This window comes from Clinocottus analis, unplaced genomic scaffold, assembly GCF_023055335.1.
Source record: "Clinocottus analis isolate CAN_PGR_092001 unplaced genomic scaffold, fCliAna1.0.p SCAF_4, whole genome shotgun sequence".
NCBI lineage: Eukaryota > Metazoa > Chordata > Actinopteri > Perciformes > Cottidae > Clinocottus > Clinocottus analis.
In genome coordinates, this window is record NW_027176153.1 from 22482165 (window position 1) to 22553812 (window position 71648).

General features: G+C 40.2%; 4 protein-coding genes and 2 long non-coding RNA genes across 7 annotated transcripts in view; 2 read left to right on the forward strand and 4 right to left on the reverse strand.

Moving 5' to 3' along the window:
• Positions 1–7832: 7832 nt before the first annotated feature.
• Positions 7833–14033, reverse strand: cbln4 (cerebellin 4 precursor). The gene is made up of 3 exons (XM_068598546.1): positions 13325–14033; positions 11923–12039; positions 7833–10857 (listed from the first exon to the last, which is right to left on the reverse strand). The coding sequence occupies exons 1-3, from the start codon at positions 13589–13591 to the stop codon at positions 10660–10662; spliced, it is 582 nt and encodes a 193-aa protein (XP_068454647.1). The 5' UTR covers positions 13592–14033; the 3' UTR covers positions 7833–10659.
• Positions 14034–22959: 8926 nt separating this feature from the next.
• Positions 22960–27758, reverse strand: LOC137800006 (uncharacterized). Its single transcript, XR_011079481.1, has 3 exons — positions 27713–27758; positions 27258–27341; positions 22960–23105 (listed from the first exon to the last, which is right to left on the reverse strand). It is a non-coding gene; the product is annotated as an uncharacterized lncRNA (long non-coding RNA).
• A 21180-nt stretch (positions 27759–48938) lies between these two features.
• cd40 (CD40 molecule, TNF receptor superfamily member 5) lies at positions 48939–54247 on the forward strand. Of its 2 annotated transcripts, none has more exons than XM_068597775.1 (9): positions 48939–49085; positions 49562–49643; positions 50686–50808; positions 50905–51051; positions 51145–51238; positions 52114–52172; positions 52724–52819; positions 52925–52947; positions 53584–54247. In XM_068597775.1, the coding sequence occupies exons 1-9, from the start codon at positions 49035–49037 to the stop codon at positions 53902–53904; spliced, it is 996 nt and encodes a 331-aa protein (XP_068453876.1). In that variant the 5' UTR covers positions 48939–49034; the 3' UTR covers positions 53905–54247. The 2 variants fall into 2 exon arrangements, with proteins under 2 accessions (XP_068453876.1, XP_068453877.1); XM_068597776.1 differs by having other exon boundaries at positions 48941–49085; positions 49565–49643.
• Positions 54248–54383: 136 nt separating this feature from the next.
• LOC137801118 (uncharacterized) overlaps positions 54384–71648 on the forward strand; it is an 18030-nt gene continuing 765 nt past the window's right edge. The window contains exons 1-2 of the long non-coding RNA XR_011079687.1: positions 54384–54655; positions 55061–55141. This is a non-coding gene — a long non-coding RNA (uncharacterized lncRNA). The remainder of the gene's footprint in view (positions 54656–55060; positions 55142–71648) is intronic.
• Positions 55825–57274, reverse strand: irx7 (iroquois homeobox 7). Its single transcript, XM_068598316.1, has 2 exons — positions 57044–57274; positions 55825–56705 (listed from the first exon to the last, which is right to left on the reverse strand). The coding sequence occupies exons 1-2, from the start codon at positions 57272–57274 to the stop codon at positions 55944–55946; spliced, it is 993 nt and encodes a 330-aa protein (XP_068454417.1). The 3' UTR covers positions 55825–55943.
• LOC137801117 (ankyrin repeat domain-containing protein SOWAHC) overlaps positions 64026–71648 on the reverse strand; it is a 17777-nt gene continuing 10154 nt past the window's right edge. Inside the window, exons 7-12 of the mRNA XM_068598536.1 lie at positions 70265–70276; positions 69089–69091; positions 67177–67269; positions 65761–65833; positions 65469–65564; positions 64026–64570 (exon numbers count right to left, since the gene is read on the reverse strand). Coding sequence (XP_068454637.1) covers positions 64386–64570; positions 65469–65564; positions 65761–65833; positions 67177–67269; positions 69089–69091; positions 70265–70276 — 462 coding nt within the window. The 3' untranslated portion in view covers positions 64026–64385. The remainder of the gene's footprint in view (positions 64571–65468; positions 65565–65760; positions 65834–67176; positions 67270–69088; positions 69092–70264; positions 70277–71648) is intronic.

The window sequence follows — 71648 nt, forward strand, 5'->3', positions numbered from 1 at the left end:
GTGGTTGATGAGACATGCCTGCTAAACATGTGCTCATCAGCTGAGAAAAAAACAGATGTTGGTCCAGATACTTACTCACATTCTCAATGTATTTTTGTCAAAGAAACGACTCCTATGAAGGTAGATTTGTGTCTTTATGACGCAAATTCCTTGTTTGTAAGTAAATTATCTGAATGCGAATCCCAAATCTTTGCGCTCCAAAAAAAAAAAATCAATGCACACTTTTTTTTGAGAGCGAGAGAAAGAGAGCGTTTTTTTTTTTTAGAGTTTTTTTTTTTTAAGAGCGTTTTTTTTTTAGAGAGTTTTTTTTTTTGAGAGTTTTTTTTTTAGAGCGTATTTTCTTTTAAGAGCATTTTTATTTGAGAGTGTTTTTTTTTAGAGAATTTTATCTTTTGGGAATTTTTTTAATTTCAAGATTTTTGATTTGAGAGCAAAGATTTGAGATTTGCAGTCAGATAATTTACTTACTAACAAGAAATTTGCTCGCGTAATAAAGACACAAATCTACCTTCATAGACTTCTATTAACTGGTCAGACCTGGTGCGGGTCTGCCTGAGATCAGACCTTTAAATCCGGCCCCCTCCATCGAGTGCGAGTCGACTCCTACGACTCCCACACCAAGATGGCTACTCGGGTTAGTTTCAATTTTACTTTGAATTACATTGTGGGTCTCTCTGTGTGGGATGCAAGAGGATTGTATGTCAAACTCACCTTTGATTTACAGTTCAGGGGTGAGCATGTGTCATGGTCAAATCTGTGTTTTTGTCATAAAAAAATACCTCTTTTAGAAATTCACGATTTCAGTAATCCACCCGGACGCTTGAGGCTTTCGCACTTTTTTTTTTTTCCCACAAATATGTTCAAAGTTGATCCTCTTTTGAAATATATGTGCAGTATCTACATATTTTCTGCTACAATAAAAGAGAGGAATCCCAATTTCAGGTGAACTTTATTCAGCAAGAGACACTGACAAGCAAAAAGAATATCGCTGGGTGAGCATGAAGCATTTTGAACAGAACTGGTTCGATGTTTAGACTCCGTCTCTGTGTCTTCCACAACGAATGTGATTCTCCTTGATGATGAATTGAGATTGAGAGATAAATAAGTCCAAATCAACAACTAAACAGTTCACAAAAGAAGATAGTTCTTCTTCTACTCTTTTTGAAGCAGATATGAACATGCATAATGAGTAAATCAGAAGTTTTGACAAACAAAAGTGCCGTTGTTGTCAGACAGATCAAAACAACCTGAGCTCTAGAACTTCTGTTATTTTTCCTCCATTGAGTTCTTCCTGTGGGGGAAATATTATTAATTGCTGGACTTGAGAAATGTTACAGCAATCAGACTGCTTTTTAGCTTTTTTTCTCCATTGATTTTCAGAGTGATTAAAAAGCACTTTGAGCTCTCTAATACAAGCACGGGTAATTGCAAAGCATGAGTAATCTGTTCTTCAAATCCAAAGAATACTTTACATGATACAATACCATATTTTGCACATGAAGGTTTCAGGTGTTTAGTTGGACGGATTCAAATCAACTTGTGCCTTTCAAAGCCCCAAACCATGCTCACCCACCTGAGTGTTGCCACAAAAACCAGACACATTGGCTGAGGTTACATCTAAATGCAGCGTTTGCAAACTTGAAGAGGTCTGATCCATTTTCATCAAGGAAAAATATGTTTATTCATCCGATAAAGGAGTCTGTGAATTTGGCACAAATTACTTTGATGTCTGTCAACTTCCATCGTAACGTCTCCTAATTAAATGAGTCACAGCTAGAGGAGCGAGATAACACTGAATACATGAGTTTCAACTGTTTCGCAGAAATATTACCCAGTACATGTTTTGAAAAGAGAGTTGAGTTATCCGAAAAAAGCAGAAATATCATCACATATACAGCACATCCAGCGAGATAAACCGCCTCACATGTTTCCACTGGATGCACCTGACTTTTATATACATATATAGACAGAGAGAGAGAGAGAGAGAGAGAGAGAGAGAGAGAGAGAGAGAGAGGAACTCCTTGAGTCAGTATCGGTCGTTATTAAATGAATGACTAGCCAGCGAGCTAACGACAACGGTTAGCCTAGCTGCTACGTTATCGTAGCAAGCAACGTGACTATGCAGCGTCATACGAGAGGATACAACGAGCTGCACCAGAACCTCCTGGACCTTCTGTCTGCTGCGCTCAACTCAACTTTTATACTCAAACATCTCCGCGACTTATTGAGCGGCGTCATAATCGCGCAACTCAACGAATCACTAATGAAATGCGTTGCCAACTTTTGTTAATCATCGATTTCTTATCGATTTCTTGTCGCAGCCCCACAAACAGTGTCACATAGGCCTACTCTAGTTATTTAATCTGCGTATGTCCTTGCTAAGACACTAATAACGAATCATGTGACTTGTATGAAACGATAGTTACTCACTGCAATCAGCTGAAGTTGAGTTGAAGTGTTGTGTTGTGCTAAACGTGTCCCCACACTCGGAGCTCATTGGGTCAAGAAGCTCAAGTCAATCCACTGCAATTAGGTCCGAGACACCACTTTGAATCGCACTCATAGGGCGAGATTTATGTTCTGTTGGAGCTTCTCTTTTTCAAATGAAACCTCCTCAAAAGGCAGATTTAATTTTCAAAGAATATGTCTCATCTCTGCAAGTCTGCGTCAGTAATTATGGATGATGTATGGCACTGTATGGAGGGAGAGCAGCAGGATCCATAGTTCCAGCGCCCCCCCCCCCCCCCCCCATCCCCCTGGGTTTATAACGGGTTTATTAACAGCTGTTTAAGAACACGCATCAAACTCGACTTGGCTGCATCCCGTTTAGCTTCAGGAGAGTCTGAAAGGTATTTTGCTGATTGGTCGATACTATTTGCTCACATATCTATCGTCTGTATATTGGTGCACAAAAGCCCGGGAGATGCTTTAAATATTCACTCCCTCACAACTTCCATGCTTATTGTCCATCAAATCCACTAATGCACTTTTGATTTGAGTCATTCTTGAGCTGCCATGTCAGTTAAGTAGTTCCCCCCACTCCCTCTTTCCTTGCTTTGGGGTTTCACAGGAGCCAGATGACGGGACAATGGCAATTCATCTTCATCATGCCATCGGCATCACCATTAACATGCCGTTCTTCTCTTTCCATAATGCAGCTCGTCTCACTCACGAATGCATCCGAAGGAAAAGCATAATATCCTGAGAGTTGGCCGTGTCATGTGTGGTTAACGTCATCAAGACATTGAGGAATAGTTGATTGGAAGAAATCTGCAACGTGTGTGTGTGTTTGGTATTAAATGACCTGCTGTATCAACACAATCATGTTACCAAAGATATTAAAAGTATAATTGTGAAGTCACCTATATGGAGTAGTGAATTGTATATGCGGCAGCATCATCTTATTTCTCAGGTGTAAAAAGTAATAATACAACATAGAATATTGATTTATCCTATGGGGAACGCCTTCTGCGGAGACTTCACTCCCACTCTATTCCAGACGCCTCGCGGTGCACCGGCACGATACACAACCTGGACTTTGTGTTTATTTGACAGATTGGATTTTTGATCAATAGCTGTTAGGAGGGTGCTTGTTCTGCATGTTCTGTGTTCACTGACGAGGTAAATTACACTATTATCATACGGACTGTACCTCTCCAGACACAAATATCTTGCCTTTTTCTATAAACTCCACCTGGAATTGATGGGAACATTGTGATTTAGCTGCTCTATTCTTGCGTTTCTCTTCCTGAGAAAATGATTTGCCCAAAAAAATATATCTAGGTTCCCTTCGCACTCGGTCCCTCTGGATACCGACAGCTGCCGGAATAACAAAGGCGGCAATGTGAGTAATGAAGCAACTGAAATCTCATCATATAGAGCGACTTTGAGCAGCCCCTTTGACCCTCACCCCGTGCAGCCTCTGAGCCTCGCCAAATGAGCTCTTCATTTGCTATTCAGATATCAGAATGAGGCCTGTTGCCAGCGCAGAGGTGCTCTGAAGGAATTGCACTGCATGCAAACATGGTTTTGCAATCCTTAAGCCCAACAAATCAGCGCTTTCTGTTCCAAGCTCATTTGCATACGGCGCTCACAGATTCTGCCTCTGTGCACGTTGTGAATGCGCAGCAGCCCTGTTTGATGCTCGCAGGATTGTTTGGAGTTTAAACTGAGGTGGGATACAGTTTTTCACTCTTCTGGAGTCATGTGAGGCCAAACATGTTACTTTTTAATGACCCATGCTTTGATCTGGCTCATGTATAATTCACTGGTGCTAACCCATTTCATTCTGGATTTTTCTCAGATATGAACATATTTAAATGATGTGTCATTAGTTAAGCCATTATTTCTTTTCTATATTTCACACAGATTACATAATGTGTAAACGTTTAGAAACTGCATTGTATGCAGTCATACAAAATCATATATATATATATATACAAATATCTTGATTCTTTAATCTGATTAAGAGGTATTTATTTAAGGTAATTTATTAAGGTATTTATTTAAAAATTGTATTTTTGCATTTTTGCAAATTGTATTTTTCGTTTTTTTGCATTTTCTTTAAAATTAATCTGCAAAAAAAAATCTGAATAATCCTCACAAAACACTGTTGCATTAAAGGTCAAGAGGTCGTGAGGTCAAAACAGCTTTTATCCACTGTTGTCTCATTCTTTTGTGTTGTTTTTTTGTCTCTTGTTGTGTAATGAAACACCTTTACTCCAGGCAGTGTGTGTTGCTTCAATAAGGAGGAAATCAAAGGCTTCAAATCTCACATTTGGCCCGGCACCTTCTCCGACAATGAACGCTGGAAATATCGCTGCCACCAGCTGAATGTTTATCTCGGAGAAAAATTGCAAAGCTTTTTTTTGGAGGGGGGGAAACAGGTCAATTCTTGTCTGCTGTGATCAAAATGTATTCTCTCGACATGTGCCGGCGGCGAGGCAACACGAACAGGAACACCATCACAAACAGCCTCAAACATTGCGAACAGAATCAACACTTTTTTTTTTCATAGTGTCAACAAAAACAGAGCTTGATGAACTTCACACGGAGTGTTTAAACAGCACACGTGTCGTTGTCCCGTATCCGTGTTAGAGAGAACGGAAGGAATCAGATCCTACTCACAAGTGATGTCATTCTCATCATTCGCTACCAGCTATGTGCTGTTAGCGAACAAATTTGTTTACTTATTAAGTACTGAAGCCGGCAGGCATTCAGAGGAGAAGATAATGAGGAATCAATACTTTTCAAAGAACATTCTGACCGTGTTGGATTCAGATTGCTTTAAATAAGCACAGAAATGAAGTAAAATACAGACTTTTTTTTATTTTTTAAAGGAAAACACGTCATAAACGTCACTTAAAGAAAAGTCAGTACACACCGCATGGCATACAAATGGCACGCAAACAGCAAGAAAGGCTATTTTATTGCATGCAAAATGTTGTAGAAATTGTGCCAATCGCACACTAATTGGTGAAAGTGGGCTGGGGGACCTTTAAGAGCAGAGACTTCATGAGCCAACTGCGTTCACGCTTCCAAAATAATAAATGTAGTGTTTGTTTTGTGAAGATGATTTCATTATTTTTCTACAAGTATCCAAAATTTGTCCAAAAATCCTATTTGTCTTTTTGTGCACCAGATTGTCGCATTCAACTTTAAAATATAGCAAACACAAAACAAAAAATAAAATAAAAAGTCATTATTATAAAATAAAAAGTCATTATTATGAGGTAAAAAGTCATTATTATAAGATAAAAAGTCATTATTATGAGATAAAAAGTCATTATTATAAGATAAAAAGGCATTATTATGAGATAAAAAGTCATTATTATGAGATAAAAAGTCATTATTAAAGGATAGAAAGTCATTATTATAAGATAAAAAGTCATTATCATAAGATAAAAAGTGCTAACAATGCTAATATTTTAAGTTTATGATGAACACGCTGCTCAATCTATTCCCTACACTTTTGTTCTGGTGTTTTTGCTTTTGGAAAACATCTGTTTTCTTAACCCTTTACAGTAAAGTAAAAATCCAATGACAATGTAACATATTTTTACTTTGTTTTTTTATATAAAAAAAAAAGTGGCATGAAGGTTTTAGCGATGCAACATTTTGTCAATGTTTTGTAAGGCTAAGCAGCACTAATACAAGATGCAATACCCACTGTGCAAACCATAAGATACATGTTTGTTTTTTAGTTTTCATTTTGTCCTCATGTCCTACTTTCCACCACGCCTGGAACACATGTCTGTTCAGAGAAGGCTCATGTTCTGCTTTACGTGGATTAATGCTGAGTCGTGCTTCAGTTCAGGGGTCATGTGTCCCGCCGGATGCAATCCAAAAACAAGTCAACGGTGCTCTGCATATCTCAGACCAAGTGCTGCCAACAATCTGGGTAAAGTGCTCCACTGTTTAAAGATAATACCTGGATATTGTCCTCTGAAATGCCACTATAAAGGTCAGATTTATGTTTGAAATTCAACACAACACACCTATAACTTTGAGGACAGGAACTTTGTGTCACTAAAAACCTCTTTTCTGCAACAGCGTGCCCCTCCCCCCCCCCCCCTACAGCTACACAACCATAAAACCACAGAGTGTAAAGTTCTCAGGATGACCTTCTGTTCGCCGTCTATTGAAATTCATGTAAAGTCGAGAGATATGCAGTTTACTTAAAATGACTTTCTGGCTGTATCTTTCTTATCTCGTAAACAGTCAGTCTGTCAGCGTGAACACACGCGGGAACAAATCAAGCTGCAGTGGCAGATAATCTCCCTGCAAATGATTTGGGGATCAGATTCATTAACAGAGGGTATTATTGCTTTTTCGAGATACAACACAACCATCGGAGAACAGGATTTAACACATTTACCAACACTTTAATTCTAAAAAAATACCGCATTTTAGAAAACGCATATTTTCTGTCATTAATGGCACCATGTAACAATTATTAATTATACAGATTGCATTTCTTTTTTTTTTGCTATTCCTGGAAGTTACTGGTTGTGTATTGTATGTATTTCTGAACACATTTAAAGACCAAAGTATATTATGGTGATACAATTTCATTGATAACCGTGAGATTATCAATAAAGCTGTGTAATAATATAGTATTATGTATAATACATAAATGAATGTTTATGTTATACATAATCTGGTCAGCCGTCTAACTTGAATTTGTATGTTTTTGAGCTATTTTGAGTGTAAACAATGCTGAAAATATGATTTATATGAAGAAGAAGAAGAAGAAGAAGAAGAAGAAGAAGAAGAAGAAGAAGAAGAAGAAGAAGAAGAAGAAGAAGAGCAGACCTCTTCATCGTTTGCTAACTAATTAAATTCTGTATATATTCACGACACTGTAGATCATTTGAAAGTCAGGATGTAAATTAGATCTCAGAGAATTAATTTACATGTGTGTGTGTGTGTGTGTGTATATATATATATATATATATATATATATATATATATATATATATATATATATATATATATATATATATATATGTATATATCATACTGTTATCTCCTCAATTACAGAAATACAGAATTAGTTTCACATTTCTAGATGATGAATACGTTCATTTTTTTCTAAAAGAGAATATTCATCATTGTTGTCGGTTTATTTTCTATTGTGTGTTCTTGTCTTGTTTTGTCTCTTTAAATTAATGAAATGTAGTTACTTAGTGTAACCCTAAAAACAGACATTGGTCCATAACAACAAGAGTTCTGATTACTAAACGTGCCAAAGCTTAGAGTTATGCAATGAAAACTAAACATAGCACTGTATAGAAATCATAATTTTTATTCATCATTTATCACCATAATTATTGAATACATCAATTGGAACATATAATGAACAATGATACAACCGTATATAACCCATATATTTACATTTGCATCATTTAAATACAAAGTTAAGTTAGAACATTATTACCTACTGACACTATTTTCCTTTCAGCTTCCGAAGTCATAATGAGCCAAAACGATGTGAAACTTAAACTTAAAGTGGCGTGAATCCAGAAAATATAGATTGTCATGATTTAAAGTGAGTTGATTCAATTAATTGTGCTTTGAAAAAAATTGTCAGTGAACATGTTTCCACTATTATTAATATTATGAGTATCTTTTTAGCCCTGTTTCCTTAAATACTGATTGATATGTCGTGTGAAGTCTGAACTGCACACCGCTGCTTTTCCTCCCTCCGCCTGTTTATTCACACCAGTAAACTAAGAAATGACTTCCATCAAAATATTTCCTTGTTACAGGAAAAAAGAAAACGCCCTCAGGGAAACTTATCAGTCACTGACAAAAAAATCTGTTAGCAAAACAAAACGTAGCAACATGAATCTGATAAGCCGGTGAGGGTGTAACCTGATGAGTGTGCAGATTAATGTTTCAGGGTGAAATAATGATTTTAATAAGCTCTCAAAGAAAAGAGCCTCTGCAAGCTTTTCGGGGGTTTGTTTTTTTAACAATGCGGCTTGACGCTGCACCAGCAGCACACATTGCAATAAGGCAGACAGTAACTCAGCGGTGGACATGAAGGGGAGCGCCATCACATAGCGTAAGCGCACATTGAGCTCAAGAGCAACAATTAAGGAGTTTATTAATTCATCCGTTGTCCCGGCCTTTCCCCAGCGGAAGCTGTTTGTGCTCACCAACACTGACAGTTATCTGTTTTTAATCTGCATGTTAACTAGTTAAAGTTATAAGATGTCCCTAAAACGTTATTGAGGTCCATAAACCACAAGCTGACTCGTGGAAAGTCTGCTTTAAATGCACAGGTAGAAATTACATTTATAAACTATTCATTTTCAACAGCAATGCAATTAGAGGAGACGCTCCCTGCGGCCTGAGTTGATTTTTTATCAACTTAATGAGAAATCATTTTTTAATTCATGTCTATCTGACAGGTCACACAATGTTTGTCAATGTATTTCATGTGTTTTTCAGACAATATTCACTTTTACTGCGACAAAAGTATTATCAACACTTTTTTTTTTTATCTTTACAAACATCCACTCACAGTCCTTGGTTGATGTCAGGGTAAAGGTCTACATTGAGGTTTAATGTTGAAAGGGGCAACTAACCTTAAACCTGAAATAACATGATTTTTCGGGCCACTAGGGGGCAGCAGAAACAAGCTGTAAACCATGACGTATTACGACATTTTAAGTTTAGTTTTTTTTTCTGTTACTCTCCTTTTAGTTCTGTTTGGGTCTCCACTAACTCCTCTCCAGCTGCTAAAAACTCCTGTGTTTTAAAATGTCCGGCTGTAGTTCGGTAGATGAGAAAACATAGCGTACAGTGAGTTTATCTTGGCTTTTAAGCGGAAAATAGTGGCCGAAAACAACATCGATGAAAGCGCAGAGTAAACCAAAATATGTAATGAACAAATGAGCTGAAAACAAAGTGGTCATATGATCACATGTCAATCCGAAAATATTGATTACAATCACTTCAACCAAGTGCTTCTGTCGCCTAAACCGAGGACCTCAGGATGCGTTCCCAAGTCTTCAGCGTCAAAAAACGAGTTATTGAATATAACATTGCCGCTTATATTATAATTCAGGCAAGAATGACTTTTCCCCTAAAATGTATTTAGCAAAACAAATCGGAGGTTTATCAATTTTATCTCTACAAGACAGTGTTGACAGGCAAAGTAAACCGACCACGACTATTCGTCAAAAAGCAACGAATCAATATCAGCAGCCTAAATAATCAGAAATGTAATCACATCTGGACTCTGATCGTAGATAGATTATGACACAATGGGGCACAGACGCGTCAAAGGTTCCCGACCCCTCCTACATATGAGTAAGACCCCATGACTGAAACCACAGCGGCCAATTGTTTGTAGGAGGCATTTTGCGTCTCTTTGTGGTGGTTTTGGATCAATTTGTGATGCTTTGGTGCCTCGTTATGGTCATTTTTGCTCGTCTTTGTGGTTGTTTTGGATTTTTTTGTCGTCATTCTGTGGGGTTTTTGTGGTGAATGTTCACCTCTCTACAGTCATTTGGCAGCTTTGAAGTAGTTTGGTAGCGTTTCAGTGGCATTGAAGATGAAGCACAGGGGTCAAAGGGGTCGGGGGCCTCTGTGGCAGAAGGACTTTTTCAATAATCCCCCCATGCCTCTGATCAATAAATGCACTTTTCAATAAGCATTGACCTCCTTTTTTTTCAAATGAATGTGTTCCATCAAGGTGATGTCACCATCATCCATCTCATTTGACCCCCCGCACCACCACCACCAACACGTCCAATGTGAATACTTTGGTGATGACAAGTCACACAAGCGTTTACAGTTTACGACCAAAAGGCAGATATACTCGAATGCAACAGTTGCCATGATAGAAATCAGTATGCTAAATATATTCAGACAAGTCCAAATTTGAAAAGTACTTTCGGGATGTTGTAGCTTTTCCTCTCTGAAGCCGCTTGAGTGGCAGGAACATACAGGAGCAACAGGGAACATTTCAAGTCTCTTTCATCTTGACGAGGACTCAGCACATCCAGTGAATGTGAACGATTTCCAAAGTCATATTTCCTCTCTCCGTTCGGATCCATTTCCATCACTTCTTCGACAATTTGGCAAGATCCAACGTACGCGGCAGCAATGTGTTGATTATATAGTGACAAAACATTATTTTTCTTTTTACAGAGGGAACACAAGAAAGCCAGAAAAAGTTGAGTATTGCCATCCACCGACTAGGTTTCCCTTCTCCAGCTTCAAGTAGACTTTGTCCTCTTTTTCTAGATAGAGCAGCACTCCATTGGTGGCCGCTTCACGAGTCACATCTTTGTCACCCGCGAAGGCCGAGATGACTGGTTTCCCGTTCAACATCAAGTTCACCTGGACAACAGAAGTAATAATTAGCACCCGGGAAAGGAAAAGGAATAGTTTTGAAGATATGTTTTTGCATAATATACATCTTAATTCAACCTCTTGTTCCAATAAAGACGTGTTAAGCACACTATGCAACTACTAATGAGAACGCTTTACATCAGATACAAATGAAAAGGGGCGGTTAATGTCTTAGGATGAATAATTTAAGTCTGATTCATATGTTTTATACAAGAAGATGGTGTGTTTACAGAAAATCAAAACAGGCTGCAATGTTTCTACAGTAGCCCGGAATGGACAAACCAAACCGTGGCTCTAGATTGGGGAAAAAAAAATCGATACAGCACCGTATCGCGATATTTTGCGTGGCGATATTGTATCGATACACGGAAGCCAAGTTTCGATCTTTTATTTAATCAATTCGAAACCTTTTTGGTCCTAGAATGATAAAATCTAATTACTTTTTTGTTGGCAACGTTTTCCTTTGAGGACAATTTGCGGTTGGAAAAAAAAGGGAATATATCGCAATACTCAATGTATCGCAGTATCGTGATAATACCAAATCGGGACTTAAGTATCGTGATAATATCGTATCGCGGGACCTTTGGGGTTGCTCACACTTCTTCTCGAGATATATAGCTATTTGTGTTTCCGTAGTTCTCCTATACGACACACTGGAGAAGCTTGACTAAAAAGATGTCCCTACTTAAATGTTCCCTTTCAGATTAATTATAAATAAGAAACAAATACGAAAATAAGGAAAATCATGACCCCACAACACACATTAATATTAAAAGTTAATGTTGAGGTTGGACTGTTTATGCTTACCCGCTATTAGTTTGATCAAATCAATACTGTTATATTACCTTGAGGTATTGGGGAAGAGTTTGTTTTTCTATGGAGAATGTTGAAATGAAATAGTACTAACTCTGTGGAGGGTCTTTTTTTTCTTTTTATTTAAAACATATACTCCTCTCCTCACACCAATTATGTCCATACTGTTCCTGAAGAACACATATTGTCCCTCTCCAATACTAAAACTCCAAACCTCTGTGAAATAAACAAAATCAATACCTGTATGGTTTGGCTCTGGTACACTTTAATGACATGGAAGTTAAAACTGTAGATTCCTTTCCTTGGGGACAGAAATACTGATTCAAATGTGAAGTAGTTCCCTATATTCACAAGAACCTATGAGAGAGGGAGAGAAAAAACAACAATATTAGGACAAAGGGGTTTGTTTATATAGCAGCATTCAAACAATAGCTTTTCCTTCAATGGGGCTTGAGGATTAAATACGTCAATGCAGCGCAGGATTCACTGTGGTGGCGACCAGGCTCGCCCCTGCAGACACAACCTGAATGCAACACACTTCAAAAAAAACATTCAATTCAACCTTCCTGGATCTACCCAGCATTGAACCTTGTTTCCACAATAAACCCCCAAATCACGCTTGAAGACATTTTGTATAGACAAATTCCAGTTTGAGGCAAAAAATCCGGATTTTTCTTCCACTCTTTGCTGATAAGAAGACAGTACCTGAAGAGGATCAGACACTTAATGCCGCCTTTTCACGCCAGACATACAGAATAACCTCATGAATATTGGAGTGTTGATAAGTTAAACAAATAAATAGAAAACGAGCCACCCTGAATAACTCATTGGTTTCTAAGAGGCTTTAAGCACCCGACAGTCAGATTAGACGTACTGTAGTATATAAAAAAGAAAATAAATATGAACTTCTTTCGGTCATGATTGATGAAGGCAGAAAGAGTTCCTGTCAGAGTCTCAAACACTTGGCGCTCACCTGTAATACAAAAAAAAAAAAGCACATATCACTGCAACCTCACTGCCACGACCTTTGACAATTGTTGCTTTCATAGCAACAGCATGCACATGATCCACACCAATCAGATCACTTGCAGTGTGTTGACAGCGGAAGATAATGTTATATAATTCAAATGAGAGGGCAGAAGATCGGTCGAGTGATATTGTTACTCAGCCCACTGCTGGATGACTAATCGTGTTGCTTCGTTTTAATTCATTAATTTTGAAGAGGAGGGGGGAGGGCTGGGGGGGTATTAGGTGAGGGTGTGTGCGGGGTGATGGGGGTATATAGCCTGAGGCACACGGATGAATGCGTGTGCACGGCTCTGCGGGATGCCCGCGCTCAAACATGATCCAGTCACTTTCCAACCATGCCTGCGTGGTGATGTGCACTTGTACAGGATCCACCTGCCAGATGCAACTAGCCTCAAACTATCCTCAGGGGTGCAGCTGCACACTTAACTGTAAAGCTTCTGCAACACAAGTCAACACTGAGCGAAAAGAACACAAGGTGTATCCCACACTAAAAAAAAGACATTATGAGAACAGGGTTCTGACAGAAATCATGGGAAGGATGCATTTCTAAGTTAAGCACCGCTTTTCTTTCCTCTTTTTTTTTACATTATTGTACACAAAAATCGTTGTTCACCTGGTCGAAGTAGATTATTCTCGTTTTGTTGCTCATCTCTGACGGTTCGTGGTTGTTGCTCCGGACTGCAGAGAAAGCCACCTTGGAGTTGGCGGCGCGCACCGAGATGCCCAGCGGGGAGGACGAAGCCTTCCAGTCCGCGGTCGGGTTCGAGTCGCACACCACGAGACATTTCCCCTCCAGGACGATGGGCTCCGTGTCATTCTGAGCTCTCGCCACCCCAGAGAGCGCAGTCCAGCTGAGCAGCAGTATGAGGGGGTTCACCATGGTTCTCTCTCTTTCTCTCTCTCTCTCCCCCTCTCTCTCCCTCTCTCTCTCTCTCTCACTCTCTCTCTCTCTCTCGCTCTCTCTCTCTCTCTCGCTCTCTCGTCCGATTCCAAAAAGAGAGACCGTCTCCTGCACCACACAAGTTCCCGAGTCCCCCCCCTCCTCTCGCCGCAGACGCTTCTGATGCTACGCAATTCTCTTATTGGATCCAGATGTGTGCCATATCCAAGTGAGATATCAACGACGACAAACAAACAAACAAACAAAAAACAGTCCGCGTCAAGTCGAAAGCTTATTTTGCGAACAATCGAGGAACAAATATCACCGATTGTCGCGTCTGCGCCTCATTTTCAGGGAGAATTGAAGCTCTTGGAGGAGATAAAAAAAAAGTGTCTGTTCTCGAGAGGGCTGCTCCAGTCTGAGAGGCGAATCTCTCGATAGATCGTCCATTGCCCTCACTCCCACTCCGAGCAACGCGTCTGGCAGCAGCGGTTGCCCGCAATGAAGTGCTTGCCTGAGTGCGCGCACAGCCGTCCACTTTACGCACGCACGTGTGGTAGAAGTTGTAATTAACTGTCACTCGCGTAATTTGCTAAAAGCTTATTATTCTTTCATTTGAACTTCATGGAGATTTACATCAAATAATTGGATGTTTTTAAAAAATCATCAGAAGAAACACAAGTTGAGTTAGAACTTGGACAAATCCATACAATATCATTTATCATGTTCGTGTATATATATATATATATATATATATATATATATATATATATATATATATATATATATATATATATATATATATATATATATATATATATATATTCCCAGACCTCCCAGTCCTCTGGCTGTGCTGGTGTTTCTGTAACGCTGTGACTCATCATCATATTGCACATGTGGGTTGGCAAACGTTCAGGAAAAAATGTAAAGCTCTACAATCCTGTGTTGTTCCACAGAAGTCCGTGAACATCATTGGTAATTTGGGTCTTGCACTGTTTTAATCACGCTGCATTTAAACCAACAAGCGTGTGATCATCATCATGTACATCAGATAATATGTAATATTTGAGAACATCACCTCTGCCCTTGTGTCACTTCAGGCTCCTCGTAAAACACGCGATCAATGACATCATTACATCATTTGGCACCAGAGGCTTAAAAATCGACTTTAATAGAAATGTAATAGTTGTAAAGTGAAATAAGGGAATTGGAAGACTATTTCTTGGGTCTGTACATTTTTTTTTGTAGTTTAGTACTATCATTGTAGATAGTCTAGCAGAAGTGCAGGTGTTTATAGTTGAAATGTAAATTTGCACTTGGATAAGAATTGTTACATCGCAGCTATTCTGCTTTTTACTCCTGGCCAAGTTGAATATGCTAACTCCTTTAGCAACACATAGCTAGCCGAGAGGTTTGTATAGTTTGGTTATATTTCGGCAAAAAAACTACCTGATTAGGTTGAGAAAAAATATACATGGCCTACAGAAGGCTACATACACATACAGTATGTAATATGGCCGCGTTGGGTGCAATTAGCATTGTTAGGACACCCATGGGTGCTCGCTTGCTTCAGCCACACTATGAGCAACATACACACTCCGCCTGGTGTAAATAGTATTGTTCGCTTGCATATTAGCACTTGCGTCAATCAGGACTGATTTCAGGGAATGATTTGAATGAATTATTAATGTAAAGAGTTTTAGTCAGAGCAGCTAAACATGTAAAAAGTCTAAAGCATACATTTCAACATATATAAAGATCAAATCTTCCAACAATAAATTATTGATGTACGGTATGTATATTTAGTTTCGCAGCTCTTTCAAGGGATTTACTCTGGAGATCGTGGACAGTTTGTAAGCTCAACGCAATTAACTTGGAGTTAAATACATTTAATTTAATACGAATAAATGAAATGAAGAACTCTTCATATAAAGCATCCGCATATGCATCATGAATATGCCTGAAAATGAATATGCCTGAAACTGAATACAGCATATCTTTAATTGAATTTTCACACACGTTACCAATATTTAAAACATTTCTGAACTGTTGATACACATTTGTGCAGCATTCACGGGGAGGTTTCTAAAGTCACAAAGACACGTGCAGCTCGAAGGATAAATCATGACCTTGTGAAAATAAAAAAAAAAATTCAAATCTCAACTGAAGGTCCTCGTCCTCCCAGAACTCCTCAGCTTCGTCGCGTGGCCTTCATCGGCAGATGGAATTTCCTCAGCTGTTGTTGAGACTAAATTATGAGATGAAAACGTATTTTTTAAAAATCGTATGACCCTTGTTGACCAAAACATGAATGAACACATACTAATGTCCTTGTATGTGTTGTATGTTGTTGCTGTTTTAAAGGAGTCAAATCATCCAAAAGGTGTATTTGTCCCGTACGCATGTGCAGTGTGGCATGCTCGAAATATCTGTTTCAAAGAATAGATAGATATGATAAATATGTCTTAGACATGTTGTAATTAGTGGCTTTGTAAAGTGTAGTTTTTGCTATTAAACTGAAATAAGCTTCAATCCTGAAAAGCACATTTGGTGGATTCATTTGCTTTTCTCATTAAATCTATGCTTGTGAATGCAGCGTTTTGATCTCTGTGGCTGAACAACAAATCATTAGGTTACACTGTTGAAAGTGATAAAATGGTTGAATTTTAAACAGCTTACCACCAAAAGGGATCCGAACACAAGCAACAACAAACATAGCCTGTGCCTGCACACAAGGTGCAATGTGATGAGTGCTTCACATATGCATTGAACATCACAGCGTACAGTTAGCTGGTGATGGTTTGCATGAAGTTACAACATATTGGAATGAAAACAGCTGATTAAATCAATTTAAAAAATCTACATATTTGCTTTTTGGATTTGGATGTTTTCAGATTCTTTGAATACAAAGTGTACAAATCCAACTTCGATCATCAGACACCATGCTTCGGACGTTTCTCCGTCTGTAAATGGACGACGATCCACCGCCACCTGCGTAGCTGCCATTTTGTGAGATTTGTGTCGTCGCCCTCTGAGAGTCTACTGTTGTGCATGTCAATATGTTTCCATGGCAATAGGGAGTTTTTCAGAGCCGGCAGGCGAGAGCTTAACGTGCCAAAGAAACACTTCCTTTAAACATTTTTCACAGGAAACAAAAGTTTTCTGTGAGCTGCCTGTTAGCTTACACGAGCCCCAGAGAGAACTTCAGACATTGATACCTGAGGTTATTTTCTCATCACAATAATAGCTTCAGGTTGCTTTCGCTTTCCAGACACAAATCCTGGATGTGTATAAATCCAGTGTACCAACTCCTGAAGCAAGTGTAATCCAGTTGAGAAATGTATTTTATCTTCAAGAAGATTTTCTTTTGAGAAGAAAAAAAGAGAACAATTTAACATTATTTACCTAAAAAAAAAAAAGCTGTGCATTCAAAACTATGTTCATGTGTTTCTGTGTATCTGTTGCATTTCATCTTTTAGGTGATACTAATTTGTACTCTACAGCAATGTATGACATCATCATTCTGTGGCATCGCTGTAGTGTGAACCATGTTCCTCTAAAAAGCTTTTCCCAGAAATTCAGAAAAACAACTCTATTTTTAGGTTTGTGACGATGCACTTTCCAGCTGATCCAAGTGGATTTTACTTAGTTTATTAAGCTTTGAAATAAGTTACTTATCTTCTGCCAGAAATGAACACTTAATCCCTTACTTTATCAGAAAAAAATGAAATTATAAATCATCCAATACGGAGACAGGAAGGTGTACGATAAGTAGCCACTAAAGCTGTCAGACATGTAGCCCAGTGAAGTAAAAAGTACAAATATTTATTAAGGCTCAAAACTGCATACAAAGGAAATGCTCAAATAAAATATAAGTACCTAGAAGTTGTACAACTGTAGCTTATTTAGGTAAATGCACTTGGTTATACTCCAACACTTCAGTTACCTGTTTGGTGGAAGTTTGTTAAGTCCCGCCCCTTTTCAAGCACGTTCATCACAACAGAAAGAGATCAGAACAAGTGCGGGTGCAGAACAATAGATGTTTAAATGTGTGTGACACTTTGCAGCATCGAGGGAAACAGACGAGAATGGCGGCCGAGTGGGATTCAGGGACCTGTTTGCCTCGTCGTGCTGCGTTGGGTTTTAGTTTGGGTCGCTCGCCAACGGAGCCGACCGGTGTGTTTGTTCAAGTTAAAATAAAAAAATCACAATTATTTCAACACAACCAACTGTAACTGTTTTCTGACCAGGAAACTGAGGCCGAATATTAACTGTAATAAAGGATGTTAAAGCTAAAGTTAATATAAAATAACAGCATTTGGTGGTTCATTTGTACATATCTTGCGACTAACTGCCTGTTTATAAGTTTATAAAGTATAAAGAACACGGATATCAGTCAGTATCATTCATTCCTCTTGTCCTCTGTCCTCTTCCCTCTCAAGACGTGAACCACTGTTTGCTGAGAGGGCAGCTTTGTTTCAGTCAGCAGCTGTTAGCAGATGCTAACATGAATTAGCCGCAACTAGCTTACTTGCAACACAGGTAGACTTGTTTAGCTTGTTTGGAAAAATCCGCCATTAGCCAAGCTAGCATGACACTTTTCATATGTTGTGTACAGTATGTTCGAAATACTGGAATATTATATATGAATATGGTTCATGTTTGAGCATACTGTGAAGCTAATTGAGAGTACGTTATGTTGTCTATTGAAAGGTGAGGCCGAACAAAAATCTGTAGCTTATGTATATTTAAAAATATCTGATATGTCAGACACAAGTTATTCAGACATTTGGATATGACTTTCAGGGCTCTAACTTGACTTTTTTTTTTAAGCGCTGGTACAAACCGTCTTGATATACAATTTAAAAGTGTAATTTTAGGGTCTTTTTTATTTTTGATGTGAAAAATAGTCTGAAAAAAAAAAGAACTGACAGTTGTAGAAACCGTTGGCCGTGACCTTGTTGAAAATTGCAATTCTCAAGCATTTATATGTACAGCCGTCCATGTTGCTGCACACACACCTAATGACTTCTACATCGACGGGCTTAATTAAATGACTCATTATACGACGCAAATCACATTCAAATTTTTTTTACTATACCCTCTTTCGCAATTAATTTAGTTTCAAGTAATGAACTCTTGGGGGACTCTGAACATTTTATCCCCTGAAAGGGACAAACACAAGTAAATTCAAACCCACCGCTGGGTCGTGATAAAAAAGCACAAGTCTCTCAGGAATTTAATTTGTGGTCGAAAGCAGGAGTGTGCACTCTGCATGTAACACGCTGACGCTATTGGACCAGCCCCGTTGCATATAATGAACTGCTTTGGTAATCTTAAAAAAAAAAGGTGCAGTCTCATTTTACAAAATGTCTTGTATGTATTTTTGCACTAATTGAACATAAATTCAAAGTAGTGCATGTGCCACTTTTCAAAGCAATAAAATGGGCGACAGGCCAGAGATGATCGGAGAGACGCTGGCAGAGGCGGCCGCCGTTCTATACCGGGATATTTCAACATGTTGTCTGAGGAGAGCTTTTCTGAGAATCAACAATTTAGTATATCTGGTTTGATATCTCGGCCTCTGCGGGGACGTGCAACACTGAAAGTTGACACGTTAGCAAACAGGTGCTTTATTTGACCCGTTGGAAACTGTGGAACCAATTTTCTCTCTCGACCTCGTTTTCCCTGTGTTTGAGTCGTCGTAGAAATCCCAAATTAATTCCAATACTTGTGTTTATTTCATGTATTTGTTCAGCAAAGTCTTGGGAAAAAAAATGTATATCGGCAAAAAAATCACTTTTAAAAGATATTTTGATAATAACGATGAACATTCAGCATGATATGAGCCAGATTCCCCCAAAAATGCGTCCCGGAGCGGTCAATAAGACTCCTTTTTGGAAAGATAAGGACCTAAGGAATCAGAATCTACAACAAAAATCACAATAAAACAAACACTTGGCCTGTTACGAAGGAGTTTCAGTCAAAAAAACTGTGTCGTTCGGTTCAAAAGTGCCAAAACATTATCTGAATGGGGCATGCTGGGACTTAAAATTGCCGCGGGAGGATTTTTGTGCACAGTTTCCAAAAGGTTAAATGACTAACACATTTTTTAGCGTCATTCATTTGTTGTTGCGTTGTGTCAATCTGATGATTCAAAGTCCAGTATTCACACTCCACTAAAAGAAAATGCATTTACGTGTGTGTGTGTCTGTGACATCACTGTCTGTGCTGCTGTATGGCTATGCATAAAACTGTCGCCTTTATATAATGAGACCCACAAAAAAATTGGAATATGAGTTTGACCGGCTGAAAATCCTCCTGTTTCGATCAGTGCATTTCTAGCTCTTAGCTGCTAAATGCACCGCAATGTAGTTGCTTACGTGTCTGTTGTGGATGCTGAGCAGGTCGTGTACGAAGGTTTCTCTGAGCTTTTTTCGCTGAAAACAAGGTGACAATGAAAATATATTAAAGCTGCGGACAGTTAAATCAAGAAAATGAGCTGAACGATGCTAAAACCCTCTGTGGAGCTGAGGTGAACTGCAGCGTCTGGAGAAAATACTCCAGTAGTCACAAGATCCATCGTTCACATAAACATCGTGACTACAGCAGCTTAAAGGTAAATAGGCAGATGCATTGGAGCCGTTGCAACGTGTGTATATGAATTTGTTTTATTCCCTTAGCTGCCAATTAAGCAGGCAGTACACTCTGAACAAACTTTCCCAAAATAGAAAATGCAGTCCCACATGGAACCACATGCAAATTTACGTATGGGTGTGTGTGCCTTCTTTTAAAATGTATTTGTGCAACGTTGCTTGGCCTTCACAGAAGTTAAAGAGGTAACTCTGGTGTTGGTCCAGTAGATGTAACCAGGAGGTAGGCTGGAGAAGTTAGCTTGCGTGAAGATGTGAACAAAGGCAGAGCAGACTACAGGAGCTTTAACCGCACTGAAAACACAACGCCGGCGAGGCGTTTGCTGCAAATGTGAAGCTTTTGTTTTCTACTGCAGACAATGTCGAAAAAGTTTGTTCTCACAGAATGGAGACTGATAATAACGCCTTCACGCGAGCAGCGTATCGCTTCAGCTTGTGGAGCAAACAGGTCGACCGCCGCCGACATGTTTGCAGGAGAAAACAAAAGGGATCATGGGAACTGGTCAATAACAAGTGTCATGATTTTTGTCTCAGGTCTTTTCCATGTTCTCTTTCTCACTCTCTCTCTCTCTCTCTCTCTCTCTCTCTCTCTCTCTCTCTCTCTCTCTCTGCCCCCTCCCTCCCCCCACCCCAAGGGTAAGAGGTATTTAACGATGTTAATGTGGTCAAAATCATGACTGAAAATCATGCCAAAAACTCTGATACAGCTCGAGAGAAATGTAAGTCAACAACGAAATGTGAAAAGTTCTCATTGCCTTGAATATAAAATGATTCTGACATTCAGGCCATTGAAAATTATGTATTTAAAAGTATTAATGTTTTACATAAAGCTAGAAAAACCCAGAGATGACTTGGAGTGCAGCTGAGCCCAAACAAACTGAGGTTTAATCCTCATAATGACAAAGTATTTTAAATAAAAAGATTTTATTAAAAAAAAGGAACAAAATGCTTCAAGTACAAATGACTTTTAGAGTAGTTTTGTATGTGAATGTTTAATGTGAGGCCTCTTTATCTTTTTTTTAATTTTGAAAAGCGGTACAAAAAAAATGCCTTAATGATCCATCCGGCTACAATTTTGACAAATTGGAAATTTAAAAAGTAATGAGATAAAATCTTCAGTTTTAATGAAAATATGTTTCCAGCTAATGAATCCATTTTTTGTTCTGCTGATGCAACATAATAATAATCAGTGGATTATCTTTTCACATGAAAATCTGCAACTTTTTTGACCCTCTAAGTCTTTACGGCCTCACCAATCACACAACTACAGATAGTGCTGCTGTCAACTGATTCAAGTGTCACACACAAACCTGTAGAACACATCAATCATAACTACACAAAGACTGCAAAGCTTTATTTATGCTCACACTGGGCCCTTATAGCTGTACTCGATGCATTGTGCCCTGCGGTACACTCCAAAACAAACAAAATGTACCATGAAGAATCAAAAATACATGAAGTGCAAACCAGGGGGGGGAACTGGTAAAGGCCAGAAACTAACACAATGCCAATGAGGGATTGTAATTATCTGTAAACTTTATTTTCTTAGTACAAGCACTGTCAAGAAGTCCAGTATTACATGCATTATAAAAAAGCAAAGGTTTAATATCCTGCAAACAATTTGATATGGCTGCAAAATACATACTTTAACAAAAACTTTGAAGACTTCCTGTTTCTAAAGCAGTTTAAAGCAAATTTGCCTTGTGCGTATAATCCCTAGAGATGTCAATAGTGTTTTAATCAATTATCATTTTGTGACGTCATGTGATCGCATGTGCTCGCATGTAAAGTTACAAGAATTCAAACGGCCGTGATTACTTAATTTTTCACTACGGCGATAAACTAAGCTTAAGAAGTGGACGCAGAAGAAGTGGACGCATCTATTTGACTCTAAATGGGACAATCGATTACTAGATGAACATCGTGCTGTATTAAAGAAAACTTGAGACCACAAACCACGCCATGTTTACGATGTTTACCAAGGGAATAAATCAAGTGAGACTTCCACACGATCCGCCTTCTTTTCGCAACCAGAGGAGTCAGTAGAGAGAATGCAAATGTTCAGACATCTCCGCGTGGCTTCACGCAACACAACTGGAGGTTGTCGCCTGGTGAAAATATCGCCAGTGCTGAAAATACCTTTCTATCTTCAGAGGAATGCTGTGTGTTTTTTTTTTTCGTCATGGCCCAGCGGCATGTGTTCCTTAATCAAACGTCCCCGACCGCAGCACGATAGAAGGTTCAAAATAATCACACACCCAAAGTGCACCAGCCTCAGCTGGCATCCAAAGTGATGCGTGTGTTTTTTTTTTTTTGTGTTTCTCTGCCAGCAGACAGCTCAGTGGCACGCTTCACTTCCAAGTGTTTCTTACAACCCCAGAAGTGGCAAATCCTGCATTACTGATTCGTCTAAAAATACATGTCATATTGAAGTTATTCCAAATCAACCCAACTTCTGACTTAAATGATCAGATCTATTCACACAATTGATGTACAATGACATCGTCTCTCCCAGGTGCAGAAGCTGTACACTTCTGTAAATCATCATTGTCAAATAAGACATCTGTACACAGAAGAAAAAATACAAAAAGCTACTAAAACGATAAACCTATGCAACATTTAACTTTTTCTTTAATATTAAATACTGCGTCTTTCTGTTTCTGAGACTAAGACAATCGGACCCGTTTAGTTCATAGAATGAGCATCACTGCTCTCTCAGAGGTTTTTAATATCCTCCATATACAGTTGTTCTATATAACTCCTAGACTTTTAGCATGGGCCTCCTTGAATTCGTGGACAAAATGACAGATCAACCCAAAGAGCTCCCGAGAGTCTTGATCCGCCGGTTCACCGAATTTAACCTTGACGGGAGAAAAACAAGATTAGTCGCTTCGAAAAATTCAAACATTTTGTCCGACAGCAATTAAACAATCTGAGACCTTTTGATCTTTCTGGAAAATATGTCATATATTACATATATTACAATCCCTTTCGTACGTTAGCTGGTGCCTGGTGTCATGTAAATTCTTCACACAATGGTCTTTTGATATAATCACCTCATATACTGCCTCAGCATGCGACCCATTCCTCGAGTGCACTTATACAACAAGGTAGACGCGCACTGCTGAATTAATACTTACCCTTAGGTGGTTTAGGGTCGCTAGCCAAAAATTTGTGTTCCTAATTCTCAAGTCAAACTTTATCAGAAAGGGTCACAGCGTCTAAGTGCACTAATTGGCTCATTGCATGCTGTTGACTATGCAGGTTGAAGTTAAGGCTCGAGCTGCTTCTCATTATGTTTGGGTTAAAGTTGCCATTTGCACAGTTTTTGTGCGATTCTTTTTCTTTTTTGGGGGGGAGCCATCCTTACCATAAACCAGTGGTTTTCAAACAAGTGTTCCCTCAAAAAGCATTCAAATGTAAATTCCCAATATCTCAATATTCAAACAGCTATAAAAACAGATCCTTAAATTTGTAAAGTAAAATTACAACACAGTCTTGTTCAAGCTGACCTCTGCTATGCACATGTGTATGGCCTTGAGATTTTACTGTATAGTTTTGGAGAAAAGTGACTTCAAAGTCAGCTTCAATGACGTAATGATATTCATAATGTCACAATTTCCAATATTTAAACGGCTATCAAAACAGATCCTTAAATTTGTAAAGTAAAATTACAACGCAGTCCTATTCAGGGGAACCTTTGCTATGCAAATATTCATGGCCTTGAGATTTTACAGTACAGTTTTGGAGAAAAGTGACTTCAAAGTCAGCTTCAATGACATAATGATATTCATAATTTCCAATATTCAAACTGCTATAAAAACAGCACCTTTGATACTTGTTATTTTTTGCACATATATAACTTTATTTGCATTGTTTTAACAAAGTCATTGCACATGTTATTAGTTTTTGTCAGATGGAGCAATCTGGTTTACAGGGATTTACATTTTCTTTAATCTATTAATTAAATTTAAAAAACACACGTGGAGGAGTCTCAACAAGTTGGACCATTTTGTTCCCATGTTGTTGGGGCGGTGGGGCCCGAACATTTTGCTTCCTCCAAAGTGGAGCGTGACAGAAAAAGTTTGAGATCCTGACCATCAACCCTCCCCTGACACCGTGTGAACATTTAGAGTGGACAGCATCAGTGGTTCTGCTGCTGATTCACGAGTTACACGTACTCACCACGGCCTACAGTTTACTAACTCGCAGCAGTGTAATAGCCATCGGGAATTCTGGGACAAAACTTTGTGTATCGCTGCATCGATGTGCTGGTAGACTGTCAAAAAAAATCAATAATGTTTTTACCGGCCTTTCCAACCCTTCTCTGCTTATCGGCCTTCTCTGTGTGCTGACATTTGGGTGAGGTGGTGGGGGGGCATGTGTCTTCCACTTAAAGTCTTCACTGTTCTTAAGTCAGTAAAGTTCTCATTGTACAATTTTTTCATCCATTGGTAATGAAAAAAAAACAACCTAATGAATAAAAAAAGATATAAAAAGTGAAATGTTACACTGTTACCTGTTAATATTCACTCAACCTGTATTACCTAACTTTTGTAAATGATGTTTAAAGTTCCTGCTTATAGTCTACCTACATTTAATGCACAAATCAACTTGTACAATATGACATATTACCTCAATTAACCAATATGTATATTCCGTACTTATATATTACAGTTCCAACATTAACGTATCTGCAAAATACTTATTTTCTGTATATTAGTACGTACTACTATTGCACTTCTGGTTGGATGCTAAACTGCATTTCGTTGCTCTGTACATATGTAATGACAATAAAGATGAATCTAATCTAATATTTAAAAAATTCATGCATCCAAAACCACAACTAATAAAAAAAAGCACCATGAATCCATGAGCTTCTCCTGTCTTTAATAAATGTGCATGTTTGCTATTCAAGGGCATCATTATGAATTCTCCTCATGACAAGTGACTAAATATGACACATTATTCCCAACCTGCTGCTCTGTTGCACAACACCACAGCCCAGTTAGTCTCACGCTTTCCTCCAACGCTGCTGAAGAAGGTGTATTATATACGCGGGAGCTTTCACATACACAATATTCAAACAGTGAAATCAGAGGAGGATGGGATGTATGCAGGTGGGGCTGATGCTGAGGCTTTAAATGCTCGGTCTGATTTAGTCCAAACGTTGAAAGAGTCCTGCTTGATGGCGTCGGTGCTGCTCTGGTATTTAAATACGACAGAATGGACTGATAGCAATATGCACAAATTTGAAAAAAAAAGTACATTTCAAAAAAACGTTCACTGCAAGAAAAATGATGTGAGATATTCAGTGTATTAAATATGTTCACTGGTCCAACTTTCATTTAAAAGTTGAATAATGGGACATTTTGTCACTGCTAATGATTAAAAACAACTCATGGCCTGAAGGAGACACTAAAGTTAAAGGTCAAATTGTTCCATTTTAAAAGGCCACAGCCACTACTAGAACATCTTTAATAATACATGGAGGGATGATTTATGTTAAGAATAATAAGAAATAATACTGAAGTATTAAGGATTTATCTCTTTCACTAAAGTAATATTCTGACATTTTGATGCCTTCCTCAGAGGATCGTCTAGTACTCTGCGAGGTGTTTTCAAGTGGTTTCAATGTACAGTACGCTCAAACCAATCCAGTCCGAAGGGTAATAATGTTGGTAAATTATTAAAAGATGGCTTTAACAGAACCAGAGGTTGCCGAAAAGAGGTTATGAAAAGCTAAGCTAACCAGCTACTGGCTGAAGCTTTATATTTACTGTACATCTCATTACCAAAAATATCCAACTGTTCCTTTGCAATCAAAGACATTTCATATAAAAAAAACAACAACACTTATATTACCCCTTGTTGATTTCTCCTCTAAAATCTTCACCAGTCACAAAGGTGAGATGCCGATAAGAGAATTTATCGAGTGTGAAAACAAGGCTGTAAAATTGAATATGGCAAAGATATCCCACTTGTGTCCGCCCCCCCCCCCCCCCTCTTTGTCTTACTTGTGTGCAAGTTGTGAAAAAAGGTTCTCGGTACACAGGGATCTAATTGTGGGCTTAATATAACCCAATTCCCAACCGGTCCTAAAGCTCACAACTCACACTATGATATCTCAGTGCTCAGTGGGAAGGGTAATTGGACTCTCTATTATGATGGATTGTCCGTGGAGACATGGGAAAGGAGAGAAGATAGGCATTGCTTTTGTATTGATTGGTTTTGGTGGGTACTTATATATATAGAAAAAAAAGACAGAGCACCTGTTAAGATGTCAAAAGTGGGCTTGAGCTCGATGAACCTAATCTAACCAAGTTGGTGAGCAAAAGAAATGTCCTCCTTTATAAACGATGCCATGAAAGAATACACAGGGACCAGAACCGCCACTAAATCTGATCTGTGGGACGGAGGATTTTTCTACATGAGAGATCGGATGTCAACACGAATGCTTAAAGGCGCGTCGCGTTCCTCAGACACACTCATTAAGGAATATAATAATGTTTGTCAAAGCCAAAGAGCACTTAAATAATAGTGCAAATATGAATCATTTAATTGTAATCGGTTACTAAATAAAAATTTAGATCTCAATAATTGCAAAATGATTATTCCAAATATCAAAAACGCAATAAACCACAGAATGTTGTGGTTTGATTAATGGGCTAACACATCGTCAGAGCGTTCACTGATGTGAGATGGAACATTTAAGGGTCAGGATAAAGACATTAGAGTAAATATAGAGTATTGCAAGGCAACAAATCAGTGATGTTTGCTGTTAAATGACCAATACAGACGCATTATATCTGGTTTAAGCCCTTAAGGACACCTATTGGAGAGGAAAGTTTCCTCTGAGACTTCTTCCATGCACTCTCCCAGTGTGTGTGGGTGGGGAGATGCTGTAAGATGACAAATAACTGAAGAGGGCCATCCAGACACTACTGGAACAGAGCGCTATCTGTCTGTGAGGCTGTACAAAAAATATATTGAAATAATAACTCATGGATTACCAGTATGACAGAGTAGAGTCTCTTCATCTCCTCACATGTCTTCGTCAGAGCAGAGAGATCCATGTTATATTTTTCAATTGAAGCCTTGGGAATAAAGAAAAGTACAATGAAGTCCTGGTGAGTTTTTTTCATTCATTCAGTCAATCGTTGCTCGAACTTTACTGCTATATACAGCTGTGATGTATGCTGTAACTACTTTAGTCATCATAATAATTGCATTTATGTAGAACTTTTCTGAAGCATTAAGCGCTTTCTAGATTCAAAATAAAGAGCCAGGTAAAAAAAAAAAGATCCCGAGTTGCAGTGATGCTCAATAACAGGCGGCAATGTGCCGATAGAGACAAGAAGAAGAGCACTATTTGCTGAAGACAAAGCAGAGAGCAAACAATGTAATCAATACTGTGTGTTGTCCAAGAAGTTAATAGTTCATTAATAAAAAATAAACACTACTTCACCTTCAGGTCTTTGGAGAAGTTCAGGTGATGAACTCCAGCTTTCGTCTTCTTGTAGGTTTTTTTAAACTGAATGACTTTCTGCAGCTCATTCTTCAGGACTGCAGCAACACACACAAAGACACACACACACACACCTAGGTTACAATCCATCCTATTGAATCACTGAAGCAAGCTGTTTTAAATCCGACGCTGCCCCCTGTGTGTTCCTGTGAGGTGTTGTGTGTATTTGTGTTTGTAGCGACTGCTTAAAGTCGTCATCGAGGCAACATGTTGTGTCGGGCTCGTATGTGTCCTTGACAATGAGGTCATGCTGTTTCAACAAAGTGGATTGAACCCACAATTACATAAAGATCCAGTAAATGTTGCCTTGGCACGTCAAAAGTTTGGGTCAGTATTTCTGTCGTCTCAGCAAATTTGCAACAGTATTTGGACACAGTAGTAAAATGTGATCTGTACTCACCATCTACTTCTGCGGTCAGGCCTTTGATGGACGCTATCCAACGAAGAGAGAAACCAAAGCAGAGGCATAGACACACAAAAAAATACACATTTCACTCAACAGACCTCAATTGAAAAGTACACTGATTCTTTTTTTTTTCTTCTTTCAAATCTTGATTAGCAAATACCTCCTGGGACAGTTTCAAATTCTGCCAACTCCTGGGTAAAAGTGGCCAGGCTGGGTTCATGCAACATGATCTGCTCCACAAGGGCATGGAGCAAAGTGAACTTCCTGTCTTTCCCACGGAGCTGGGTGAGCTGGAGAGGGGAAAAAAACACAGAGTTGGGGAAAAAAGGGCTTGTAGGAACCTCGAGCTCCCCGTCACACAGCACAAGGACGTTTAAAATGCAACAAGACCTACGTGATCTGAGATATCCACACTTTAGTGTGCTCTTGCAAATCTTTTTTTCCCGACTGAAGGCCAGGGAAAGAATTGTATTGACATTAAACGAGCAATATTTGTTTTGCTCCATCCCACATGTCTATTGCATTGTGTTTTAGTGTCTTCAACAAAGGTTTACCTTGGATTGTGGCACAAATGCAGCATGCAAAAGGTGCAGAAACAGTTCTTTTCACAAGGGAATGCCAGCCATTGGGGAAAGTAGCCAGCTGGGAGATCGGGTCGGTTGTAATGCCACTAATCCATAATATACACTGATCTCAATTATTGCATATTTACTGAGTTTGCCTTCATGTAGTGTCTCATTTTAAAGGGTAATAAGTCCACTTTAGCCCACAAGTAGCTATCTTATTGCTGAGTAGGACAGTCTAAGACATCATATTTATTTTAAACTTTTTAAATGACAATGTGTCTACACTTTTCTCATGCTGTTGCTTTGACATCATTGCTTGTTTTAGTGTGTCTGCTTCTGAAACATGGCTCTGTGCAATGTAAATCAACAAAAATGTATTAATTTGTTCATTCATTAAGCCTGTAAAAATGTGTGTTTCTTTTTAAGGCTTCAAAATGAATGACCCTACAATAAAGCAGCCAGCTGGACTTCAATAATTGGCTGTTTTTTGGCACTTATGGATGGCTCTGCAAAAAGGTCTCGATGGAACGGTTCATGAAATGTAACATGTGGGTGGTAATACATATTAGCATAAGTATATATTTAATTGGATTGGACAGGCCTACATTTAAATTTAGATAAATATATGTAAATGTATATTAAAGATTATCAGTTTGGAGTAAAAAGTTTTTTTTTTTAAAGTAAAAGGAAACATTCCCAAGTGCCTTTGATTGACTTCCCTTACCCTCTAATAGGCATTTAGGCTTTTTCTAGATTATATTGTTTACCAATTTAAGGCCTCAGCCAGTCTCTGAGGACGACATGTACAAAACCTGCAGCAAGTAGTGATACTGTGAAAAGAAAAACAAGAACCAAAAGATGATCTGAGATAACCTCGGTGCGTTTTGTCTTTTCTTTTTTTTTTTAAAGCAGTCGGCCATTAATGTGACGAGAGCTTTCCTCCAGCAGCAACAGTTTACTATTCTCAATCAGACCTGGAAACACCTCGGAGGGAACACAAGGCCTCTGCTTCATTAAAGTGAGCCAAGGACATTGTCCAGTGGGAAAGAGGCTTCACTTTCAGCACAACAGTGAATCCTCATATCTCCACGAAAAAAAAGAAAATGTTCCTGTTAAATAAACCAGAAAACTGGCTCAGACATTTGTGTCAAGAAAAAGAGCGTCTGACTGACAGTTAATGATGGTTTAACTTCTGAGAGATTCGCCCGCGAGTGGCCACACTTTGTGCAAAAGTTGAATTCCTCCCGCGACGCCATCGCGACACAAATACATCGTCAGAAGGACAAAGAGCCGAGTGAACTTGAGCAAAAAGGAAAGTTGCAGAGAAGCCCTGCCGTGTATATCAATGAGTAGTCTTATTAGCCCTGTGTTGCAGCTCTATCAAAGGTCAGGCAACAGTGGTAGAGTCCTACTTTACTTAAGGAGGAGAGGCAGAATCCCTTGGCCTTTTCCTTCCTGCCGTTCTCGTTGAGGTAATTGCCGATGGCGAGGAGGTACTCCAGCACCGAGACAAACGACCCGCAGTTGTTCAGCTGCGTGCACATTCTGATCTTCTGGTTAATCAGCTGGAAGACAAACACACAGGCACAGAACAAAAAATCATGTTGGTCTGTGATCCAACCTGCATTGCAGGTACTTTCATTCACAAGGCTTGTTAGTGCTGGCGAAAAATAAACTCAAGGCTTCAGTATTTTTAAATTATCAAGATTAACAGCAATCTCGACACCTCGTTTGACCTCGTAAAATGAATAATCAGCAGAGCTTTGTTGTTTGGCAGGATCATTATTTTGGTATGCAATTGTGTCAAGTACAAATATCCCTGTAGAATATCGCACAACCAGTTCTGAACAGCTCCTGTTGAATATGGATAGAAATTATACCAAAAAAAAGAAAGGAAGCGGGATTTTTCGGTTTTGCCAACGACGTGTTGGAGGAAGAAGAAGTTGATGCCGTGGGAATCATAGTCCTTGACAAAGAGTCAGCTCGTCAAAACCCCAGCCAGCAACAACACTCCCACCATATGCTCCTGTTTTAAGAATAACTTCCCAAAAACCTGGAAGTGGGACAGTCTCAATTACACAGAAGAGGAAGCAAATATCCAGTTACATTTATCTACCGGCTTTGCAGAGAACCATCTGTACCACCGTGAGCAAACTATTAGAGTTTGTAATGAAACGGCTCAGCCTAACGTCATGTGACACACAATAAGCACTTCACTTATCTCTTGCTATGTGACAACTGTACACAAAACACATATTATTTGAGTGTTTTATATCAGAAACTACTGTTTTCTCTCTGTGAAATGTTGAAATAGTTTTGAACTTAAGTGCCTTGTACATAAATGTGTCCAGTCCAATGTGGTTTGGGCTAACTAGCTACTTTGATCATGTGACGCTTGAGCGTCATGGCCGTGCATGGTCTGAGCTATAGCGGAGCAATATCACAGGAGGAGGAGATGTGTGTGTGTTCTCAGTTGGCAGAAACTCTAATGCTCGAAATTCATTCAGTTCTCGCTCTTGATCTGACAAACCCATTCAAGCCCCGTTCGGGACCATCTCATCCCCGTGATGGGAGCCGGTTCCAGACGGTTTTCTATGGAAAAGCTGAGGAAAGCAGTTGTGCACTGATGGGAGGTGGAGGACATTCACCACTACGCAGTGAGCCTCCATCTTTGAAGCTTTTGTTCTTGTGAATTCAGAAAGTATTGTTGAAAATACTTCTGTTAAAGCAAACTGTAACAGCATTGTCTTGTTCAAGTATGTTCTCTAGTGCTGTGTCTTCTACGAAAACTGGTACTTTTTTATTTTGTGAGTATATTTTACACTCAAAAAGGCATGGCACAAATGTAAGAGTTCTCAAATGTGTTTTTAAAAAGTATTTTACAGTTTAACAAGAGAAAAGACTTAACACAGTGGTTCTCAACAACATGGAAACAAAATGGTCCAACTTGTTGAGACTCCTCGATGCGTGCTTTTTTTTATTAATAGATGAAAGAAAATGTAAATCCCTTTCAAGTCAACCAGATTGCTCCATCTGACAAGAACTAATAACATGTGCAATCACTTTGTTAAAACAATGCAAATAAAGTTATATATGTGGAAAAAATAACTCATATTTGGCAAAAAAGATGAGCAAGGAAGCCGGTTGGGTCCCTGTTTTCTTCCCATACTTTCATGTTGAAGTGTCCTTGAGCAAGGCACTGAAGCCCCAGAGCTTCACAGCAGCACAAAGCTTCTTCATCACTAAGGATGGTGACATGCAGAGAATAATTCCCCCACTGTGGGATTAATAAAGAATCTGCATCTCCCCCCGAGCCCCACCTGCAATACCTCCGCGCCCCACTAGAGGGTCGCGCCCCACAGTTTGAGAACCACTGACTTAATGAAAGCCAACTGGTTGGTTTGGCGAATACATGTCAACGTCAATGTTTCCTTTGGGACCCTCAGCGATGGGGCTCCATGAGCTGCTCTAGTGATCCGATCAGATCTGAAGGGTTTGATTTAAATCCCTCTCGTAACTCTATAGAACAGCCACATTTTCTGTTTATCTCCGAAATACTTTACATTAAAAGAAGCTAAAGATACTTTCTCATTTTGACTTCAGTTCGGATCGATAAAACTGTTCAAAACTCCACATTTAGTTTCACCGTTCACTACTTTATATCCATCGCAGCTTCAGCGGTTGTTTCCCTGTCTCCTGCATCACTGGCTCTGGTTCTGTGTCTTTGCCTCTCTTATTTATATTTGGAAAACGGCGGGCACACAGAGCACAGCAAAACAGTTTAAAGAAGAAGCCGGGGCCACAATGCAGAATACAATCTGACATCTCGGCAGTGAGACGAAACACCAACAAGCGCATCACAGGCGAGACACATCCACCCAGGTGACGACTTCTCCTATTTCCTCTTTCTGAAGCCTCCGTGTACGTCAGGTGACGAGTAAATCCCCTTTAATGTTTTTGCTTTAAGAAGTCTGTCATGTTAGAGAATTGAGGGATTTAGAGTATTCTGCAATAGAGAGAGGGCTCTGACCTCTTCATGCTTGAACACATTGTATTTGTGATACGCTCTCGGATTGCATCTCGGAGAGCGACATATTTTTTGTCGGAAGATCAAAAATGACCTTTTTTGTAAATGCATCTCAGATACAATGCAGCGGAAAGAGAAACAACATCAAAAAGAAGAGAAAAGCAGAGAGTAAATTGAAGTTTAATGGCATTGCTAATCTTTTTTTTGTTGAGTCATCTCTCCCAGCACTCAATATGTTTCTCTCTGTGTGTTTTAGACAAAGAGAAAGTACCGCAAGAGTCAATGGATTACAGTGCCATCATTCTTATCCGTTGTTCCTGTTCGTTCTCAAACAGTCAGCAGACGAGAGATTAGAACTGAAGCACTGATGTAGAAAGGAACAGAGGCTTGAGAGAATCGCATAATAAAAAAAAGGGAGGTATTCTTGTCTGACTGCAGCATCTTCACACCGTGCAGTCCTCGCTGCTAATACACAATCAGCTGTTTAGAGTGTTAACAATTAGTCTGATGTCAATGTCCAGATACTCACGTTTGGCTCTATGTGTAACCATTAATGCGAATAAGAATATAAGATTCAATACTTCATGTATTTTCTTTATTACATTTCATCTGTTTTCTTTTGAGAGTGCTTGTCTTTGAAGTTTGTTGAATGAAGTTAAATTCATACATTTTTCCACGGCTCTCCCCAGTGAGAACCCCAAAGTGGGTTTTTATTGGGTTTCTGATGAAGATTTTAAAAAAAACTTTGTATTTTTTTTTTTTGCACCACCTACAGAAAAATGAGACTTGATTTGATTAAGATCCATCTTTTCTTCTCCTTCAAATTAAGAGCGGTGTCTTAAAGTGCTTCTCACGCCTTTCTGTTTTCCAGACTCTTAACTGTGCAGCAAATAGAACAGAAACTACTTCAGCGAGCCCTTCAAACATCAAATTGGAGGAAAATAAAGCTTTTATGTAATAATGTCAGTCTTTCCCCAGATGTTCTTTCCATTGTATCTGTACATCACCATTTGCACGACGGAATAAATTTAGTTTTTATCCCTTTTTTTCCTAGTGTGGGAATAAAGCAGACTCTAAAACAGCTCAACTTCTGATTCAACCTCTTGATTCGGCTTGGTAGGTGATGGTGTGTAGACTCACGGGCTGCAGGTCGCTCATGCTGATCGGAAGCTCTCTCAGATTCAGCAGCAGGTCGAGCTGCGTGCTCAGACAGGGGATGTTGCACATCTGCAGCAGAGAGAGAGAGAAGACGCGAATGCAATAAGCTGTTAGTTTTCCGAAGAGAGTGCAATTATCGCATTAACAAAATTCTATAAAAAAAAAAAAGCAGTGCCGCGAGCGCAGAGATGAAGTTGCTGGGACGGCCGCGGGCTTGTAACTCGCACACTCGAGTCCTTTGGCGTTATTACCTCGGGCAAAAAAGTGGAGCGCTTGCAGGCCTGTCGACAGGCTGATTTAGCGGAGAAACTGAAGGCTTGACACCTTGAAACGATTGGCTGAGCTGCCCGGTCGACCTTTGAGTCGGCGCTAACCTCTCATAAATCATTCCACATTGTCAGGCCGTCTCGCTCGCGCTCAGGCACCATCTCCCAAAAAGCCAAAGGGCACTCGGTCTGACGGATAGTTAAGGAGGGGGAATCAGGATTAGTGTTGGGGAATCGAGACTATGTAATCATTTGGCTATTTCTAAAAATATATGTCATTCCCCCACCTACTCCAGCGTGGCGTTTTCTCGTCTCGACACGTTTTCCGACACGTTCATTTTTAATGCAAGTTTAACAGATCGTGCTGATTTCATGGCGAGGTAACAGATTATATTTTATTTCTGGGGCAAAAGAATGTGTTCACACATTTTGAGTTCCAAGCTGCATTACCAGGTTTAACTCTGATATGTAATCAGGAAATCCCATGTCAAGCAAATGTAGAAATATATACTCTTCTCTCAGGATTTATGGTCCCAGAGAAATCATGAAGGGCCTCACGTAAAGTATAGCGCAACACACTCTCCGTCTGCAGAGCATTATTAGGATTTGATTTATCTTAGTGCTTCCACACTAATATGCTTTTAGTTTTTCTTTATTGGGAGAACATTTGTTTCCAGTTTCCACTCTTGTATTCTCTGCACACAACCTGAGAGGAAAGTAATTATTCAGAACTGTTAGACAGAGAATTTGACTGACATGTTCTACTGTCCAAAAGAAAACAAGACTTAAGAGTAAACATAAAGTATTGCTGAGGCTGACGGAAAAGATTGGACAAATTTAAAGTTTTATACGATGACGATACGAGATGAGAAGGTTCTACATTTCATCCTGACTTTGTGTACCAAGCTTTATGGCAACACAGTCAGTAGTTGTGAGGACATTTCACTCAAATGTGTCAGAGTGATCCATCCTCTGGGGAGCATGAACGTCTGCAGAAAAATGTCACGTGGCATCCGACGAATGTTTGTTCAGCTATTTCGGTCAGAACCAAAAGTGGTGATTAAACCAACAGATCAACTGTCAGAAGAAACATTTCCATTAGTGGATTAGTAGTTTTTAAACCGCTAACGTGGCTAAAAAAGCGCTAATGCAAATCACCAGCAGACGCGTGCTGGTGATTTAAGGTCGTTCGCTGTACGGTTGACTATCCTATGTATCGAGTGGAGGACACGTTTGTCTCATAAAGTCATAATGATACAGAAAATTGTGGAAATCTGATGATTTATAAAGCATGTGTCAGCCCTTTGATTTGCTTTAATAATTTAATGGGTGTTTGGAGCGAAAAATGGGTGGAATTACTGAAAATGACTGAACATTACAATCTGAAAAGAAGAAGTCAAAGGAGTGAACGATCCCCTCTAATCTTAAGAGTTTCAAATGATTGCACTTGCTATTAAGTGCAATATTTGAATACATGCTTTGGTTGGCAGTAAAAAAAAAGAAGAGTAATAAGTAGGTTGCCTTTTTAGTGGCTGACTGTAGTGAAGGCTTGTGCCTCCAGAAGTACATGAAGCTTCCACAGCCTCTAACATATGAAATCCCTTATAACGGGTGTCAAATGTTCCTGAAAGGCGCTGTGGGTTGATCCTGCTGTTCATCTGTTACCCCTCCTGCAGCAACACATGAGTCACAGGACCGTTAGGCTGAAGGTGATAACCAGATGAATGCTAAGAGCTTGCCATGGCACCCACGTGTGTGAATGAGGAGGCAGGTGGATATTAAGTCAACAAGACCTCCTTAAAGAACCGGCAAGGTTCACGGTGTCAATCTGAAGGAAAATACTAAGTATTCATTCTTGAAATCTAGTTTAAAATGGGTAACGAAACACTGTACCTCCATCATGTACTGGTCCACAATATGCAGCTCTGCCACGGGTCCTTTGTGTGATTTGTACATTTCCACATCGCTCAACGTGGGGATGTACCTTAATAAACATAAAACCAAACATAACAGTATTATTTCTCTTGTTGAAACACTTTGAAATCCACTCATTTGATTTATTGGTTGTTATCATCAGAATACTGATTAAAACCCCTTATGGGTCCATGTGAGACAGGAAACAGGAAGTACGTTATCATCCCAGGGTTATGAATAAACTGTAATAATCACGCAAAACAGGAAGGAAAAAGAGCCATAGTTAATATTTACCGCTGTGAGAAAAGACGGCATGTTTTTGTGGTTGTGGATTGGATTTAACAAGCTTAGAAGGCTTTTTATAAAGTTAATAAAATCCTTATTATATTTGTAGTCATAGGACTACAACCAGTGTGCGAAATATAGCAGGTTGATGCTAATTAACACCTAAGGCCCCCGGCGGTTACAGTATGTTAAAAGCTATAAATGTTGGCTAATAAACAGACAAAACATGTCAGAAAATATAATTCTCTTGCGAATTCTTAATCTTAAGGTGGGAGACGACTAAACGCCGTCACGCCGAACACAACTCCCACGGAAAAAACCCAATAGAGCCCGCCCCCCAGTTTTTTTATACTTTTTTTTTTTTTTTCTCACACATTTTCCAATTCACACATTTTCCTCTTTATGTCATCACATGTTCTTCAGCTCTTTGCCTCAGACCTTAAGCCCATGACATTGATTTCCGGTGAACTGCGATTAAAAGCCAAGTGGCGCTGACGGGTCCCCGTCGACTTCTGCGAAACGAGCGTCGAGGCGCTAATGGGAGCGGCCATTTACTTCCCTACTCGCTGGCACTGAATTTCAACCCTGCTCGCCTTGAATTGGACTTCTTCCTCCCGTCATTGCCGTGCGTTCTGACCCCCTCAAACCAAGAGGCATTCACTTTTTCATGAGCCAGGCCGCCCATGCGCCTCTGGAGTAGCACCGGCCATTAATATTGCAGCACCTGTTGGGAGCCGTTCTTTCAAAATTGTCTTCCTCAAGCCCATACGCCACGGCGCATTAAAATATATATTATATTTTCATGGAATAAATAAAAATCCTGCACAAAATACATTAGATCACTTTGCCTTCCAGGAGGTCAGCGTCTAAAGCCACTGACTAAACTGCGAGTAAGAGTCAGAAAGCGTTTTACCCATTTCCAGTGTGATATTCCCAGGGGCACGTCAATAGTTTCCATCTCCACAAATAACCAGAGATAAAAAATGTATTAGTAAGCTGCTCTGGTAAAAGGTTCTGGCATCTGCTCTTTAGTATAAGAACACTGTAAAGACGGATGTACAAACCTTTCACGTCGGCCTGACTGTACTATATGCACTCACATCCCTTGATGATTTGCTAATCGCTAATCTAAGCTGCTAGTTTTTCAGAGGTTTTTTGTCTCTGCCAATGCAAACACACATCAACCCGCCTGTGAACTTGGCCGCGGGAAAAAAAAAAGTCATTCACCTCTCGGCTTCAGTTGTGACACGATCGGGAACGAATACAAATCAGTGAGTTTTTTTTTTTTTGGCACAAAGTCATACCTCCTCAGAGAGGTGATTTGCTCGTCAGACAGGCCTCCATCTTCCTCGTTAACAATGAACAGTTTGTCCTTCAGCTCTGCCGCTTGCACCGGAAAACTTTTGAGGAAAATGTCTGTGAAAGAACAAGAGATTGAAACATGTCAACACACGCAATAGGACATGAAAGCTTTCCTCTTGACGGATAGTCTTCTTATCCTGCGATGAAATGACTCCAAAAAACATTCAGAAAACAAAGGATCCTTTGCTTAATTACTTTCCCCCAAAATGCCTAAGGGAAATGCACAATTTTGCATTCTATCAAGTCAAAGCTGCTTTAATTTTTTGGTGTTTTTTTTTTTCGGCAAACAGAAAATACCTCTGCATAATTCGTAAGCTGTGAGAAGCATTCATTAGGAGCCAGCTTCTGCAATTTCAAGACATTGTATGTAAAATACATGCTCCATCACACGCTTGAGCCAGAGTCAGACACTCAAGCGTTGATCGGGTCGATCACATGCAATTTTCTTTCATTAAGTTATGTTGTAAATCAAGTAGTAACAAATCTTTGTGGTCAGAACTTTTTCCTGAAGTGGAGCTTTGAATTCGTGGCACGGAAAAAAAATCCCCCCTTAATTTAAAATACAGTGTAAGAAATGTAAAATAAATATTTTAAAAAAAGCTTTTCTTATCCATATTCGTATGAGAGGATAGATACCATCCATTCAACTGTCAGCAAGATGTCAAACCTTGTCCATAAAGTCGGACTTCCAACACATCCAATCTCACTGAATCCAAAACTGATTAAAAAAATCGACTCATGACAAAGTGAATAAAATAATCACGTTGAACATGAAGCAGTAATCAAGACGTCTCTACCTCTTTAATTCCCTCGCTACGACCAACAAAGTCTTTTGTGTCACATTTTTTTGAATGAGGAAACACAACATCAAACATCACCAACGATGTTGAGCATCACCAGGGTGAGAGTCAGGCGCTGGGCCCGGAGAAAGGCAACACAATCAAGCCCTTTGTCGATTGGCACTCGGGCAAACTGGGCAATGCCCCGGCAAATTAGAGTGTGGACATGGAGAGTGTGTCCCACAGGGCGCGGGAAGCCACAGGTGTACTTTTAATTAGAAGTGCCACATTTCCAGTCATTAAATACGCTGCATGCACCGGGGCTCTCAAGGTAAGAAAAAAAAAAAAAGTTGTTAGGACACATAATCTTTACATAAATGTCCTGATCTGAACTGCATGATCATATAAAATCACCCAGAAATGGAAAGATTCACTCCACTACTGAACATAACCTTTTGACTAATACTCAATTTCCTACACAAGTAAACAGACCACCGGTGAGAATATTGATTATTTCTACAAAGTTATTGTCCACGATTGTCTAATTTCTCGTGAATTCAGAAGATTTATGGCACGCAGGTGAGATGCTCCAGCGGGGCGTCCTGCTGCAGTAGGAGAGGTTTTCTGAAGCGAAACACTCCCTTTTGTTTGCCAAAATCAACACAAAAGAGTAAAGTTTGTCTCTGGATATGAGTATTTACATTTTATGCTACTTCATACTTCTGCTTGGCAACTTTTGAGAGGGAACTTATTGGATTTATTGAGCCATTTATTAGTTTCAGGTGATTCTACCCTAATGTTATTAATTGTATATACGATTTTTGCTCATAGATCCTTGTAGGTGACTGACTTCATCATTGTTGTGTTAGAGAATCCCACCACACAGACGTCCACACACAAACATTTCATCCTCATCGGATGGAGCTGTTGTCTGACTGTCTGCTCAGCTGGTGCTATCTTCGTGACAAAAAAAGTAAAGATGTAAAGATTTTGCTTGCATACTGGCTCCCAGTAAAGGGATCAGATGGACAAATAGTGTGGCAAAGAATGGGATACGAGCTGAATAAACAGCAGACATTTAGGCAGGTTTTTGGTGATAAGCATGCAAACAAGGGAAGGGAGGGCATGTGAGCGTGTCTGTGGAGGATGCCAAGAGGTGGAGAAGGAGGGAAAGAGATTCTTTTAACCAATTTCTGTTCTTCATATGTGGCTTCAATGAGATCTGAATCCTGGGGGGGATTCATCGCCACTTCTTTTTGTTTATATTATTGAATAAAAAGCTCTTATTGATTGTTTAAAGCATAGACTAAGCATCAACATAGACTTTAAAGCACACAATAGATCTTGAGTGTGAGCAATTTGTGCGACTTTATACTTTATACTAGGAAAATGTTTCAATTTTTACTCCCCTGATGTTACTAGCAAAGTAGATTTTACATATAAAACATATTAGTTTATAAAAATAGAATCAAGTGTTACATGAATAGGCTAAGTAGTTTATAACATATTTACAATGAGCTTCACCTTGACAAGCCACAACCAGAAAATGCTGCTGACACGTTGCTAAATCAGTAATACTATTCCAATAATTGTGTAACATTCAAATGTGCCATTTACCTTTGATAGTTCAAGTACAGTTTGGTGATCATATTTAGATGACATTCTCAATGCAATGGATCTAAATACTTCCTCTAACACTCCTTAAAGTAACTTTCCATATGAGCGTTAAAATACGACCAAAGTAGAAGAGACAGTGAGACGAGACGTTTCCCCTTGTTCTTCAAACGTCTGCGTTTTTCTAAAGCTTGCAACGGGAAGATGCACGGCCTTGGGTTGCCTGCAGGCTGTCATCACTCAGCTCCTGCTCCTCCTGACACAAGTTTCCAGGTCAGAGAGGAGCACAAACTCCGAACGCTGGGATATTCTTTATCAGGACAGGAAATCGCTGGCTGGCATGCGGCTGTCGCTCAGATCCCCCCTATCTATATTTCATGAACATATGAACTCTAATTATGTTGCCGGTCTGCACGCTCACACTGATTCCACTTAGCAGCCCACCACCACCACCACATCTGTATCACTTCACAGTGTCTGTGCCTGTTGGAAGAGATGTGAAAGGAAGTTTCTGAGATATTCTCCCCCCGGCTTGGGATCTTGAAATATACAAGCCACGTACACACAGTTAATCAAAAGCGAAAAAAAAGCCATTAGGAGAGATGTGGAATATATTCCACTTCTCCACAGCTCTGCCAGTTACAAGGGCAGTTGTGGCAGGATTGGTGACACACTGCCCCCTGTTGACACACGGAAGGAACATCAGTCTCAACTCGTTTTAAAACAGCTGAATGTCAGCATTTATAGGCCCTTCGTAAAATAGTTATCAGCTCATCTTCCTCTTAACCAGGCATATAAAGTCTAATTAACATTAAAACTGCTTCTGCACTTGTGTGGCACTTCCCTCTGCTGGGGTTTTGTTTCACACCACAACTTCCCGAACATGAAGTGACATTGATTAGATCTATTTTGGTGGGAAAAAATCTAATCCGATCTATTGCGGCTGGATTATATTCATAATTTAACTTTACCTCGATGCCCAGTCACGTGTTGATTGTTGAGCTACTCACTGAAGTTGTGTGCAATCTTCTGGTTGAGCATAATCTGCTGTGTGTTGCTCGGCTCGGCCGCCGCGAACGTCCCCAGATCTTTAACGGCAAATTGCTCGTATAAGCGCGACGTGTCGATTTCAATCCTCCCGGCGCTTCCCTGCGTCCAAAACGATTTTGCAATCTGCCAAGAAACAAATTAATTCAGAACTGAGACAACTCCATTATGAGAGGAAATCAATGCGAAACATTACAAAAGAGCAACACCGGGGACGCAATAACTCGACAGACAAAACAAAGAATAATTCACAACAATGATGCAATATGAGGAATAATGAAGTGACACCAAGATGAAACTGACCTTTCAGTGTTTGTCACAATAACAAAACATTGCATTTGAATATGAACAAGTTCCACTCATGAGACATTTTATCGGCTTTATAAGCAAATGTGAAAAGAAAGTCATTTTGAGCTGATGAATGAAGTTTTAACTGTGACGGTTACCTTATCTTTGGCAACTACGTCCCAGTGGAAAGCCTTGGTTCGTGGTTTCCTTAAATTCATCGCAAATTTGAAGGGTGAAGGTGGTGGTGGTGGTGGTGGTGGTGGTGGTGGTGGGACATCCGAGGAGGGATGCGCTATGTGCTCTGATGCGCCTGCCTTATGGTCAAGAGACTCTGAAGAGGGTGCGATGCTACTATTGGAGGGTGCGGGTTGAGGGAAAGCGGGCGTCGATAAGGCAAAGACGCCAGGGGAGGTCGGCGATGGGGTGGGAGACGAAATATCAGCCCCGCTGCGAGGTTTGGAAGTCGGCTTTGCACAGTCTGCAGGATAAGTCGCGTTGCTGCCACCGAGTCCCCCGCTCGGCTCGAGCTCTGTGTCGGTGTCCTCTGCGCATTCGGCTATGCTGAGATGCCGTAGACCCTTCGTTTCCGCAAACGTGCTTTCGTCCTTGGACTTCCTCTTCCAGTCCAAACACAGTTTGTCGATGGCCTCGACCCAAGCGTCCCGCTCCATCTGGACCGAGCCAGAGGCCGTTGGCTGATCTGGTAAAGGGACCCGGAACCTGCAAATAAACCAAACAAAAGTTAACTCGACTTCCCGCATTAACTGAGATGAACTGGTGACGAACACTTGAGGCCGAGATTTCCTCACTCAAACAAAGAAGAAGGGCGCTAACCTCCGCCAACGGCATGCGCTATAGTATCTTATAAAGATCATTTCTGTATCCACAGTGTGATTCTGAGCCACTTGAGGATGCAATAATTCCTTCTTGGCTCATGCAACACTCTTCCACAAAGTCTCATGAAACAGGGCCAACACAACATCCTCAACAGAATGCATTTTATATTGTAAATCACACACTTTTAAGAGGCTGTGAGTGAAGAAAAAAAAGAAAAAAGAAACAGCCGCTTTGAATAGCTAGTTCCACAACTTAATTAATCCTCACTCACTGGTACTCATTTTTGTGGGTGATCAGTGTGAACGCGTCGGGGCTGTTGGGTTTCTGTACACTGGTGTCGCCGCCCGACAGATGAATCACGATGGACGAGGGCGCCGAGGACGTCGCCCCGGCGTCAGCGGGGCCTCGCCGCCTGATGGGGATCAGCGTCAGCTGGTCTGGGTGGAGCTGGACCTCATATCTGGAACCAAATGGAGAAGGTAATGTGAGAAACATGAGGGCCTGAATGAACTGTGTCTCAATTCTTCACTGTACCAACTATATAACGTATGTCACATGACGTATACTGATTTTCACTTATTTTGCAGTAATTATACTTGAAATCCATGTATTTTACTGTTTTGTAGTACCAATACTGGTTTTCTGAGGCCGATACTGATATCTGGACATCTGGGATTAAAAATATCTAAAAATTGTGAAATAGTGGAGTAATGGTGACACTGTTTCTATATGACATCATACCTTGTTTGTCATTTCTGTAATTATGACCTTAACAAGCTTTCTGTTTCTGCCTGTTTCAAGCAAAGAGATGAGAGGGATGTAAATAATATAATAATAACATAAATACATCCTCTCAACTTTAAGCAAGAAAGCAAATAAGCAGAGCATATCAAACTATATATATATTAAAAAAAATTAACACCAAAGTTTTATTCAAATTAGAGTTTCTTACCTAGCTCAGAACTTTTAGTTTTGCCACTTTCATAGTGTGTAGACAAAGAAACTTCACAGTGATGAAATATATTTGCAGAGTTTGTAACTGAGAATGTGGATGAGAACATGTGGCTGTGAATAATTTCTTGTCGCTAACGTCTTTGCTGCACATTTAATAGCAGCTTTACAGAAAATAAGGACACATCCGTACTTCACCCATCTGAAGGACGCCAGGCCGCCTCGGTGCAGCAACAAGACGCCTTCCTGGAGTCTCTGTGACGCTTCAGGCTGCTGACGCGTCTCTGCAGTGGCACTGTAAATGTTCCCATAAATGATCTGATTCACAAGCTTCATCATCTGAGAATGAAGTGGGGGAAAAGTCCAAATGTGAACATTAATAACGAAACATCCAAAGCACAATTAAGGGCAGGACAATATATCAGTGTTATATCGATAATGTGAGACAAGTCTGTTATGTGGATATTTTAATATGTTGTTTTAAAGGATGCATTACAGTAAAAGTATGTAATTTTCTGAAGACTGTTCTGGCTGTGCTATTATTTGCCTTTTCCCACTTAGTCATTATATCGACATTAGTGGTGATTATTGATCAAAACTATCATTTTGTAAATATTTTGTGAAAGCACCAATGGTCAAGCCTTCCATAACTTTGCAATAGCAACGTGGAGACATTTGGTAAAACTATTGTGATTGTTGATTTTTATTGATTTAATTCACCTTGTGTTTGTCCTCCAGTGAAGTGGCCTCCAATTCATAATCATGATGTGCTTTGAAGGAAATGTTGAACTTGGAACCGACTCCATCGTCACAACTTTTGACAATGGAGAAGGGAAGTTGTCGTTTGATGATGCCTTTCTCAATGCTGCACAGCATTTTGGTCTTAAAGTCGATCTGCGTTTGTCACAAAGAAAAGGTTTTAGTTTGTGTCTTAGTGCACATCTACATTAACACAGTAAAAATGATCATATTTGCTCTTCTGAGTTTTGTAGCTGTGCTACCATGCTGGAAAAATATCTCAAAAACCATTGGATGGATAGCAATGAAGCTTTTGACAGACATGTGTGGTCCCCAGAGGATGAATCCTACTGACTTTGTTGGTCCCCTGATTTGTTGAATTGTAATCACTTTTGATAATCAATTAGCTGTTTACAGTGGTACATTTGTATTAGTCCAATACTTTGGTTTATAAACATTTACCTGCAAAACAAGTGACATTTTAATCAGTCTCAGTTGTACTTCAGTACAATTCAGTGCAAATTAGCAAATGTTAGCGTGCCAATTCCCGAAACTATAAAGGTAAACACATTATACCTGCCGTACATCAGTTAGCATTACCGCTTTTAGCGTTTTAGCCATTTTAGCCTCAAAGCTGTACAAGTAGCTTCACAAAACTGCTAACATGGCTATATGATCTTATTCCTGTTTGATTGTTGTCGTTTTAACTCACCTGAAGAACCCTCTTCTGCCATCTGTAGTGGCTGTGTTTGTGCACGCTGAAGTTGTACTGTTTGGGTTGTTGTTCCTGCAACAACAGCCAACAAAATATATAAAATGTTAGACATAAATGAATGAAAAAATCCTTTGAGTTAATGAAATGAAATGAAATGAAATGAAAAGTACTTTATTAATCTCCAAGGAGAAATTTTTTGTCGTACTAGCAGCATCCCAATGCCGTAAACTAAGTTAAACACACAGATGATAAAATAAAATAAATAATAACAGGAACAGCGGGTAACAGATGTATGCATAAGTAAGAAATAAGTATAAACATATATATACACATACATGCAAGCAAGCGGAATGGATACATATATATATATATATACATACACCCGCACACATATACATACACACATACATACACATCTACATATGCATATATACACACATACATACATATACACATACATATACATATATACAAACATATACATATACATATATACACACATACACATACCTACACATACACACCCACCCGTGGCCCACGCACATACATGTACACATATATACATACATATCTATATACATACACACGCATACACACATACATACATACACATACATACATATGCATGCATGCATGCATGCATACATACATACATACATACATACATACACACATGTACACATACATATACACATACACATGTGCAAAACATACACAACAAGCAAAACACAGCAGTGTATTCGGAGGATAAATTAGTGTATTCAGTGTATTCAGTGTATTCAGAGGTTTGATTTAAATTAAATGTAAACTGAAATGTGCAAAAAGTGCAAAATGCAAAATATATGTATGCAGCATACATAACATATATACATCAGTATATCTATATATATGTACAGTGTACAGTGAACAAGAAGTAACAAGAAGTACCGTCATGAGGACAGCATCCTATGTCCTGTATCTGTTTCCTGCTGAGGCTAAACGTCTCAAACATTCCTTAAAAAAGTAAAAAATGCACTTGGCCCAATCAGAGTGGCCACAGACCAACTTATTTTTAAACCGACCCAGCAGGCTGAGCAGGTCACGAACAACAAAACAAGTTTCCTCCAAAGTTCCCAAGTAGGTCATTCACAGGCGATTGATGATCTGATGTGTGGACGTGGGAAGGTCGTAAACACCACATCACATGTTTTAAAGCCCGCAACTTCACTGATTTGATTCATTTGCGCTGCCTTCATATTGTTTTCAACCGTTTAAGTTGAAACCTACGCCATGAATCAGCTTTGAACTTCAGGATTGCGACCCTCTAAATGCTCATATACCTCTTCAGCCACTGTCTCCGGTTTGAACGACTGCCTCCCGGCCCGTTCCATCCTGGCCTGCTGCAGAGCATCCTCGATGGACAATTCTCCGCTCTTCACCTTCTTCATGATGCTCAGCTGCATCTCATTGCTCAACTAAAAGCACAACAAGGTACATAGTCTTTATTTGAGAAGTCGTCTCGATTGTGAACTAAAAACACTGTCTGTGAACAAATAGTACTTCCTAAAACATGCATTTTCCCTTTAAAGTGTGGTAAACAAACAAATCCTAAGTCATTTTTAAACCTCCTTAAGGGATTTTTAGGCTTTTTCCGTTTAGCTGTCATGCAGTATTTTTGCTTCAGCAATATTTAACTAAATCTTTTATTAATTATGTGTGGAGGTTGATAAGAGAGACCAGATGTTTCAGGCTCAGCTCACTGGGATTGTAAAGAGGAACCGCTGCGTTCAGCAATCAGCATCTGCATCTTTAAGATACATGCAGATACAACATACTTCCTGAAATTAGTCACCGTTCATCACAGTTCTGAGTAAAACAGGTGGTTTGTTTTAGGGGAACTTCAAAGAGTAGAGAAGTCAGGTTAAATTGAGGAAGTAAGACATTCTCAAGCGACTCCCATAAGCCAAACGTGTATTTCCTCTTGCTGCACGGCCGTTTTGCAGAAGCAATGATTGTAAACTTTCTTGGGAAAATAGGACTTTTGCGGCTGCAAGGATTTACTGCGTTATGCTTGCTCCCTTCAATATTAACGTACAGTATAGTTTATGAAGTAAGATCTTACCTGTGGCAAGTCCTCGGGGTGTCGGTCCACTCTGGATGGATTGTCCTTCTTCTTGGATCCTAAATTTGGCATCACAGGGAAATCCATGCAGCTTCTTAGTGCATCAAATTGTTCCTCTTTTAAGGCAAAGATATGGGAGATACTTTAATTTTTCTTGTTGTCATGCGAGATCTAAAATAGAAATCTGCTTCTCTCACCAAAGGAAAACAATGTTGTGATTTGTGTCGGTCTGTGTGGGGCCGCCCTCTTCCCACTCAAGGTTCACTTCTTCGAAGACTGCCTCTACCTGTGCAGGTAGAGGCAGTCTGGCCACTCCCACTGCAGAGCGGCAAACATTTCCAGTCAGTGTGCGTGTCTCCACATGCAGAACAATGTGTTTTACCTGCTGCTCAACCTGTTTGACCCAGGAGAGAGCGCTCAGAAACCTGCAGCCATTACCATTAACAATACAATGAAAGACAGTGATGCAATGTACCTGCACACCTCTCATGTATTGTAATCAGAAGGTAAGTCATATAAACCCAGATGACATAATTGTAATGGACAGTTTCCATCATATTTTAATGAAAAGGTTTTCTCACTGTATTTTAAGTCTTGTGTTTTGATGTTTCTATTTATTTATAAATTGGCATTCATATTTATCCACATCATGTGCGCAGTTATATATATATATCAACTTATTTAAATGGTAAATAAAAATATCATCACATTTAACAAAGGCGTTCTGAAGGATTTCACCTCCAAAAAGTTGACTTTACCAACGACAGTGTACTTTGGCACTTTATTAATGATTAATATCCAACAGCAAAACTGTTCAGAACTTTTAATGATAAGTCTAGTGACTGAAATTTGATTTCAGGCTACTATCTAATTCTCAAAAACTGACTCATAAATTATCAGAGAAGCACATGATTAGGATTACATTAGGTGAAATATGTCTATTCTTTGTTAAAAAAAAAAAAAGTCTCATAGAATGGGATGATTTTTTTTTTTTTAATCCCTTCTTCCCCGGTCCTTGTTTATACAGTTTAGTAAGGATAATACCACAAATCCACACACAAAAATAAGAAAAACACTAAATACACACTTTAACAAAAAAATCTCTCACAGGTATCCTGTAACAGGAATAACAAGAGATCCCACAACCAGGAATACAGCACGAGGATGAAGTCAGTGATTTGTACTGGAGCAAATATTTTACCAAACTTATGAGGGAAATATACACAATTTTGAAGTGTGAATATTCCAATGAAATTGCATCAATGTGTGCACAAGAAAACAACACACTTTTTCTCGGAATCCATTGGAATTTCCAGCAAGTGAAATGTGCCTCATAGCCGGTACAACATGGCTTTAGCGCTCACGATCAGACGCTTTAAATGGCCACTGCGCATGTCTGCACACAACAGCTGCGCCCTCACAGCATTTGGCGCTCAGCATGTGGGAAATCCCCCCTGCTGAAAAGTTCTGGGGGAATCCCTGGATCTGGTTTAGTTTCAACCTCTACAGTTGGTTGCAACACGTGTGACCGAGAACAATGAAAACAATACATCTCCGTCGCCGGTTAAGCATATTACCCTTTTAAAATGTAAAGTGGTATTGAATAATTGAATAATATTATTTACTACTACTTTCTGCATTGGTGTAATCAGCATGTATGTGTTACAATACCACAAAACAGAGAACATCAGGCATCAATCTGAAAAAGGGACATCAGAACACCTTCATCCATTCAACCCGGACACAATAAGAAACTTTAAAAAAAAAGACAATAAACAGGCAACAAAATCTATTTGAATAACATTGCAAACGTATATGAGCATGTTTATTGTTTATAATAGATATATGTACTTTCTAAACTCAACCCCGGAGGCTTCAAGACCTCGAGAAGTTGGCTTTACGAATATGAAACATGAAATTTTCCCCCCAAAAAATCAATGAACTGACAGTCCCAAGGAACCACGCTGCCTGCATGATGCGATTAATTTACAGGAAACGGTCAAGTGAAAACACACACACACACACACACACACACACACACACACACACACACACACACACACACACACACACACACACACACACAGGAAAAACCCTCCGCAGCTCCTCCCTCCAGAGGCAGTAGAGAAAGACTATCAGACTCCTTCAGAGCCGAGACAACAACACACTGCAGCTGAAGCGGGCAGCAACAAGGCGAGGACACAATTCATGAAAATGCATCTTTTGCTGCTGATGACGTTGTCGGTGATGGGTTTCTCTGTGAGTAATCTAAGTCATGTATGTCGTTGTTAGATAATATGATAAGTAGAACTCACACTTTACCGTTTAGCCGTGTGGTTGTTGATATATATTTCATTTTAAATCACTATATTGCTATTATTACTCAGATGTACAGCTACAAGTTATATTCTGCTCAAAATCGTGCGTATTCTTTGCATGGCACACCCTTTGACGCAGGTCTGTTGAAAGTTACTTTCACTTTCGTTTACCACCGCAAAGATGACGCGCACGACTTTATATATTATTTGAAATATTGATATTAAAGCATGATGCTAGTGTGCAAAAAAATAAAAAAGAAAAGACCGAGAGGCAGTTGGCGTTCAGTTTTTGGAGTTGACAGCTTCTTGAGTGTTTGGGACTTTCCGTCGCGCCTCGCAGCAGCCTCTTGTGACAGGAAGTGCAACAGCCATGACGGAAGAGAGCTCAGCATCAGTACTCATGTGTCTCTCTTCCAGCAGATGACCGCTGCTCAGGCCGCCTGTGACCCCCTCACTCAATACGAGAGGAATGGAGAGTGCTGCAAAATGTGCGGTCCAGGTGCGTGAACAGGACTTTTTGGTTTGCGTGAAACTGATCTGGGAACATGTTACTTGTGTTATTGCAGCCACACAGGCACTGTGTCGAGTCCCATTCACTGACCGTAAACTAAATGAATAACAAGATGGAGTAAGACATGAACAATTGGGAGCCACATAGTCTATATTAAGGTGTAACGATAATGGATGTCCTCCAATAATACATAAACATTAAAGGTACTGTATGTAGTAGACAAAGATGGCAAAAGGCCACCGCCTCTACTGATGCTAAAAAACATGTACTTTTCCTTTCACTTTCCTCTTTTCCTTCACTGGTTTCTCTTTCACATTCCCAAATCCCAATGTCCACATCACAGGAACAGAAATAGTTACAACATTTGTGAAATCCTCCTTTTCGATTTTTATTTTTCAACTAATCAGAAGATCGATACGTCGCTCGTTGCCTCTGTTAGATATGATGCTACGCTACATCCAGGTAGAGCTGAGACAAACAGTCTAGTAATTTCTCAAAAATGCTAAAATGTTGAGAACAAAAGCTCCTTATTTACTTCTCCACTGATATAATTTGCTATTTGTCACTGTTTAATCATACTGTGAACTTAATATATTGTGTTTTTAGACTTTTGGCAGAACAAACCACCTCATAGTCTGGAAATTGGGATTTAACACATCACAGACAAAAGTAATCCAACACATCCATGAAGCACACAACCCCACGACACATTGCGACGTCTTGTTTTTACACTAAACTCATCTGAAACATGTTAATTAGTGAGATTTAGATGTAGCTGCATGGTGGAAGAATTTATTTGTTAACCTCCTTTTTAAGCAGAGCCGGCTCGCCTGTTATCAGTCTTTATGCTAAGCTAAGCTAACCAGGTTAGGGTAACTTCTTTTTATTTCATCTCACTCTCAGCAAGAACGCTTATGTCCTAACTATACTAACGATTCCTTTTAGCCACGTGTCTCCATTTTTACTGCATATTGAGTCACACGACATGGTACTGCGTTGTGTTTTTTGACTTTGAACACGTGTTTTTCAGGGACCAGCATGTCGTCCCTCGGTACTTGCCGGGATCCTCAGTGCACCGAATGTGAAGAGAACGAATATCAGGACAAATACACGGAAGAAAACAAGTGTCAACGTCAACCGTACTGTGACCCACGTAAGAACCAAAGAAAAGGGCTTCCGGATATGAACCGAGAGACGTTATTTTGACGTAGCACAACTGACAACTTGTGTCCGTTCTCTCCACTCTCAGATAAAAACTTTGGCGTTGTTGTCGAGAAGAGCAAGACAACAAAAAGCAGCTGTGTGTGTAAAGCTGGATTCCACTGCTCGAGTAAAGCATGCATCACCTGCGTGCCACACACACTCTGCCAACCGGGATACGGCGCTCGGTCCGAAGGTGCGACGCGGAGACTTGAGCGACGTTGAAGATAAAGAATGACCGGCTTTGTTTTGGCGACGTGCTGATGAATCTGTCCCGCTCTGCTTTCAGGCAACCACTCTCATAACACCGTGTGCCAGAAATGCACAGGAGGCACATTTTCCAAAGAAAACTCATGGAACGGTGTCTGTGAGAAATGGACAGAGTAAGTGCAGGAAATCCAATTCCACTTCCGAAAATGTCATGCCTTCGAGTCTCAGTTTTCAATTTATTGATTTGTCGGTTTGTATATCTCTGCAAACAAACCTTCATGAGACGAACACAATAAAGTAATTATCTATTTATTTATCTACCTTTTGGTTCTCGAGGCTGTTTCAAAGATAAACGTGGAAATAATTTCTCCTCGGTTAGTTTTTTGGGATTGGGCTCCCTCAGATTTACGGAAATTCGCTTATTTGTGGATTTGTGCATTGAAAGAGATCAATGATAAGATCAACACCACTTTCATATATGACTGTTAAATATGAATCCAACCCATCCACCTTAGCAGTCAGTGAGCTTTAGAAGTGCTCCTTGGTTTGTTTTTGTTACCTCTATTTTTGATGTTTATGCTAAGCTAAGCTAGCTGTTGTTGTATATTTGCTGGTCAGGCTGCAGAGTGGCATTAATCTTTTCATCAAACTCTGTAGTAAAGTACATTCCCTATAATCTCCTACAAGCAGGGGCCTCAACTTTTTCATATTTTTCTCTTTTTTTTCTCGGTTGTCTAGATATATTTAAACTTTTCTTCAAGATGTCGTGTTATCTTATATTATTGGTGGTTGTGCTGACAGAGGCAGTGGTCGGGGAGGATTTCTTATTCTAAAGGATTGTGGTGCTGTAATGAAAAGTATCAGCATAAGAGGATTCATTTGTAAAATGGAGCCATGGCACTGAGATTTTTCATTTTTGTGTGGGAGCTGCTCTCAACGTTCATAAGTCATTGTCACTTTAGCAGTGTGTCCGTGTGCTTCAGGACATGCAATCACCTGAATCTGAAAACCAGGAATGTATCCTTTAACACTGTTTCACCCTTCGCAGGTGTACGGAGGGATTCCACGTTGAACAAAGCGGAACAGACGTATCCGACAACATCTGTGGTAAGTTTCTTGCGTATGCTGGTAAATTGTAAAAAAAAATAATTAAAATTCTCACTTTTTCACTCTCCTGCCATCTGCAGCCGTGTGGTTTGTGGTTTCTTGCTAAAAACGAAACTATGGAGGCGATGTGATGAAAGAGCTCGTGAATCTGTGTTGGTCTGTGGTTTTCAGTGTGTTAAACAGCTTTCACCGACACGTTGTTCCCACTACATTCGTGGCTAGACTCCTCTGTGTTGTAATGGCTAAATAACATGCTTTTTTTTTTAAAAGCAATTCATTCATTTTAATTAATTTAAAAGTAAGCATGGACTCGATGAAAATGATTTTTTCTTCACTCTTTCTTATCTCTGCTTCCTCTGCTACGATGTGGATGAGGCAAATATGAAAGTGTCTCAGTGATTTGCTGAAAAAAACATTTTCTCTTAATCTAATTTGTATTTTACTCAAATAATGTAATTATCCTGCATTATTGGAGAATATAAATTATGAAAGTGACACTGCTGGAAGGATCAATACGTGGTTAACGGTTTTCTCTCTTTCTTGTGTTGCAGAGAAAACTTCACGGTCGCATACAGTTCTGATTGTTGTGTTTTCTGTGATTGGGTTTCTCTTGGTGCTGATATGTGCGTGCAGGTTTCTTTGTAAAGGTACGTCGTGCTTGACATTTCCTCTTTTATGACATTTCGTATGAGTTCAAGTTTCAGTGATCCACTTACTGTACTCATCTTTTTTTTCTGCTTTCGGTAAACCAGACTACACAACGGAAAAAGTGAAGGTAAATGTGATTTTGACCCTATTTTGACTGCATAACCTGTAAAACAATCCAAATTATTGCATTCTCAAAAAGACTATTTACTGTGAATGATTATGTTGGAAATAATTGACTCTGAAGTTACTTTACCTCTTCGGTGTCTCTTTCGTTGGACATTTCAAGATTTATTTGCCTTCTTTCCGAAAGTTGCTTTGACAAGTGGGTGGTTAGCTTAGCTTAGCATGGATACTAGAAACAGGGGGACTAGCTAGCCTCACGGGTAAACTATTTATGTGTAATTTATTTAAAACGGACAAAAACTGAAGTTTGAAAACAACAAGTTGTGTTTTGGAGCCAAGTTGTGTTGTGTTGTACAGTCTTTCTGCTCGACTAAGTAAATGTCTGCTGGTACGAGCTTCCTATTCAGACATGAGAGTCTCTTCTCATTTCACTAACATGCATCAACAAGCAAATGAGGGTAATTCCCAAAATGTCAGACTATTATCTTGAATAATATTTAATTTGGTGTCTACAGGATGTAACGCTGTTAACTGGGCTATTCCCATAAACTGAGAAACTGTAACTTCACTTTTTTTCTATACCCACAACTTAAAATGTAATATTCCATGTTTCTTATATTTCTACTTTACTCTCTTGCAGGTCTGTTTTGAGTCATGTCATGGAGACAAAAAGGAGCCACCGAAAGAAACCAAAGTGCTGATAACAAACCCGACTGATCCTCTTGAGAAAGAGTCCGTGGCTCCTGACCTGTCCTATCAAGACGAGGCTGGTCTGAGGACACCGGAGGAGAACGACGATCAGCTGAGCAAGGGCATGTCGGATGACTTATGTTTCACTGAAAATGGAAACTTTGTGACGGAGGAGCACGGGAAGTCGTTAGTACTTTCCCGACAGGAATCACAAACGCAGACATGTACAGACGAAAACAACAGCTACCGTCACTACGATCCTTCCATGTGAATATAAATGTAACCTGTTGTGTAATTTTGCCGTATGTTCCTGTTGTACATAATTCCCCCCTTAAGATGAATTTAGTAGCTTTAAGTGTGTTACCAATACATTACATTCAACTCATTCAATTGCAGTGTAACTAATTTAGGAGGTACATACTGCAGTCGCTGCTTGTGTGTGTGTGTGTGTGTGTGTGTGTGTGTGTGTGTGTGTGTGTGTGTGTGTGTGTGTGTCTGTGTGTGTATATATATGAATGCAAATTATCTAAAATTACGTGTTTTAAAAGTTGTGGTATGGGGATAATTGTGCATGGAGACAACTCAAAACGTATTAAAATGCATGTTGATCCATGGGAGTGTGTATTTGTCTTGTTATTTGTTAGTGAGTTTATCATATGCAGTCCGTCTCCAACGTCGAGTCACTTCCCATCATGCCTTGGGGGATTTTATGAGGAAGTATAATGTGGTTTTTCATCTGTGTCGGTAAACGCTAAAACTTGAGCTCATTATTGTCTAAGTTTGTTTCCATTTCGGAGGAATGGCAGCGTTAGAAGTGAGCCGAATTGACTACAAGCAGTTCATTTTTGCAGTGGACCCACGAAAGTTCAGACAACTAATGCGGGATAATTGTGATACTTACGTAAACGTATAAACGTGACGATTCCCAGTTGAGTCTGGAATTATGAGCGCTCATAACATCGAAGCGGATTTTGTGGACGTGTATTCGTGATGGACATGGAAGATAAGGATATCCTTGGAAAGTAAGTATCGTTCAATCGTAAGAAATATACATGGAGGCAATTTACTGAATATGAAGACCGTCATGCACCTGTTGGTTTAATCTAGCAGGCACAGATTGAATGGAGCCAACTGGGCTGCAGTTCCACTTGATCTCCTCAGAGGGGCGCTAGAGGTTCACTACTGTTAAACCTTCAGCTCATCGAATAGTCTCTACGGAGCCCCTCTGCTGAAATATGGAAATATAAGGAGTAGAAAAGTGTAATTAAGTACCCTACCACTGTAAAAAATAAATTCAGAATGAAATAGTTGGATAAGTAGCTCTTAACGTTTTTTATTTATATGATATTCTATTATTCATCTGTTTTCTTGTGAGAAAATAGGCTCAGATAAGAGCTAATCTGCCCTGTGTGTGTTCCTGTTTGTAGGGATTTGCATGGAGAGGCGAGGCCAGAAGACGCAGCAGCGACGCTCCCAGGGGCTTTCTCATTATCCCCGGATTAATGAAGGTGCGGGCCTTTGAATTTACACGGACATTTGTGCGATTGATTGTGAAGAATCCCTCTTCCAGACTCTAAACGTAACTAAAATGATGCTTAATCTAAAGTGACCGTAGCCGAAAGTGACAGTTTCTTCTATAACCGAGAAGAAAACTGGCTCAAATAAAACGCCGTTCAAGATGCAGTCAAACAGCATCAAAGAAAATTCGGACAGTTTTTTTTTCAAAGTGTATGTCAGGGATTACCATGCAACAATCTGACCAAAAACCTAATTTGGGAAGATTAAATAGATTTGGGTCTTGGGTTTGAAATGCAAATTAAGGCCAATACTCTCTTTGTACTCAACTTATTTACATGAATAAGCCATCTTCTCTTTTAGTCTTACACGAGAATTGAAAGTGATGAAAATGCTAAGTTTCCTCATTAACACAAACTATAGTTTATGATGGTGTTTTCACATTTTATAGGCATTTTATAGGCATTTTATAGGCAATAAGGCTGTCTGAATTTAGCGTTGCTGGAAAATAAATTACAGACCAAGGGGGGAGAAACAAATATTTAGAAGCTGAACTTTATTTAAGCAAAAATATTTCTTCATGAATAGACATAAAAAAGGAAACATAATTTACACGGTTGGCGATGGAAAAATACATCTGCAACGTATTTACAACATGTTTTAGTCTTTGGTTCTCAAAACATTTTTCATTTGACTGCAAACTTCAGGAAGAGTCGACCAAATCCCTGAGGTTTGAAAGTTTTAAAGTGCATAGATGTGGAAAAAGTGTCTCTTATGTGTATCCAAATCCCCACTTTAGACAATCTCATGAGTGGTGTAACACGACGGAACGAACAGTCCGTTCCTAGAAGCCCACTCAGCCCACAGCTTCCCGGCCGGGTGGTAAATATGCTCCAGGGGTTTCTTCACAGTCTCCGAGGTGGCGGTCTCGGCCAAAGACCAGATCTTGGGTTTCTGACTGACAATGTTTTCCTTACTCTCCAAAGCGGATAGCGTGTGATCAGACTCACTCTTCTCAACTTTCTCAACAAGTGCCAGCTTTGTGTCCTCGTGCTGCTGCGGCATCTCCAGCCGCGCCTCCGTGCACGCCGAGCCGCCGTCCAACGCGCTGTCCTCGTGCTCATCGGCGTGCGCGGGGTCGCTTTGAGGCTCTTCCTCATCCAGATGACAGTTCTGCATGGAGCTGTCGGCGTCGTCGCTCTCTCCCTCCTGCTCGTCGTCCTCCTCCTCCTCGTCTGATTTGCCCTTACACGCCCAGCTGACGCGGTTCTCCTTCTTCAGGCGCCGCCTCGCGTTCGCGAACCAGGTGGAGACCTGCGTGAGGCTCATCTTGGTGATGATGGCGAGCATGATTTTCTCGCCCTTGGTGGGATACGGGTTCTTTAGGTGCTCGTTAAGCCAGGCTTTGAGCGCACCGGTGCTCTCTCGGGTGGCCACTTTGGCGACCCTGCCGGGGTCCTCGGCAACTCCGGGGCGATACGGCGGATAGAAAGCCCCCCCTCGAGCCAGCAGCGCGTGATGGTAAGGAGAGGCGGCCTTCAAGTCGAAAGCGTTGTTCTGGAAAACAGAAAAGAAGGAGAACGTGAGCGCAAGCGAAAGGGTCTCGATTGTGCGCAATTACGCACGGATTAACCCAGAGCGCACAATTCAATGCGCGCTTGTGGACCGAAATTTAATAAAAGTGGAGAACCTCCTCAACCCATTGGATTCCGGAAAATTGTGTAGGCATCAGGCTAACACAACTTCAGTACCACTTAGTGTGTGAGAGTTAAATACAAGTTGTGACGCTTCTGCTAGATCCTATTTTACACGTTTCTGTTTAAAAAAAAAAAAGTAGGCTGCAATGATTCCACTCGAGCTTTTAATGTAAAGTGAGTTACTTTTGTTCAACTCACCATGTGTGCGATGTGCCTGTGGTGTGGGTAGGGTATGAAGTTGTATCCCTGTAGTCCAGAGTACGTTATTGGAAGTCCGGCTGCCATCGCTGCCAGATGCTGCGCGTGCTGCTGCTGCTGCTGCTGCTGCACACCCGGTGGGCATCCCAGCACCGGGATCTGGTATCCAGTCGGCATGCTGAGGTTCCGCTCCAAGAAAAAGCTGCCAATTCCAGTTTGCGATGCGGGCATCTTTCCTGCGTCTCTGCTATTCGGTGTTGTGCGGCAATCCAACCTCCTGGATCTATTTATATCCACCCAGCTGCCAGCGTGTGTTTGCAGGAGGGGGGAAGTCAGGGGGGGAGGTCCCACTGGCAGTGACTGACAGCTACGTTCAAAAGACCCACAGCTTTCACTGGCAACAAATCCCATCAAAGAAGCCCTCCGCTGTTCCTTTTAGCGTCTTCGTGGAGACTAAATATGCGCTGCAGACCGCGACACAAGAGGGGTTTTTTTTGGTTGAAGAGAACCGAAGTTTCAATTCAAATGCAACATTTTTCTTGAAGTGAATGAAGACTCCGAATTAACTGATGAGATCATATGCTTTGTCATAAAAATACAGTATTTCGGTGTATGTCACTTATCGAATGTTAACGGCCCAATGGACAACTTTTTAAAAGCTCTTAAACCCACGACTAAAAGTAAAAAAAATTAAAAAAAATATCGGCTTATTTCTTGGCGGCACAGTGTTTATTATATATGATATTTTTTGTATTGTAGTTTTCTTTGACTTCTTTAGTTTTCAAGACTATAACCTTACTCCAGTTTGGTCTGTTTAATGAGGAATGTAACACTTCGCATGTCTCGCACTAATTGCCGAAGATCTTAGAAAATGACTTGAATTCAGTTAACAACATCCTGCCAGTCTCTCCTGTCGCGCGTGACACTTCATCCTCTACAGATCTGTCGTTTTGTGAATTGAATTAACTGTCAATGACATTTAATTACGCGAGCAGGTTTTACGCGCGGTGTAAAAGTGCCACCGTGACAGGACGTGTTACCTTCTGCCAAATCAACCTCGCGCCGTTATTTCATTGCATAACCGATTGAATATAACCATATCTTTTGTATGTGTTCACTTATTGACTGAACCATAACAAACTGCCTTGTTACATGTCGGATGACATTGTTTTGAATCACGCGCAAGTTTCAATGGACCTAATTAAACGAGGTTAGGTGAAACAGGTGTTGACTAATGTATATGATAATTATGAGATAACAGATGCTAATGTATGTGTGTGTGTGGAGGGGGATGTTAGAGATAAGAGGAGAAGATTACACTTCTTACTCCACTGCCCCCCCTCCTCCCCACGCCCCTCAAAAGAGCCACATAAGCTCAGTGTTTGGGTTCAAGGGAGCTTCACCTCTTTTATCTTGCATAGTTTGTATTATTATATTAACCGTATTAAGAGGGGTAGTGCTGGTGGCGATACTGAGAAAAGTATTAAAGTGAAAATAGTGTGCAGTGAAGCCACTTTACATATATTTATTTTACAATCTTTTCGTTTTAGTTTGAAAAAAAAATCTGTTTGGATTAGTATTTCTATTTTTGTTTCCCTTTTAACTCTAAACCCAAAATGTAGATAACTAATTGTATATTTGTAATGCTATAAGTTGTAACCTTCCATTCAGTTTTTATGAACTCAACTCTTTTCATTTTACCACTTTCGCTTTCTTCATCATGTCTCACTTACTTAGTTAAAGAAATGTATTGTCCCCATTGTTATTAATAACACCTGCATGTACATGTAAGTTACTTATGAACTCAAAGTTATTTCTAATATTAAAGCCTCACATTAGCCTATAAAACATCCACATATTACATAACCAATCTGAGCATGTGCATAAGTCAAACTTCATACAAGTTACACCAGCAGTTGGTATTGTTTTTGCATAAAGTTTGTGTGATTGATTGTGAAGAATCAATCAAGAATTTAGTGTGTTCAACAATGTAATACGGTGTATTGATTTCCTTGTCGCAGTAAATTTACACCTGCACCTGTTTAGTTTAGTTACATTAATAATCATGCAAAGGTCAAAAACTCCTCATGAAAGTTTAAAAGTTGCTGGAAAATATTCTAGAGAGCTGTTGATTGTGATGCAGAGTCATCACTTAGGTTAACTCAAAATGAATGTAAAATTACACAGATTTTTAAATATGAAGTGAATACTTTTATGAAAATAGAACGTTGTGCAAGTTAAAACAATTTTTACGAACATTGTTTGATTTTTTGCAAATATGAAGAAACTAATAATTTAGTTTTTTTCATTCTGTTCTGCTTCTAAAACAAAAGCACTTCAACTTCTGAACTGATTTCACTGAAACAGTAAATTAAACAAGAGGATTAGTGTCAGTACCTCCGTGTTACTGGAGGAAATACTGAAAACGAATATAGATTATTGAACTTTTTTTTAATAGAACAATCAATAAAGTAAAGCATGAACAGTTCCAGTTTTTCAAATGGCAGGATTTGCTGTATACGATGGTGATAATAATTCATAATAAAGTGAACATCTTTGGGTTTGGGGCAGACAAAACAAGACATTTGAAGATGTAATGAAATGTAATTTGGGCATTTTTTTGTTGAATCAAAAAAAAAAAGGTCTGCAGATTACCTGATAATAAAAATAATTGTTTATATCTCCCACCATAGCCCCGTAGTTATGAGAGGTCTAATATCATGTTGCATGATTAAGTGATGAAGCTGAAATGTGCTAAAGGTTGAAGGAATAGAAGGAATTTATTTGAGGTTGAGTCAACAGAACTGAAAGCAAATTTGAACAAGAGCAACAATGGTCCAGCGAGAGTGCAAAGAGAAGGAGGCCTCAGTGTTCTACATCTCACGACACAAACAGCTCAGGGCAGAGGCCTTTGTCCCTCCTTGGAGAACTTCTTTTCATTATCTTCCTCTCTTCGGCAGCTCGGCCACAATGCAGGTGTTGGTCTCGCTCCGACAGGTCGAATTTGCGCCGTTTGCCGCGAGGATGTCGGTCGTTTGCGGGAGAGAGAAGAGACCAAATGGAAGACGATTGTTCTCGGCGGCCCCCAAAAGAGATACAACTACAAGATAGCAAAGAGGATGAAATGATCTTCATCTGTGATAAGAGAGCCGTTCCTCTGTATTGAAACAGTGCTGTGAGGCTTCTTTTTTATCTACAAATGTGGTGCATATTCCACATAACTCTGCAAAGAAAAGGCCCACGGCTTTGGATGAAAACGCAGAATGACGGTAGCTACAAGGGGGCTAATGAGCAGGTCGGGACAAAAGGTTTAGGTGTGACCTCAATTACAGGCAATCCCCCTACCTGCGAGCCGACAAAGGGACGAAACACGCAATCTGAATAACTCGTGGGTAAGTGTGAACGACACAACAAAAGCCCAAAGTGAATCCGCAGGGTCTTCCACACCTCTTGCTTGTTAGTTTATTTTTACTGCGCCAGATACTGAAAGGAGAGAAAGTTGACGGACGGACTCGTAGAAACTGAGCCGGAGGAGATGAAAGAATTATGTATCATTCATCAGGAGGAAAAAAAACTTTTTTTATCAGATATTTTCTCACAAAATGTAAATAGAGACAGAGAAATAAAAGACTTCAAGCTAAAGATTTACATAGTGAGGAGCACGGATAATCAATTGACAACAAATGCATAATGGTCTCCGAGCAGAACTCCCTAATGAGATTTTCCTGAGGCCACCAACACAAATGGAGAGATGTAAGCAAAGTGTGAATGTTATCAAGCGCTCCCACCTCTTTACTATCTGACCCCCCCATCCCCTCTTCTTCTTCCCCGGACCCCCCTCCACTCTTTGTCCTTTGTCATTACTCTTATCAGGACCACTCTATCATTCTCTCAAAATAGTAGCGGCGCTGAAACCGCTTGCAAATGTAAGTATGTCTTTGTTTTGGGGGGCCGGGCAGCGGCCCGCCTCCCCGGCTCCCTCCTGGGTGCAGCCTGATTGACGGCCCTCCGCTGGGTGAGTGACAGGTCGGCGATGGTTAGGCCGTGATGGGCCTGCGTGACAGCTGCTGCCGGTTGTATCCCTGTATCGTGGGCCCCGGTGGGTGGGTGGGTGGGTGTTTGGGTGCTAGGCCCCCAGGAGCGCAGCTTGCTGGATGGAGCCCAGTCAGAGCTGCCTCCCAACGTGCTCCTTGTTCCAGCTTGTTACGACACGTCGGCTGCAAGGTTTTCCTGCACGTACGTGGCCGTTATTTCTCACTGTCGCAGTGGCAAAGAGTGGCTGTACAGTACCGACATTATTTCTCCACATTTCCTTCGTCCACCTCAGTTGTATGAAGATTTTATGAATGTCCTTTGACCCTGCTCGAGTCGAAGAAAGTGACTTTTTTAATAATTGCATGTATTTAATTCTTCAGTAATAACACTTGACTCCCGTTTAGCAGTTATAAGCAGTATACAAACAATAAATTCACAGTTTACAACACTATATTGTAGGTTTTTTTTGCAGACCAGGTCAACATTTCCAACTTGTCCTATGAAGATCTATTTTACATCACAACTGTGTTTCACAATACTGCCATTCATTATCTTTTTATACACCAGCCTCCACTTATAGGTGCCAACAGGATGAGTTATATACAATATTAAACACTTGTATCTGCCTTCAACTACATTATGGTGTCGTTACCATTTATTACATGTATAAATGTATGCTTTAGAGTCGCCCTATAAACTTAATAGCGGCAGTTTCTCCACCTCCACTATCAGTCTTTTATCTCTTTAATGGGGGGTTATCCACGATCTCGTAACATTGTTGTATTTCCAGGGAAACGAATGTTTTACGAATAGTATTATCTCAATGTTACGCAGAGTCTCCATACACGATGAACAAACTGAAGTTCACGCATCTATTATTTTCTCTCTTTAGCCTCACAGCGAGCAGCTAATGAGGTTATTGGGCATTGGTGACGTGACATCTACATTTTGGCCCATTTGTGAAACAATGGTAACAAGGAAGCCCGGGACATCGGGCTCTGTGTTTTCCAACTCAAAATAACAAAGGCGAGCGGCCGCCGGTGGGAGGCTGCGCTCTCATGGAAATGAGCAACTGAACCAACAATGTAGCGCCTAATCTCTTCAGAGAGAGGAATCAGTTACACAGCAGTATGCACCCCTCAATGCTTTTCATTAGAGTCAGCGTGCTATTGAAACAGTCACTCCACCTCCACGACCCCCCCTTACTCGCACACACACACACACATGCGCGCACACACACACACAACCCTCGTGTGTAGCCACAGGCCCTACTCATACAAGCACTAGATACAAGGTAGCCCCCCGACAACAGAAGGGTGGAAATAAGTGGGGCAGAGGGTGGTATGGGGGGGTGCAAGGCCTCAAAGCATCGGATTAGAGTTAATGTGCCCTCCCTGGGTTATAATCTCTTCAGAGGGGGACTTTGTTTGAGGGGCTTGAGGGCAGTAAGATAAGTATCTATTACAGAAACTCCCTCCTTATCCCCCCCAAACATCCTCGCTTCAAAAAATGAAGCACAAAAACACTTTGCCTCTGTTCCCCTCTGTGTCGTCTGATATCCAAGACCCAGAAGCAAGTGCTGCCCTTTTCAGCTAATCAGGAATTAAGGTCTAAAGCCGTATGGAGAGTTAGCAGGCCCCATATTTACTCCATCTGTAGCCCACAGAGTCAGGTAGTTATAGTAAGATCAAAGGCGGCTTAAAAACCGAGGGGTTATTGTATTGAAAGAAAGGAGCGAAAAGCATTATCACAAGTTGTTCTTCTTCTCTGCTTTCGTGTGTCAGCAGCCGGTCCAGCGGTTGGAAGTTGATGGAGTAGACACAGGAGGAATAAAAGTACAAATATAGTGTTTGATATAAAATATAGTTTAATACCAAAATAGCTTCATTCTATAAATATTGTGCAAAAGATGTAATGCAGGCAGTTTCTTTTTTAGTTAAGATTATACAATCTTATCTTGAAAAAAAAGCATGACTCCCTTTTACAATGGCACTGAATTATGAACAAATAGTTACAACGAGCATCTTTTCCAACAGAGGAAACTACGTCTGAAACCTTCTGGTGCTCTGAAAAGTCTCTCGGTCCAGATTGACACTCGTGGTTTTATTTGTAGCCCATTAAATACAAAACTGCAACAAATACTTGACTGGAAAACATTTTGCAAAGTATAGTGTTACTTTTTAGACTTTCCTTCAGGACAGTTTGAAAATAGCTCATTAATAACAACAAACATGTAACATTATATTGATGGACTGACCTATATGTTGATATATACATTTTTCTGTTAATGTAATTGTGTCATACAAACAGTTTGTTGCGGGGTTTTCCTTCATGGAGCGCTGCAGTCACAAGTTACTTGGCAAAAAAAAAACAATGAACAAAAGAAATGCAAAGCTTCAGTTGCATCACAGACAGCTGGTGGAGTTGCACAATCAATAAGATGCATTGTCATAAGGGACTGTACAAACATAATGAGGGAGGTGGGTCAGGAAAGGGGGAGGGTCATGTATTTCTTTCATAAACCTATTTTGAATGTCTCCAATTTCTCCTGCAGATTAATTGTACTATTAAAGTACAAATATTAAAAACGCTGTAGGTTAGTGCCGGTTAAACTAGAAAAGTTCAGCCCCCTTTCTCAATAACCTTCTTGCTGTCCCTAAATTGACAGATTTTATAATTATTAACTCAATACAAAATGAACATTTTCACAATATCGTGTCTTGAAAATTGAGTCGGATGCCATAACGACATCTAAGTAAAATAAATAATTCTAACAACTTGTTGTGTGTTATGCTAAGCATAATGTTAAGCAAGAACAAATTATTTTTACCAAAACTTACGAATCAGTATGCTCCTTTTTTTTAAAGATTTTTTTGTATAAATCTTTACAGTCCTTAACTTAAAGAAAAGGCAATGACGAGCTTAAAGAATCAATTTGGCCTGAAATCGTAAGACATAATTAATATTTATCAACATTCATTAAAATGTAAAGGCTTCAAGAAATACTTTTTATGTTAAGCATGAATATTGCAAATACACTTAAAAGCAAAGCATCAAGTGCAGCACCTGCTATTTAGGTTTAAAGCATCTGTCTTCAGTACTCTGGGAAGAGCTGTTGAGGTGTGATCGGGTCTATAAGTATCGGTGTAAGCGGTGTAACAGTTGCTGTGTGTGTGTGCTTAACAAACACACATTACACTCCCATTGTACACACACACAGGTTAACATCATGTGTGTAAATATCTACGCATGTAAGGTTTAAGTTGACGTGTGAGTGTAGGAGACCTGGCAGGTGTCTGCTTTTTCCTCAGCGGGAGAATTTCCTGGGTCTGAACGGAGGAAGGGCGAGCTGATGCGACGCCGTCCTCTCCTCCTCCTCGATCGGCGCCAGCTCCTCGGCCGAGCCCCACTTTTTCTTGGAGTGAAACAGCGAGGCCAACTTCCTGTTCCTGTTTCGCTCTCTGGCCTGAGTGACTTGAAACTCTGAGATTCCTAGAAACAAAAGAAAAGAGGGTTAGGGAAACTTTTAACTAAACTCAGGAGATAAAATATTCAAACGTGTGGAAAAAGCCTGAAGCCCTCTGAAGTTCAGTGTGTTACAGTAAAATATTTAATGGTGGTAGATAAGAAGTGGTGCTGGTAGGTGGATTTTGATGGTAAAGTTGGGGCCCACCTCCAGTCTTTATGCTAAGCTAAGCTAACCAGCTGCTGCCAGCGTAGTGTTGCAATCAACAGACCGATTTGACCGTGGAATCAATCTTTTTCTTTTATTTGGTGTTCGAACTTTACATTGGTTCTGATGTTTTCCTCTAACTTTTGCAGAGAAAGGATGTAAAAAAACATTTTTTGAGGCAAAACGGCACATTTGACCTTGTTTTACAAATGTATTCACATTAAAATGTTGCATCTTAGTCTTAACAAAGACAAAACAATTGAAAGACTTTATCTAACTGAACTTTTCACACAGGGCCGAACTCTTCCTGAGAAATGTGAGCCATGACTCATTCTCTAAACACAATACTGCAGTTCTGTCCTTTTTCTTTAAGTAAACTTTATTTCTGTCAAGATTTAATTTGTTTTTACTGTCATACGCACAGATAACAGTTATTCTATACAATGAAAAGCTTATTTTGCTCGGTCCACCATTACAATAAACTTAAGGTAAAAAAAAGGCATAAAAGATATAATAGTATTGCTATGATAATAGTATTGTTCATTGTATCTTTATACACTATGCTTTGCTACAACATTGCATTTTGTCACCAAGTGCTTCAAAAAATGCCCAAACATGGAGAAGCATAGTACACAAATAAAACCATTAAACCGCCAAAGTACTAACATTATAACTTCAAACTATTGTAACTCAGCAGCAAAAGTAAGAGTCACTCACGCAGGTCGGCGTCTTCCTCTGAACCCTCCGGTTCTTTGATGTTCAGGTAATGGCAGGCAAAATGGCCGCTGTAGTCCCTTAAGTTTTCTTTGGCCCCTGATGAGAAAAAACAAAGACTAACTCAAACTCTATCTAGTCTTGCAAGCAGGTGGCTACTTCATTCACACCTTTACCCTAAAGCGTCACTTTTAAACTGATATTTTGCATTAAATCAAGTCAATCTACCACTTAAGATGATTTATGTTTGTTAATTGTTTTAATATCTAAATGATAAGATGAAAGGAAAGCTTACCATACGTCACGATGAGCAGGTCTAGAATATGCCGATGGCCGTGTAGCGCTGCGATGTGTAAAGGTGTGTATCCCTGCAGACAAAAACAAAAGTAGAACCAAAGTAAAACATGCATCATGAACTTCAACAGTGCTGATGTGCAAACACACACATCCAGTCGCCTTATTGACACATTTTAAGGAGTTCAAATGAATTGATGTTTTATAATTCATGTTGCGTTCAGGGGCATTCGTGTGGCAAAGTGGTGGAAGGGTTTAGTACCTACCCCCTTGGGTTTCCCAGGTCCGAAACATGTCCAATGAAAACAATGTGGGGGGAAAAAATATACAAATTAGTAAAGGTTATGGAAACATAAGATAATGATACAAACATAATTGCTTGGTAATTTGCAGAAAATTGCATAGTTATAGCGCCGAGCATGCTGGTAAATAGACGCACTGTTTTGCGAAACAATTAACGTGACGTGACATGATTTATTAGCAGAGTGCTCCCGCAGCCCGACAACGCGAGCTGCGGCGATACATTTGCACAGCTGGATCGTTTCAGAGCGTTACTTAACTTACTTAAGGGCACAGAAGAAGAAACCAGCGGCCGTGTAGCTGCAAATCAAACAACTTACTGTACAAACCCATCACGTCCTGATTAAAAGCCTGGATACTCACATGCTGCAAGAGAGAAGGACACCATGAGCACCAGTGGTGTTGCACGGGAAAGCAAAGTGCACTGTGGCATAAAATGAAGGGTACTCAACTAATTTGACATATAGTTTACGATTTATATTATGTCGATATTTTATAAAATCACCAATTGTCAACCATAGGAGATTGTCGCAATATTGCTATTGAGGTATTTGGTAAAAAAAAGTTTTATTTCCTCCATATTGTCATATTGTGGGGACTCGCCTTCCTTTCAGGGCAAAATGCACATCCGCGTGACCATAAACCCTTTTACATTATAAGGTGAAGACTTGGTTTAAGGTGAGGGTCATTTTAGGTTTGGGTAATTCGCCAGGAAGTAAACGTAAGTCAATGGAAAGAGATGGAAATACGACTCTTGTTTTAGTCGTGAATTTCAAATAACTGCTGAACATAGATGCAGATTACTCTTAATAATGTGGAAAGTAACTCTCAGAAACGCTCATCATGACGGAAAAGAGCCCGGACTGTATGAATGATGCTGTTGAGTCGCATCACGGGACATTTAGAAGTGTTTTTGGAGGATGACCTCATGCATGTTCAGAACTAAAAGTCAGGGTATTTTGCCTTCTGTTAATTTTGACCGTCTTACTCAAATCTCTCTTCCATTAATTTATTCATGTGTACTAAATAGTCATAGTGCCTCTTTAAAATCGTGATCTTAAAATCTAAATATTTTCCACTGTAATATGCATGTTTTCTAAATGTATAATCAGAATGCACTCACTGATTTGATGTTGACATCAGCGCCCGCATTAGCCACCAGAGCCGCCATGTCTTCGTTGCCGTGTTTGGCAGCCCAGTGCAGAGCAGTCTGTGCGATAAGGAAAGAAGAATCTATCTTTAAAAAAACCTTTACAATCTCCTGTACTATTGTCAGGCACGCTAACTGCTGTAGCATCAACACAAGTTGTCAAAGCTGAGCCGGGGGGGGGGGGGGGGGGGGCAAGCTTCTTATTGGCCGTGTGAGGGGCAGCAAGAGGGCCAGCTGTGCACAGAGGGGAGTGGACGGATGGAGGGATGGTGAGAAGGAGGGATGGAGAGATGGTTTCCTGCCATCTAACAGAGCCTAATTACAAAACAACACAGCCCTGTGCCCACAGTTGGTGTGGGGGGGTGAATGGAGGGGGCGGGGGGGGTCCAGCCGCCTGTCACCGTGGGGGAAGATTGATGATGTTAGTGTGACCTGCTGAGTGGGGACCCACCCAGACATCAGCGCACTACTGTCAGCGCCCGTCAAGGAGGAAAACACGGGGCCCCCGCGACACGACACCCGCTTGTCCACATGCAAAGATGTGAAAATAATAGACACATGTATGTGTACAACACACACACACGCGCAAACCACATCCACCTGTCGGACGAGAACTGTGATCTCTACAGCTTTTTTCCTCCGCTCTTTAAGCGGCGTAATTACGGGCGATCAGCAGGTGAAAGCGGCGCGAAAGGTGCAGATGTCGGCTAAGTAACCACATCCACCCCCTTCTGAGTCTGACCCTTCACACAGAATGACACATGAACTGTGGCGATAAGAGGTATTGATCCAATAGGAACAATGTTGAACTTTATAAATAAGTGTAGTCTGGACAACTGAAGGTCTGTTTCAAAGAGACAAAACTTACAGATGTTCTCAAACTATTTCCCAAATCCTTTTACACTCTTCAAACACAAAAATTATGATTTCAACCTGTTTCCAAACAAAGATATCTTCTAAAAATGACATATGTCCTTGCTTTAATTTAATCAAAATGTCATTTATTTTTGTTATATTTGTCTCTATTGTATTTTCTGAAAAAATCCTGGGTTTATATTTTTCCTCAATTGTACAAAAAAGTAATTTCCTGCTACTTGGATTGAGAAAATATAGTTGCTGGCCAAGAAACTGGATACATTTGTTTCTCTTGTTACAGAGGACAAGATATTTTTTCCATCTCCAATGTTGGAAACGTCTCCTCAAAACAGCTGTAAGTGTCGTTAAATGACATCACAGGACATTTATTCGACAGAGAAACAGATGTTTAGCTCTGTGACTTTTGAACGGGATGATAACACATCAGAGGCACAAACTGGTTTGATCGCGCTGCTCGAACAGCACACAGGTCCTTTTGTGTTTTGGAAGCTACGCTGCTAATTGCGCTAATCGTAGCACAACAAGCCTGTCCAACAGCTGGCCAAGAGAAAAATGTCTGCTTGTATCCACTGAGGGGAGCTGATAGGTAGCTGCACCTCTGGGTGTCGGGCGTCTGGGAGACAGATTGTGATGGATGCCGTCTGGCTCGAGTATCTCCATCTCTTTTGTCTGTCCCCCTGTCGCATCTCAAGACGGATTGGCCAAAGGGCCGTTTGAGTGGCGGCGCGGCGGGTCTCCCAGTGGGCGGCAGTGATGGACGAGGGCCACGAAACAGGATGCAGCGTCTCCCCTTCCTGCGCCCTCTGGATTCTGTTCCTGCCCACTGGGGGCGGCCACCTGTCCAATCACTCAGGGACGTCCCTGTTCCCCCAGTGAGGGAAGCGGTGGCCGAAAAAAGAAGTGGGGACTCCCATGAACAGGCGACACAATGGCCGCCGGTGTGCCTGACACTTGATGATGTAGAGGAAGGCAGAGAGGAGTGATGGGCGAATGATGTACTTACAAACTGCGTGGCAGAGGAAGTCCGTCGCAGGAACAGAGGCCCACGTCACGAGGAGAGAGGAAGAAAAAGAGCGTTGGACTTGTTAGTGAGACGTGTTTGGCCTCGGTGAGATCCAGGGGGTTCTTCACTTTTAAGCAAACTTCACATTTTCTGTGAGATCATCTGATCCCGACAAACATTCGGTCCGAACAGGAAACGCTTAAGTCCTCCCAGGATGGAGAGTAATCCCTTCAGTCCTGGTCAAACATGTGATTTAAAAGCCTGGTACTTTTGAACACTGAACACAAAGTGAGAACATGACATTATATTTGATCTGGATTCCAACTTCTGGTTTTTAAAGACGAGGTTCTCATGAGTCTTGGTATCTCTGGGCGTTATCTCTGGAAAAGGCATCCACCTCTGCAGAACAGGGAAAGGCTGAGGGCTAAAGGGAACATCAAAGAGGCCTGGGGGGGGGGATTTAGCACCTTCCCAGGGACACAACCTGCATTGTTCTACAATTAATCCCAGCCTGTTCTATTACTTTCAGATTATCTTTAAGTGGGTGAAGTCTTTGTGGGGGCATTAAGACTCTCCTTAATCCCCACCCCCCCACATCTCCCTAACACTTCAATGGCGGGGCCATGCTATCTTGTCCGGGTGTGGATGGCAGAGGCTTAGGGCTACTCTTAGAAGGTGGTCCGCCATGGTCACAGGACAGTGTGAGAACTGTGACACAGGGGAGGGACAACAAACATGAGCTCAAATCTCTTAAGCGCACAGGGAGACAAATAAAAGGATTTAGGTTGTCAGGGGGGCACAGGAGCTAAAAGCTATCTTTCATAATCCTTTTGATAGTGGACCTTTGAAATGCATGATCTGGATGTTTTAACACAGGGGTTCTCAGAATACTATTAAGGGAAAAGTCTCGGCAGAGTGAGCCTGTGAAAGTTACACAAGCAAAAAAACGTCAGCAAGTCCGACGCAGTGAGCGTAGAGATAATAATACAATTTTGAATGCAACATGCAACAGGCTGCAGTGGGTGTTATAATGAAACTTACCCCCTGAGAAGGATGGGTGTTGTCGCAGTGTCGAGAGCCAGTGTTGATATGAAAAAGAACATTTAACTTCATCAACAACTCAACGTGCAACATGTCACATAACGTCTGTAGCCGATCAAAGCATGAAATACTCACCGAGGTAAAGTCCTGGTTCACAAAAAGACACAAAAGCATAAATTAGTGAAAGCATGTATCCAACCCACTTTCCTCCAAAATGTGTTTACTTTCCAGTTTGTTCACTTTTATTCGTCTTACGTTATTATTTGCATAGTTTTGGTAATTAATTCTATCACTTTTGATAACAACGCACCCACCACAGTGATTGTTAGCATCTGGGATCAGCCTGACGACGCTTTAACAAAAGTATTGAACTAAAGTAGGAACATCAGTCTCTGTTGCACATTCTTGTTTACGGGAAAATTAGGACTATCAGACTGAAGACGAATAAAAAAAACAAGTGCGAACAAAATACATTTTCCTACATTAAGAAAGAAAAAAAAAGACACAACATAATGTTGTATGTTCTGTTGCATGACACAGACTTTAAATTCTCCATCCTCAAAACCAAAGATCTGATTGTTTAGACCGTAACATCCGTGAAAGAATTTACAAATAATGTTTTTATTTCTCTTGTTTAGCCCTTGGTCTTCTCAATGCATCTCCCTCTCTCTCTTGTTCATTGTATTGCTCTCTCTACTCTCTGGATATGGCTTACTTTTTTTGTTTTTATTTCTATAACTAATCAGGAAGCCTTCAACAACTGCAACAATTGTTTTTAATGTCTATAAAACATAATGAGAAATGGCAGTGATACTAGAGGCGCCTAGTTGTATTTTGTGAATGAAGCTGTACTCAAGTTGGAAACATTGACAAATAAGAAGCACCCTAATACTTCCTGGATTATTGGGAAAGAACTATCCCCTGGCGACGGGACTTTTTTTGTTACTTGAAGCGTTTGTGTAGTGTTTAGGTTTATTCCTGATTCCTCTGCTTTGAAGGAAAAGTTGATCAAAAATGTAGTTGTCCTTTGGTCCTTCTATGACCTTTATTTGTCAAACAAGCCAACCGCTTTTGACGGATTATCTGAATCCGTTTGTTTGGAGGTTAAACTGAGAGTGACCGTCCCTGACGCGGCAGTGAAAGTCACTCGTTGCACCGGAAAACCGAGTGCAGATGTGAGCCGCGAGGTCGGGCCATGAGCTGGGTTGGATGTTCACGACGGGAGACTCTCGAGGGGCCGCGTCACACGGACAGGATGCGTTTTACAACGTTGCATTGGATGCAATTCAGGAGGAATTAATTACTACAAATGAGGTCCGAATGCAGTTTGAAGAGGCCACAACTCAATGCTTTGTTGTCGCAACGAAATCAGGATGGAAGTATGGAAGCCCATTCCCGCCAAAAAAAACAACAAATTGGACCAAAAAAATAATAATAATAATTCGGACCAAAAAAAAAAAGAAAAAAAATTCAGACCAAAAAAAAAAAAAAAAATAGGACCAAAAAAAAATTAAAAATT

What these genes read in the sequence shown, in the direction of transcription:
- cbln4 (XM_068598546.1), bottom strand. Translation starts at nt 13,591, where the DNA reads ATGGTGAACCCCCTCATACTGCTGCTCAGCTGGACTGCGCTCTCTGGG. An exon ending in GAATAATCTACTTCGACCAG is followed by an intron (nt 12,040 to 13,324) that starts GTGAACAACGAT and finishes CCTCTCTCATAG; the next exon opens with GTTCTTGTGAATATAGGGAA. An exon ending in ACCAGAGCCAAACCATACAG is followed by an intron (nt 10,858 to 11,922) that starts GTATTGATTTTG and finishes TCTGTTGTCCAG; the next exon opens with GTGAACTTGATGTTGAACGG.
- cd40 (XM_068597775.1), top strand. Translation starts at nt 49,035, where the DNA reads ATGAAAATGCATCTTTTGCTGCTGATGACGTTGTCGGTGATGGGTTTC. An exon ending in CGTATCCGACAACATCTGTG is followed by an intron (nt 52,173 to 52,723) that starts GTAAGTTTCTTG and finishes CTTGTGTTGCAG; the next exon opens with AGAAAACTTCACGGTCGCAT. An exon ending in GTGCAGGTTTCTTTGTAAAG is followed by an intron (nt 52,820 to 52,924) that starts GTACGTCGTGCT and finishes TCGGTAAACCAG; the next exon opens with ACTACACAACGGAAAAAGTG.
- irx7 (XM_068598316.1), bottom strand. Translation starts at nt 57,274, where the DNA reads ATGCCCGCATCGCAAACTGGAATTGGCAGCTTTTTCTTGGAGCGGAAC. An exon ending in ACAGGCACATCGCACACATG is followed by an intron (nt 56,706 to 57,043) that starts GTGAGTTGAACA and finishes TCTGTTTTCCAG; the next exon opens with AACAACGCTTTCGACTTGAA.